The sequence below is a fragment of the Dipodomys merriami genome, unplaced genomic scaffold (genome assembly GCF_024711535.1).
Source record: "Dipodomys merriami isolate MVZ:Mamm:240054 unplaced genomic scaffold, mDipMer1.0.p SCAF_65, whole genome shotgun sequence".
NCBI classification, from domain to species: domain Eukaryota; kingdom Metazoa; phylum Chordata; class Mammalia; order Rodentia; family Heteromyidae; genus Dipodomys; species Dipodomys merriami.
This window is the reverse complement of record NW_027206235.1, coordinates 733,275-805,363: the sequence shown is the minus strand read 5'-3', so window position 1 is coordinate 805,363 and position 72,089 is coordinate 733,275. Positions and strand designations below refer to the sequence as shown.

The 72,089-nt window shown below is 39.0% G+C and overlaps 1 pseudogene; it reads right to left on the bottom strand.

Annotated features, from left to right (window-relative positions):
* Positions 1–11,826: 11,826 nt before the first annotated feature.
* LOC138815557 (Golgi to ER traffic protein 4 homolog pseudogene) lies at positions 11,827–49,674 on the bottom strand (annotated as a pseudogene).
* Between the last annotated feature and the right edge of the window lie 22,415 nt (positions 49,675–72,089).

Below are 72,089 nucleotides of genomic sequence, written 5' to 3'. Positions count from 1 at the left end.
CATTTTAAAATGCATAGCCAGAAAACACTTTATAAACACTCTCTCATTATAGTCTCATTGGCTCCCATGTCCAAAATAGGAAACCAAGGCTTAAAGAGAGGTAGGTAATTTACCCAAATTTGCAAAATTGATATATTTGTATCCATACTTAGGCTGATATACCATATGCATTTGTTTTTCTGCAGAAATAAAAGGCTCACGAACTTTTTTTCCATGTTCTAAACTCATATGCACTACCGTGATATCTCTATCCTGGCTGCCCCCAAGTCATATCAGCTGAAGTTGATACATCTCTACCCACTCAAACACAAATAGATAAGAATTGGGCAACTGTACTTTTAAATCCCTATGCAGTAATAATGTGTATTTAACAGTATGAAATCCTGGGCTAGAAAATAAAACTTCTATGATGGTGCTAGGCCCACCTCACATATCTTTCTTTGTCTCTTCCTTCCTTCCTTTTTAGGGCTTGGGATTGAACCCACGGCCTTGTGCATATTAAGCAATTGCAACAAAACTAAGTTACATGGCCATTTCAATCGCTGCAATTTGATTCACTGCTACCCTGTTCCTGATACTTTGTATTACTTGGTCATAGTATTTGGAGACTACTAAACTTCATAAGCGTTTCATCTTTTTTACTCCCTTCCCATGTATCAAGACACTGTGCAAGAAAGAATTTCCTGACCTCCCCAGACAGAGTTCATGGATCATCATCAGGTTCTATTTTACCATGCATAGCACTCTTTTTTTATTATTACATTTATAATAACAACTCACTTAAATAATTGTTCTCTTCTTCAGACCATTGGTAGACGATTGTTCAATCCTATATTTTATATAACCAGGAATAGAAATTTTCTTGTCATGTTTTCCTCTTTTTGACTTGGTAAAATTTTCCTGATTTTGTAGAACTGTTTATTCTCCATGAATATTGTTTCAGGACATTTCTGCATAATGTCTATAATAAAATTAAGAAATTTCCAGCCAAAGAAGACAACTCAGCATTCTAGATGTTAATGACTGTACTCTGGGTTCCTGTGCACTGGGCACTGCATTTGGCATCTCAGTTTTACAACAATGGACAATCTATATTGAAAGTTGCTTTTTTTTGGTTTCCTATTTTGTGCCATATGAAGTATTTAAGGTGTATAGCCAGTTAATTGTGGAAGTATGAGCTGGTAATCTTTTCAAAAAATTTTTGTAAAGATACTGTATAGAGTTGTTACAATTACATGAGTAAGGTAATGAGTACATTTCCTATTGAGCATTGTTACCCCCTCCTTTGTTTCCCCCCTAAATTCCCTTCCTTCTCTATTTCCCAACTCCTCTTTCCCCCTACTTTCGAAGATGTGAAGTTCGTTTTCAACATAGTGTCTTGTACATGCCATTGTTACAATGGATCAAACTGAATCCTTGTCTCAGCATTTTGTTATTTCCCTGCCCCTCCCCAAATTAGAAAAATGTATATACAAGATGGGGTCATATGAGCTGGTAATCTTTAGCCTTCAAATCTTAAAACAAAAACAAGCAATGCATGAAAAAAATTGTTCATAATGGAAATCTCAGCCTCCTGATTGATGCTCTGATTCTTCCATTAAAGTATAATCTTGTTAGAATCAAGTTCCAGGCTAAAATGTAAATACCCAGGGAAATGATGACATTAAGTTGCTAATAGTTAATTATGCCTTCCTATTAATGAAATAATTTGGAAAATGTTTTTTAAAAAACTGGATGATAGCAAGAAGGATTTTAGAAAAAGGCATTACAGTGGGTAAGGTGTGTAAAATTGTACAAAACTGGAACTACATGCTGGGAAAAGAACAACTTCACAGAGAGGGGTAACTTATTTTTTTAGATGAGGCAAGTTAAGATGGATTATTATGTAAGAAGAAAGTTTCTATTTGGTTTTTTCTAACAACTAGCAGAGACTTATCTGTTTATAAAAAATAAATACTAGAATGAAAAATTCAAAAGACCTTTAATGATGCATTTAATATTTTGGAGACAACAAAGATTTTCAGAGTAGAGACAGTTCAATAAACTATGGTATTTATAAGCACTGGACTCCCATGTAATCATTATAAGTGATGTTCTTAGAACAGTGCAATTTCTTAGGATGTTATTAGATAGGAAATATATGCATGATATAATGCGATGTAGACTCACACCTGTAATCCTACCTACTCATAGGGGTGAGATTTGAGGATCATGGTTCACAGCCAGCCCCCATAGGAAAATCCATTTAACCATCAAAATGCCAATAGTGGAGCTGTGGCTAACCTTGGGGGAAAAAAGTAAAGCCGAGAATAATACGCAGGCACTGAATTCAAGTTCCAGTTTTGGCAACAAACAAATGAATAATCAAACAAATATATCACCCCAAAGTTATATGAAAATATGTATATGCATATATGCATGGCAGAAGGTCTAACCGTAGTGTTCCAATATTCACCTTGTAGAAGTCCAAAATGGGAACAACATAAACATTTACTTAAAGAAAATCAAAAGTGACAATATGTTGGAAATGATCTTTACAACTTGGGGGGCATTGAGAAAGGGAGGAAAAAGGGAAGAAAAATAAAGGAGGAGGGGGTAAAAAGTTAGACAAGAAATGTAATCATTACCTTACTTATGTAACTGTGACCCCTCTCTACATCACCTTGACAATAAAATTAAAATGAAAAAAACTAAAAAAAAAGACAACCAAAAGCTTTTACTTATGTTATTCTATTTAAAAGTATATTTTAAAAGAATTATTGGCATGTTTTAAAGTTCTAATGCATTGCCCTACTCTACTGGATTATACTGGAATATGGAGAGAATTATTTACACATGAGTCCATAAGTAAGGACCCCAATGTGATTGTTTCTAACGTATTCATAAGATGATTTATTTGTTGCTTTGTATGTCCCTCCCCCATGGTATAACCCCTGCTTTCACTGTATTTGATGTTGTTATAATTTATGGGGGGGAAGGGAAAAAACAAATCGTTTAAATAAGGATACAGGTGGACCCATTGCAACAATGAGATGTACAAGCTGTTATGTCTAAAAATGAACTTTACAACCTCTGCAAGGGGTGGGGGAGGGGGCCCGGAATGGGAAGGGATGGGAAGGGGAAACAAAGGAGGAGGCAACCTTGCTTGATAAGAAATATACTCATTATCTTGCCCATGTAATTGTAACCCCTCTGTACGGTATTTTCACAATACATTTTTTAATTAAAACAAAGAATTCCACAAAGAAATGCCAACGTGGACCAAAGGGTCCTACCCATAATACCTTGCTTCTACAGCAAATCACACAATCCCCCAATCCACATAATGTGATCATTTAAAGGCGATTGATGAATCAACTTCTCCATTTGTAGAAATACATACCTGTGACAAGGATGGAAAAGGCACCGAAAGCCAAAATGAATGTTACACAATTTTGTGGAAGATTCCATAGATAAAGGAATGTGTCCCACACATTTCCAACTCTCAGTCTGGGAAAGTCAGTCATCCTTACCATACTAATAAAAACACAAAAATGCTAACTGTGGGATTCAAAAAGATTGCATGAGAATATGTGTTCATTGTGACAGCACAGTAACTTCAGTGCAAATTACTGTGTCTCTCTTTCCTTGCCTTATTCCCAACTCATTCTTCAATTCTGAAGGGGAGATTCTGGGGAGCCAGTTCTCTTTGCTCCAATAATTAATGAAAGGAAACAGGTTATTGGAGATAAAATTTCTACACATAGTTCTTGGAATCTCATTCTTTATTAAGCTTACTGAGTACTAATGGGATTATAAAACACAAGAACGTCTTAATTTTTCCACTAATTTTTTAAATGCCTCTTGTAAGAAGAATCAAAATTAACGAAAGAAACACCTCAGAAACCTTATAAAGATATTTGTGGTGTATGGATGCCAGGAAAATTAGAAATGTCACATGTAAATACCAAATGATATTTACAAAGCACAAACCCTAATTCTTCTGTGAGCTAATGTGATAATTACACATTTAAACTTTCCAACAAAATCACCATTGAGAATACCACAGCCAATTTCAATCACAAAAGAAAAGCTGCAAAGAATTGCTAAAATTTTCACCTATTCATTCCTAAAGTTGAGACAGTTGACTCTGCTGCTGTTGACTGTTTGATCCTTTTCCTCCTCACAAATAAATGTGCCTATGTAGAACAATTTATATCTATACATTAAGTTAATGGGTGTCTAGCCTTTCTAGTCTGATCTTCAGTCTGAGTAGAAACGATGGAGCATAAGTAGTTTATGAACATGGACCATCCCATAACAAGCAGAAACACGCTCTAAACCAATTCTAACAGAAACATCTGTGATAATGGAAATATTCTATATATACATTCTCTAACAGAGTAGCCACTGACTATATATGGCTACTCCATCTCAAATATGAATAGTGTCTGAGAAATTAATTCTTCCAATTTCAGTTAAATGAAATTTTTTTTAATTTTAATTTTTTATTGTGAAAATACTGCACAGAGGGGTTACAATTACTTGGGCAAGATAGTGAGTACATTTCTTATCAAGCATTGTACCCTCCTCCTTTGTTTACCCTTCCCATCCCTTCCCATCTTTCCTCCCCCCACCCCATCCCACCCCCACAAGTTGTAAAGTTCGTTTTCGACATGACAACTTGTACTTCTCATTGTTGCAACAGGTCCACCTGTATCCTTATTTAAACGACTTATTTTTCCCCTTCCCCTCCACAAATTATACCGACATCAAATACAGTGAAAGCACGGTTTATCCTGTAGGGGAGGGACATACAAAGCAACAAAGAAACAAATGCGTTAGAAACAAATGCATGAAAGACAAAAACATTTAAAATACATATTTTAGGGTTAATTTTCCTAACATCACATTATCTGAACTTTTCTGCTTGACTCATACATATACTAAATAATGCAAATAAGGGAAATCATGGGACCTATGTTTGTTTGGGCTTGGCTTACTTCACTTAATATAATGTTTTCCAAGTTTTTACATTTCCTAACAAATGGGGTAATGTCATTCTTTCTGATGGAGACATAGAATTCCATTTTGTATATATATATACCACATTTACTTGATCCATTCATCTACTGAGGGGCATCGGGGTTGGTTCCAGATATCAGCTATGGTAAATAATGCTGCAATAAACATAGTTGTGCTGGTAGCTTTAGTGTGGTCTTGTTTGTAAACATTTGGGTAAATGCCCAAAAGGGGGACTGCTCGGTCACAGTGGAGATCTATGTGAAGTCTTTTGAGGAACCTCCATACTACTTTCCAAAGTGGTTGAACAAGTTTACACTCCAACCAACAATGAAATAAGGTTCCCTTCTGTCCACATCCCCTCCAGCAACTGTTCTTATTAGACTTCTTGATTTATGCCATTCTAACTGGGGTGAGGTTGTATCTCAATGTTGTTTTGATTTGCATTTCTTTTATGGCTAGGGAGGTTCAACATTTCTTCATGTGTCTATTGGTCATCCTTCTTTCTTCTTCAGAGAAGTTTCTCTTTAAGTAATTAGCCCCCTTATTTACTGGGCAGTTGTTTCTTTGAGGATTTGTTGTTGGGGAATTTAATTTTTTGAGTTCCAAGTGTATTTTAGATATGAGACCCTTGTCTGTTGTATGGCTAGTAAAGATCTCCCAATCCGTGGGCTTTCTATTGATCTTGCTAGCTATGTCCGTTGCCATGCAGAAGCTCTGCAATTTCATGAAATCCCAATATCCCAATTGTCCAAACTTTCTTTGATTTGTTGTGTTTCCAGGCCTCTATTAAGAAAATTTCGGCCTGCACCAAGGAGAACTAGGATTTCTTCTATTCCATCCTGAAATGTTTTCTTTGTGTCTGCTTTGACTCCGAGGTCTTTGATCCATTTGGGGTTGATTGTGGTGCAGGGTGATATACAAGGGTCTAGCTTTAGTTTTCTACAAGTAGTTAACCAATTTTGCCAGCACCATTTGCTGAAGAGGCTGTCTTTCTTCCATTCTATTTTTTTTAGCTCTCTTATCAAAGATTAGATGATTATAGGTCTGTACGTTCACTACTGGGTTTTCAATTCTATTCCATTGGTCCTGAGGTCTCTTCTTGTGCCAGTACCAAGCTCTTTTGACTACTATGGCTTTATAGTAGAGTTTGAAATTTGGTATTGATGTTCCTCCAGTAGTGTTCTTTCCGTTGAGGAGCGTTTTTGCTATTCAGAGTGTTTTATTGTTCCATATGAAATTTTGGATTGCCTCTTCTATTTCCTTGAAGAATGAGGTTGGAATTTTGATAGGTATCGCAGTGAATTTGTAGAGAGCCTTTCCAATCCAGGAGCATAGGAGTTTTTCCCATTTTCTAAGTTCTGTTTTGATTTCCTTTTTCAAGTTTTTTAAGTTTTCATCATAGAGGTCCTTCACTTCTTTGGTTAAGTTAATTCCTAGGTATTTTATTTTTTGTGGGGTTATTACAAATGGAGTTGCTTTCCTAAATTCAGCCGCACTTTGCTCATTGTTCTCATATAGAAAAGCCATTGATTTGGGGGGTTAATTTTATACCCTGCCACTTTGCCAAAATTTTGAATCAGCTTGAGTAATTTGGGAATGGCGTCTATGGGATTCTTTAAATACAGGATCATATCATCTGGGAAGAGAGAGTTTTTTTCTTCTTTCTCTCTTTGGATCCCCTTTATGTCTGCATCTTGTCTTATTGCTGTAGCTATGCATTCTAACACTAGGTGGAAGAGAAGTGGAGAGAGTGAACATCCTTGTCTTGTTCCTGAGTTATGAGGAAATGGCTTTAGTTTTTCACCAGTAAGTATAATGCTGGCTGTAAGTTTGTAATATACATCCTTTATTGTATTGAGGAATGTTCTATGGAATCCTAATTTTTCCAGAATCTTCATTATAAAGGGGTGTTGGATCTAGTCGAATGGTTTTTCTGCATCTATTGAGAAAACCATGTGGTTCTTATCTTTGTTCCTGTTGATGTGATGAATAATAAAAATTGATTTGCACATATTGAACAAGCTTTGCATCCCTGAAAAGAACCCTGTTGATCATGGTGTATGATTTTTTGAATGAATTGTTGAAGTCGATTGGCCAAAATTTGGTTGAGAATTTTTGCATCAATGTTCATCAAAGAAATGGGTCTATAGTTCTCTTTCTTTGATGAGTCCCTGCCTGGTTTTGGGATGAGGGTTATGATGAATTCATAGGCTGTGTTTGGTAGTGAACTTTCTCTTTCAATTTCATTGAAGAGTTGGAGGAGTATTCGTGTGAGCTCTGCAATAAAGGCCTTGCAGAATTCCGCTGTAAAACCGTCTGGTCCTTGACTTTTCTTAGCTGGGAGGTCTCTTATTGCTGTTTCTATTTCAATGCTTGATATGGGCCTGTTAAGATGGTTTAACTCATCTTGGTTTAGTTTTGGCATGTCAATATTTGCTAGGAAAAGGGCCATTTCTGCCAAGTTCTCAAACTTATTAACATAAAGTTTGAGAAGTATTCCCTTAAAATTTTCTGAATATTGGTGGTTTCCGTGGTGATGTTTCCATTCTCATCTCTGAGTTTTTTTATTTAGGTGTGTTCTCTTCTTTTTTTGATAAGATTTGCTAAGGGTCTGTCAATTTTGTTAATTTTTTGAAGAACCAACTCTTTGTTTTGTTGATTTTTTTCTATAGTTTGTTTTGGATTCTAATTCATTTAATTCTGATTTAATGTTAATTTTTTCTTTCCGTCTACTGGATTGGGGTTTATCTTGCTGCTCTTTTTCAAGGAAGTTCAGATGTCTCATTAAATTTTTGGTTTCAGATCTCTCCAATTTGTTGAGGTAGGAACTCAGAGCTATAAACTTGCCTCTGAGTACTGCCTTTCCTATGTCCCAGAGGATCTAGTAATTTGTGTGCTCAGTTTTTTTAATAGCATGAACACTTGAATTTCTTTTCTAATCTCTTCCATGACCCACTCGTGATTCAGCAGTGTGTTGTTCAGCCTCCATGTGTTACCAGACTTTCTTTGGTGGCTTTTGGTGTTGAGTTCTAATTTTATTCCCTTGTGGTCTGACAGAATGCAAGGTATAATTTCAATGTGTCTCAATTTGGACAATTTTGCTTTGTGGCCTAAAATGTGGTCTATTTTAGAAAATGTTCCATGTGTATTCTGATGCTGTTGGGTAAAATATTTGGTAGATGTCTGTTAAATCTAGTTGATCTATGCAGTTGTTTAGATCTGCGGTTTCTCTGTTGAGTTTTTGCGGAGGTGATCTATCTAGTGGGGAGAATGGTATGTTAAAATCCCCAACAATTAATGTCTTTGGATCTATGTGGGATTTGAGGGAAAGTAGTGTTTCTTGGATAAATTTGTGAGCTCCGTTGTTTGGCGAATAGATATTTAGAATTGTAATATCCTCCTAAAGGAGAGAAACCTTAATTAGTATGTAGGGACCTTCTTTATCTCTTCTCACAAATTTTAATTTGAAGTCTATTTTTTCTGATATTAGGATTGCAACTCCCGCCTGTTTATGGGGGCCATTTGCTTGGTAGATTTTGTTCCAACCTTTAACATTGAAAATGTTTTTGTTTTTACGGGCAAGATGTGATTCCTGAAGGCAGCATATATAAGGATCTTGTTTTTTAATCCAACTAGACAGTCTATGTCCCTTAATTGGAGAGTTAAGTCCGTTAATGTTAAGAGATAGTACTGAGAGGTATTTGGGAGTTCCACCTTCTTGGTGGCTGCGAAAACTGGGTTCTTCCTATGGTTCTTGGATTCTCAGTTTGGGTGCAGTTTCTTGGCCTCTATTGTGGTCTTGTTGGTTTTCTATGTGTAAGACATCTTTAAGAATCTTTTGCAGGGTTGTTTTGGTGGAGATCTATTGTTTCAATTTTTCTTTGCTATGGAAGGTTTTTATTTGGCTTTCAGTAATGAAGGAGAGTTTAGCTCGGTAGAGTATTCTTGATTGATAGTGATTTGTTTTTAGTGCATGGCATACATCATTCCAGGCTCTTCTTGCTTTGATTGTCACTGCTGAGATATCTGAGGTGATTCTAATTGGTTTCCCTTTATATGTCATTAATGTTTTCTCCTTGACAGCTTTAAGGATCTTTTCCTTGGTCTGAATTGATCCTATGTGGATTATAATTTGACAGTGGGATGTCTTATTCTGGTCTGGCCTATTTGGAGTTCTAAAAGCTTCTTGTATGTGAATAGGCCTATCTTTTTGCATGTTTGGGAAGTTCTCTGCTAGGATCCTGTTAAACAAATTTCCTTCACCATTAACTTCTGTTTCTAGGTGCTCCTCTACAACCATTACTCTTAGATTAGGCCTTCTGATGGTGTCTTCCAAGTGTTGGATAGATCTCTCATATTTCTTGGATTTCTCTTGGATGGTTGTATGTTCTTTCTCTATAATGTTTAGGCTCTCTTCACTCCCCGAGATTCCATCTTCTGCATGGTCTGACCTCCTGTCGAGACTTTCTACTTTGTTTTTTATTTTTTTTTCCTTCTAGTTGGTCAGCTTTGATGGCTTCAAATTCTTTGTTGAAGCTTTGTTTTAGATCTTGTATGAAGTTCTTTACTTCCTTAATTTGGTGCTCAGTGTTTATTCTCAAATCACTTAGTTGATTGGTTATGGTTTCCTTGGACTCCCATTCCTTCTGTTTTTTTTCTATTCAGCATTCCCTTTGTGGGCTCCCTGACTTCCTTCAGCTCTTTGTTAATGGATTCCCTGAATGCCTTTAGTGATCTTTCTGTATTCTCATCCTGCTCTCTCAATTCCTGTATTACTCTTTGATTAGCTTCCTCCGGTTCATGCGATTCCTGTAGTTCTCTTTGAGTGTTCTCAGCCTGCTCACGCCATTCCTGTCTTTCCCTTTGAGTATTCTCAAGCTGCTCATGCAAATCCTGTATCAGTTTTTGAGTACCTTCCTCACGCTTATGATATTCCTGTATAAACTTTTGGATTGCCTCCACTCTCTCCCTATCCTGCTCATACAAAATTTTTGGAATGTTTTCAATCTTTTCATTTATCATGTTTGCCAGCAGTGTTCGTAGAGCTATTTGGGAACTCTCTTCTGGATTATTCATTATCTGTTATCTGTTCTGTCCCCTGATTATCATGAGTGGGATTTGAGATACCGGGACTTGCAATTTTTCTTGTGTTTTTCTGGCTAACTCTGCCGATTTGGGATGAAATTAACACCAGTTTTGTGCTAGAACACTATCTTAAGGCAAGCATCAACCAAAGTCTATATTTGCACAGTCAGTAGTCTGCAGATACAATCTAGTTCAACAGATACATCTATTCAACATCAAACAACTATATATTAATGGGCTACGAACCACAAAGAAGAATTTGGAAGACCACAAATTATTAGGTTTAGGAAGAGTTGTGGGTAAAAAATAGGAAGAGTGATGTGGGATGGCACAGTGAGTGTTAACTAAGTCCTAATCTCAAAGCAGGAAATAGGTTGGATAGGATGAAAGTAGAGAGATAGAAAAAAAAGAAATAGAAAGGGGAAAAAAGAGACCAGAAAAAATAGAAAAGTAAAAATTAAAAATATTATAGAGATTTGTAAACAAACTATTCAGAGAAGAAAATGAATTTAATGAGAGAAAGGGAGGGATATAAAGGAGATGTGAAAAACTTAAAAATAAAAATACTTAAAATATTATATAGGTATAAAGAGGTAGTACTGCTATTAAGGAATTTAAGTCTAAGAGGTTTTGAATTGAGTAATAAATTTGTGGATTAAGTGTGTACACAATGGGGGATAACGTCTAATAATTGACTACGGGTTTATCTGAGGATGTGCAGAACAGCAATTAAGTCACATAAAGAACGAAAGAGAAGAACAGATGAAAAGGATAAGAAAGAAAGAAAAAAGATCAGAAGTTCAATAGAGCTAAACAAAAACAAAAACAAACACAAAAAAGAGAGAAAAACTCACACTCACTTATAACCCTAAAATAAAATTCTAAGAGGACAAAAAATTACTATAAAATATTTTTTTTCAAAAAAGGTAAAATTTAAAGATTAAAAAATTTTTAGAAAAAAAAATTTTTTTATAAAATATAGAACAAAAAATTCTTTGACTTTTTTGGGAAGGGCGGGAAAAATCCTGTATCTCCCTTGTGTCCGTAACCAGCCCCTTGTTGGAGTCTCTGGTCTGCTTGTGTTCCTGTGGCTTGGTTGGTTACTTAAGTCAGTTTCTTTGAACAGGCAGAAAAATGCTCTGCAACCCTCCTCCCAGGTTAGTTCAATGGGAGGGAGGTCTGCTTTAAGTATCACAAAAGAGGGAGATGGCTTTTTCCTTGGGTTTGTAGGTGCTGAGATGAGGCTAGGTTCTGGGTAGTGGTGAGGCCTTTCAGCAAACAGTAGCTTTTCCCGGGGGCTGGTTTGTGAGAAACTCACACTGCCCAGCCTGGAGCCATTCTCAGGGTTTCTGTTTACTGAATTTCAATTGATTGTCAAGGCTGCTAAAGGGAGGGGCAGCCTCTGGCTCTGATTACCCAGTGAAGAAAGCCACTCCTAGGGCTGGCGCCTGAGCTGGGTGACTTTTCCCTGTGTGGAGCTGAGTCTGGCAGGTCAGGTTAGGCTCTTTTGACCTGCTAGATGTCTCTAGATTTATTCCAAGGCCTGAGTTGGTGCTAGCAGCTCCACCAAGCTTTGTCGGTATCCAAGATGGTCTCCGGTACTGGGGGGCGAGGGGTGGCCTTCCCTCCTCTGCTCCCTGAGAAGGAGTGAGTACGTTAGGCTGCTATGCACGCCGAGTCTTGGTTCCTGGGTAGTCTCTGGTCTGTGAACTGCAGGATGAAGATGTCTGCTCCTTGTCAGTTCTTGCTGGTGTTGTGTAGAATCCGCTCATCCACCTCGTCTGGCTGCTTCGTCCTGGTCTCTTTGTGATTCAGGTATGGCGGCTGCAGTCGCTTCCGCCACCACTGCTGCTGTGGCGGCAGCTGCTGACAAGTGCTCAGGGCTGTCTCCTTGCCTGTATTTTCTCTCTCTGGCCTAACTCTCTGTGTGATGGCACACTTGGTGTGATTCTCTGGCTTAGTACTGTTCACTGGAGCTCTGAAACTGCTTTCTTATGCGAGAGCCTGTTTAGCCTCCAGCTTCTCCTCTGCCATCTTCCCCTCGAAGCCTTAAATGAAATTTTATGTAATGAGATTCATCTACTCACTGGGAACTGGACAGCTCAGTTTCCAAATTAGGAAGCTGAAATTCTCAAAAACATAGTGATAAAATATAATCCAAGCAGGGCGCTAGTGGCTAATGCCTGTAACACAAGTTAATCAGGAGGCTAAGATCTGAGGATCATGATTCAAAGCCAGCTCAGGCAGGAAAATCTGTGAGCTCTTATCTCCAATAAACCACTAGAAAACCAAAAGCGGCACTGTTGCTCAAGCGGTAGAGTGCTTGCCTTGAGGTGAATAGTCCAGGGACAGCGCCCAAGACCAGAGTTCAAACTCCACTCCCAACCAACACACACACACACACACACACGCACACACACACACACACACACACAATCCAAGTGAAGAAGGTTCCATTGGATACTAACTGCATGTCTGTGAATTATCTAAGTTTTTCTGTCTTATAGCAGTTACCACTCACCTAGATTGACAGCGGGAGGAAAGGGGTGGGAGATAAACACAAGCTACTTGGGATACTGAGAGCTGCTCCTTGAAGGTAAGGGTTGTGCATGAATCTTTTCTATATTTAGTAGACATCAAAGTGTGTAGAATCCTGTAGTTATAAAAATGTATTTCAACATGTACAACAGATGCTCTGTTTATCAAAATAGGAGAGAAATCAGACAGGTGGATTCTATAAATATACAAGCAATATATAGAAAATTTGCTACATTCTATTCCATGATAGGCTCTGGAATAAACTTTGGTTTTCTGTACATACTAGGTAAATATTCACACACTAAAAAACAGAAGTGTAATCCTTTATTACGGTTAAAATATATAGAATATCTTAATGAAATATATTTGTGGACCTATTTTTTCCTTAATTTCTTCCACTCCTGCATTAAAAATGGCTCTAAGAGAAAAGTTTCTAGATGTGTAAAATATGAACTCCATCTATTTCGTTTGTTGAATTTGTACTTTAGATAGGATTTAAGTCCTTATTTCATCTTTAGGCTTAGGGCTAGGAAAAGAATAAGTAATCTCAACAGATTGTCATGCCTCACTTTTAAGGAGAGTTATGTATTTATTAGGAGAAATATGTATTGGTCTTGGTAGCTAGGAAACTTCAAGAAACAAAAGAAAAAGAACAATTCCACAGCAGTCTCAAGTATTTGCATATCTTCAAGTGAACATTAGTTGCTCTTTATTCTATAGTATATTTACAAGGATAGTTTTACAACCTATTTCTAAGCTATTGTCATCCTCCAGAGTAAAGTTCAGGCATGCCTATTGCTCATTATATAGATCGCAGTTGCTCAAACTCAGAACCCATTTTTTGTATAGGTTTCACCTGGCTACCTTTACCTCACTCAGTAGCACTGAGGGCTGGGAGATTTATTTCAAATATTTAAATACACACAAACACACACACACATCACTGGCTTTCACTATTGCTGTAAAAATTAAGTCCCTTTTGTCCCTTACCCAAGAGTATCATAAATCGTGTACCATCCATGAAAATGTGACAAGTTCATTATTAACTTGCAAGTAGGTTAAATCTCTAGCCTCATACAATTCTACATATTCATATGAAGAAAAATATATACCTAGAGTTTTGGTGTGCTACTACATTATGAAGCTCTCAATTTTCATTTTTTTAAAAAAATACATTTTTATTGTAAAAATAATGTACAGAGGGGTTAGAGTTTCATGAGGAAGGTAATGAGTATATTTCCTATCAAGCATTGGAAGGCAGCTCAGTGGTAGAGTGCTTGCCTTGTAGGCATGAGGCCCTGGGTTCAATGCCTCAGTACCACATACACAGAAAAGGCCAGAAGTGGTGCTGTGGCTCAAGTGATAGAGCACTAGCCTTGAGCTGAAGAGCTGAGGGACAGCACCCAGGCCCAGAGTTCAAGCACTATGACTGGCAATTTAAAAAATCTGTATCAAGTTCATCATATTTGCCCTATTTTAGAAATTGGAAGTCACATATTTCCATCAGAACTAACTATATTTAATGGTACAACTTTCTACGGTGTTTTGAGGACCTAATAATTTGTGGATATGCCCCAAGGCTTTTTACTAAAAGCTGAGGGAATAGGTCCAAAAATGGAAGCCTATAAACAGTCAGAGCATTATTATGTAGCTTTAGTTCACTGTTACAAAAGAGGAGTGCAAATCAATATGATGGTTCATCGTTACAGGACCAGAAGACATACTAGAAACTGACATCAGAGAAGAGTCAGTCACTGTAGGAAAACGCAAACAGGATGCACCAAAGGATGCAATCATCAGTGTCCAAATAAGCAACACAGAATGGTATAAAGTCATTGCAAGCATATATTTGATGAGTGGTTCACATCAAGAATATATAAAGAACAACATCCCAACAATAACAAACAACCTGATTTTACACTGTGCAAAGAATTCAGATGTTTCTCCAGAGAAGACAATTAAAATGTTAACATGCACATAAAGGTGTTTAACGTCACTAATCACTAGGAAAGTGTAAGTCAAAACAATGAAGAATATGACCATTTCATATGAATTAGGATAACTACAAAAAACAAAATAACAATACTGACAAAAGTGTGGCAAAATTGGAACCTTTCTATGGGAAACAGTATGGCAACTTTTCCAGCAATTCAAAACAGGATTATTCATGCCTGTAATCCTAACCAGTCAGGACAAGAAGCTGAAATCCAAGGATCATCGTTCCAAGCTAGCCTGAGTAGAAAACAGGAAGTGGACCTGTGTTTTAAAGTGGTAAAACACTAGCCTTGAGGAAAAGTTCAGAGACAGTGACCTGGCCCTGAGTCAAGCCCATGACAGAAAAAAAATGAAAGGAAGGAAAGAGAATTGTCATATGATCCAATGACTCCAATTCTGGGCATATACTCTAAAGATCTAAAAGCAGGGTCTTGAAGAAACCTTTGAGCACTCATATTCATTTTGTACAATACTAAAACATGGAGGCAATCCAAGTGGCCTGATACAAATGAATACATTAAATAAATGTGGTTTATACATACAGTGGTATATTACTTCAACTTTAAAAAGAATTATTTTGTGACAGATGTTATATTATGGCTGAATCTTGGGGACACTGTACTACATGAAATAAGCCAGTCATAACAAGATCAAATATTGCATAATTCTACTTATATCAGTTACATAGAACAGTCAAATTGATAGAGACAGGAAACAAAATCGTACTTGATGGAGATCTTGAAGCAGAGGAGAGTGGAAAATTATTTTAATGAATATAGAATTTTAATATTGGAGGATGATATCAGTGTGGACATTGAACTTGTACAATATTGTAAATATACTTACTACTATGTTGTAATCTTAAAATGATTAAGATAATAAAACCTGGGAGAAGAGAAGGAGAATGATGAAAGGGTAAATATGATCAGGGTACATTGTATGCCTATGTGGATATATCAAAATGAAATCCACTTATATAACTAGGTAATGCTAATACAAAGTGTAAAAAGATGATCAATTTTAAATTGTTTGCATTTGACCACAATTTCTGGAAAAAAAAGAAAAAAACAACCACAGGCTGGGAAAAAATTTAAATTTCCAGTAAGCAATAAACCTGGGTTCAAAACTATATCTCACTTAAGTGTGTGAAGCTGTTTTGTAATGTAATGAGAGAAGGCTCAGGAAAATCACCCCTTTTGTACAAAAATACATAGTGAATTTGCCGTAATTTGGATGTTATCATACAAATTTTAAAAATATAATAGCATATGTAGCATCTGAGATATGTTTCCTCTTTTTCTTAAGCTTCAAAGTAGTTTCTACTTGCACACAAAATGCATCATCTATTCTGCTTACAAAACAGTAAAACATTACAGGTGAGGTCTATAGCCCTTAATATACATAGCAATACATCTGAGGTGCCTACCATAATATCCACCCTTCCTTTCTGAATCAATAAAGACACCTTTCCATTTAACTGAACACCAGACTAAGTAAAATAGTGATAACATTTCCCAATAGTGATAATATTTAGATAACAGTACAGAGAAAAATTTTTGGGAGGTTATTGTGAATGGGGTTGCTCCCTTTATTTCCCTCCCTTCTTGTACATTGTCAGTGTACAGGAAGGCAACTGATTTTTGTGGGTTTATTTTGTATCCTGCTACTTTGCTGAAGTGATTTATGATTTCTAAATGGATGGAGTTCTTGGGATCGAGAAGGTATAAAATCATGTCGTCTGCAAAAAGGGATAGTTTATCTTCTTCTTTTCCTATGCAGATCCCTTTAATATCTTTTCCTTGCCTTATTGCCCTGGATAAGGGTTCCAGGACTATATTGAAGAGGAGTGCAGACAGGGGGCATCCTTGCCTTGTTCCTGATTTTAGGAGAATTGGTTTTAGCTTTTCCCCATTACGTATAATTGGCTATTGGTCTGACATAAATGGCTTTTATTGTTTTAAGAAATTTTCCTTTTATTCCTATTTTCTCCACAGCTTTTAGTATGAATGAATGTTGATTTTTATCAAAGGCCTTTTCTGCATCTGTGGCGATAATCATGTGATTCTTGACCTTGGCTCTGTTGATGTGTTGGATTACATTTATTGACTTATGTATGTTAAACCATCCCTGCATTTCTGGGATGAAGCCTATCTGGTCATAGTGTATTTTTTATGTGTTTCTGGATTCTGTTAGCTAGAATCTTATTAAGGATCTTTGCATCTGTGTTCATCAAGGAAATTGGCCTGTAATTCTACTTTTTGGTTGGGTCTTTGCCTGGTTTGGGGATGAGTGTGATATTGGCATCGTAGAATGAGTTTGGGATAGCTCCCTCCTTCTCTGTTTCTCTGAAGAGCTTGAGGAGTATGGGTAATAGCTCTTCTTTAAAGGTCTTATAGAATTCTGCTGTGAATCCATCTAGTCCTGGGCTTTTTTTTGTTGGAAGACTTTTGATAACTTCCTGTACCTCGTTGTAGGATATTGGCTTATTTAATTGGTTTACTTCTTCTTTGCTCAATTTGGGCAACTTGTATTTCTCTAAAAATGCATCTATTTCTGCCAGGTTTTCTTTCTTTAGAGAGTATAACTTTTGAAAGTAGTCCATTAGGATTGTTTGGATATCTTGGGTACGTGTGGTGATTTTTCCCGTAGCATCCCTAATCCTGTTAATAAGGGTTTTCTCTCTTTTTTTTTAAATTAATCTTGCCAACGGTCCATCAATTTAATTTATTTTTTCAAAGAACCAGCTTTTTATTTGGTTAAATTTGGCTATAATTTTCTGGTTTTCTAATTGGTTAATCTCTGCTCTTAATTTGGGTATCTGGCTCCATCTAGTAACTTTAGGTTCCATTTTTTTCTTGTTTTTCTAGCTGTTTTAATTGCAACATGAGATTATTTACTTGGTCTGTTTGCATTTTCTTGATGTGGGCACTGAGAGCAATAAATCTGCCCCTCAGGACTGCTTTTGCTGTGTCCCACAAGTTTCTTTGCGAGGTGTTTTCATTTTCATTGAGTTGTAGGAAATGTTTTATTTCTTCTCTGATCTCTTCTGTTACCCAGGCATTGCTAAGAAGTGTGCTGTTCAATTTCCCTGTATTAGAGAAATTTCTGCAGTATGCTTTGTTATTGAGAACTAGCTTAATTCCACTGTGGTCAGATAGGACACAAGGGATTATGTCGATCCCTTTGTATTTGCTTAAGTTCCTTGCATGAACTATGATATGGTCTATTTTGGAGAAAGTTCCATGAGCTGCTGAGAAGAATGTGTACTGTGTTGTTTTAGGGTGAAATACTCGGTAGATGTCAGTTAATTCCGCTTGAAGTATGGCCTCACTTAATTCAGTAGCTTCTTTGCCAATCCTCTGGTTGGTGGACCTGTCCTTTGGTAAGAGTGGTGTGTTAAAGTCTCTTAGTATTATCGTATTGCAGTCTATTTTATTCTGTAAGTTTGAGAGTATTTGTTTAACCTATGTGGGTGCACCAATATTTGGGGCATATAAGTTGATGATGGTAATATCCTCCTCTTGGATTGTTCCCTCTATTAATATGTAGTGTCCGTCTTTGTCTTTCTGTACTGATTTTAATGAAAAGTTTATTTTGTCAGATATCAGGATAGCTACACCTGCTTTCTTACTGGGGGAATTTGATTTGTAGATCCTTTTCCAACCCTTTACTCTGAATTTGATTTGTAGATCCTTTTCCAACCCTTTACTCTGAATTTGTTTGTATGTTTGGCTGAGTTTTTGGGGTTATGAAGATATAGTGTCGTTTCATCTGCACAAAGGGATAGTTTAACTTCTTCTTTCCCTATGAGGATCCCTTTAATGTCTTTGTCTTGCCTTATTGTCCTGGCTAATTGTGCCAGGACTATATTGAAGAGGAGTGGAGAGAGTGGGCATCTTTGCCTTGTTCCTGATTTTAGGAGAATTGGTAGTAGCTTTTCCCTATTACTTATAATATTGGGTATTGGTCTGTCGTGTATGGCTTTCATTGTTTTAAGAAATGTTCCTTCTGGAAGTGGCGCTGTAGCTTTAGTGGTAGAGCACTCGCCTTGAGCTGAAGAGCTGAGGGACAGCGCCCAGGCCCAAAGTTCAAGCCCCACGACCGACAAAAAAAAAAAAAAGAAATGTTCCTTCTGTTCCTATTTTCTCCACAGCTTTTAACATAATGTTGTATTTTACCAAAAGCCTTTTCTGTGTCTGTGGAGATAAGCACGTCAATCTTGACTTGGCTCTGTTGATGTGTTGGATTACATTTATTGACCTATGTATGTTAAACCATCCCTGCATCTCTAGGATGAAGCCCACCTGGTCATAGTGTATGATTATTTTGTGTGTGTTTTCTGGATTCTGTTAGCTAGAATTTTGTTAAGGGTCTTTGAATCTGTGTTCAAGGAAATTTGTCTAATTCTCTTTTTTGGTTGAGTTTTTGCCTGATTTGGGGATGAGTGTAATATTGGCGTCATAGAATGAGTTTGGGATAGTTCCCTCCTTCTCTGTTTCTCGGAAGAGTTTGAGGAGTATGGGTATTACTTCCTCTTTATAGGTTTTATAGAATTCTGTTGTGAATCCATCTATTCTTGGGCTTTTCCTTATTGGAAGACTTCTGATTGCTTCCTGCATCTCATTGTGACATAGTGACTAATTGATTTACTTCTTCTTTGCTCAGTTTGGGGAACTTCTGTTTCTGTAAAAATGCATCCATTTCTGCCAGGTTTTCTTTGTTTAGAAAATATAACTTTTGAAAAGACTCCTTTAAAATTGTTCAGATATCCTGGCTACTTGTGATTTTTCCTATGGCATCCCTGATCTTGTTAATTTGGGTTTCCTCTCTTCTTTTCTTAATTAATCTTGCCAACGGTCCATCAATTTTACTTATTTTTTCAAAGAAACAGATTTTTGTTTTATTAATTTTATCTATTATTTTCCTATTCTCTATTTCATTAATTTTCAGCTATTAGTTTGATTGGCTTTGTCTAGTAACGTTGGGTACCATTTTTTCATGTTTTTCTAGCTGTTTTGATTGCAATATGAGATTTTTTACTTGGTCTGTCTATTTTCTTGATGTGGGCACGGAAGGTAATAAATTTGCCCCTTAAGACTGCTTTTGCTGTGTCCCACAAGTTTCTTTGTGATGTATCTTCATTTTCATTGAGTTGTAGGAACTTTTTAATTTCTTCTTTAAGTTCTTCTGTTACCCAGGTTTTTCATAGAAGTGTGCTGTTGAATTTTGATGTATTTGAATAATTTCTACGGTTTGATTTATTATTGACAAGTAGCTTGATTCCACTGTGTTTGGACAGGACACGGGATTCGGTCAATCCCCTTGTATCTGCTTAAGTTCCTTGCATGAACTATGATTTTGGAGAAAGTTCCATGAGCTGCTGAGAAGAATGTGTATTGTTGTTTTAGGGTGAAATACTGGGTAGATTTCAGTTAGTTCTGCTTTTGGCTTCACTCAATTCAGTAGCTTCTTTGCCAATCCTCTCTTTGGTAGACCTGTCCTTTGGTGAGAGTGGTGTGTTAAAGTCTCCTAGTATTATTGTATTGGGATCTATTTTATTCTGTAAGTTTGCTTAACATATTTTGGTGCGCCAATGTGGGGAATATAAGTTAATAATGGTAATATCCTCCTCCTGGATTGTTCCCTGTATTAATATGTAGTGTCCTTCTTTGTCTTTTTCTATTGATTTTAATGAAAAGTTTATTTTGTTAGATATCAGGATAGCTACTCCTGCTTTCTTACTGGGGGCATCTGATTGGTAGATCCTTTTCCAACCCTTCACTCCGAGTTTGTATGTTTGGCTGAGAAGTGGGTCTCCTGAAGGCTAAAATGGATGGGTCATGTTTTCTGATCCAATCTGGAGTTCTTTTTCTTTTGATTGGTGAATTAAGACAGTTAATATTAAGAGATAATACAGAGAGATGCATTGTGGTCCCTGTCATTCCCTGTTTCTATGAGATTTTCTTCTTTCCTTTCCTTCTGTGCTTGCTCAGTTAGAATTCTATTAAAGCCTGTCTGGTGTGGGTCCCTGTTCCTGGTTGCTTTCTTCAGGTTGTGTTCCCCCTATTGTATTCTTTGTAGTGCTGGCTTAATGTTTATGTATTGATTTAGTTTTTCTTTACTTTTAAAGTTTTTCAGTTCTCCATCCACTGTGAATGCTAGCTTTGCCAGTTATATCAGTCTGGGTTGGCAGTTATTGGCTCTCAGGCCTTTTTTGCATTCAGTGTCTGTGTGGAGAGATCTGCATTGATTTAATTTTTTCCCATTGTAGTATACCTGCTTCTTCATTTTTGCTGCATGCAAGATTGTTTCCTTATTTTTCAGATCTACCATTTTTTACTATAATGTGTCTAGAAGTGTTTCTCCTGGGATCTTGCTTCTTTGGTATTCTATATGCTTCTGTTATGTAGGTAACTTGTTCTTTTTTGAGATGGGGGAAAGTTTCACAGATTATCTTTTTGAATAGGTGTTGCATTCGCTTGCTTTGATATTCCTCACTTTTGTCCACTCGAATTATATGAAGGTTAAATTTCCTGGCACTATCTGCTTGCTCTTGGATTTCCCTTTGGCATAATTTAAGTGATTTTTTTTCCATATCTGAGATTTTTTTGGTCCAGTTGGTGTATTCTGTCTTCTGTATCTGACACTCTACATTCCATTTTGTTCACTCTGTTAACTACAGCTTCCATTGTGGTTTGCATGGACTCATTTCTGGATTCAATGTTAGTTCTCCAAATACTAATCTCACCTCTTAATGAGATGTGTGCTACCTCTATTTTTGTACTAATCTCACCTCTTAGTGAGGTCTGTGCTGCCTCTGTGTTTGTACTAATCTCACCTTTTAGTGAGGTGTGTACTGCCTCTATTTTTGCATGCACCTCCTGTGTGATACCTTGCATCACTTTCAATATTTTGTCCCTGTGTTCTTTAAATTTCTGGTCTATTTCTCACTTTAATTCTTGAGTCATTACCTCCTGCATCTCTTGGATGTAACTTTGTCTTCCATTCCTGCTTTGCTCCCACTGGGCCTCTCCCCTGGATAGCTGCTGTCTTTTGGGGGTAGCTTGCTATACAGGGTGTTGATAAGGCTTGTAATTTTTTTCTGTTATTTTCAGGGATTATTGTAGACTAATCTGAAATTTTGTTTTGGTCAATAGATGTCTGCTTTGCTTGGTTGCTCTTTCTGTGCTGGTAGAGAGAGTTTGTACCTGCCTGGTCTCAGTTCTGTTGGTGGCCAACCTCTAGCTTCTACTCTGACCGATGTAGGGTTCTGTTCTCAGCTCTCTGCTGTAGAACAATGGCAGTTCCCACCTATAGAAGGGTTGAGCAGCCTAGAATGTTCCTGTTTATTCCAACAGGTGCTCTTGGTGAGATCGGATGTGCTGGATGTACTCTCCCATTTGCTGGAGTCTGCTATGGGCTCCTGATTTTTTTTGGCCGGTTGTGGGCTTGAACTCTGGGCCTGGGCGCTGTCCCTCAGCTCTTCAGCTTAAGGCTGGTGCCCTACCATTTGAGCCACAGCACGACTTCTGGCCCTTTCTGCATATATGGTGTTTGGGAATCAGATCCAGGACCTCATGCACACAAGACAAGCACTCTAATCCTGAGCCACCTTACCAGCCTGACCTCCTGACTATTATCAGGTGCTGGCGGCCTGCGTTGTCCAATAACCAGCCTAGGATATATGGGTCGGGTTCTGGTTGGGTTTTGGCTTCTGGTTCTCTTGTGCTGGACCCCTGATCTTTTGCTGTCAGAGGCATGATTCCAAGGCGGGTGCAGTTCCTTGTTTTTCCCCCCTCTGCTGAGGCATATGCTAAGCTTCTGAATTCAGTTGGGAAGAGTTGGTTGTGTTGCTCAGGCACTGGATCCCCAGGCCTTGTCCCCGCCCCTGCCATGGGGCATGCCAGTTGGACCTGTGCTGCTGTGTATCCTGCCTAGGTTACACAGCCTGGAGTACACATTTCAAATTTCTTCCACTGTAGGCTGTTTTGACCCAGGGGCACTGTTCCTGGCTTGGGCATTTGCGCTCCCTTCCAGGGGCGCTCTTGCTCTAGCCTGGCCAGCTGGGTGTGCTCCATGGGCTGGTGGAGCTCTCAAACTATTCCCAGTTTTAGTGGATCCTGTGGGGGAGGAGTCTGGGTCAGGGTCTGGGGATTCCCACCAGCTCTGGTCTCCCTTGAGGGATACACTGTCCCCTGGGGAGTACTCACCCTGGAGTTAGTTGTTGTTTCTGTGTGATGTAGGTCATTGGTTGCCATTGCAATCAGAGTTCAGTTGAGATGGTTGTGGGCTGGGCAGGGTGGTGATGGCTCTGTGTGTTTCACCTCAGTCTCTGTCTCTGTTGATGCTGTTTGGGTTGGCGCCACTGGATGGACCTCCGGCCAAGGAGTTGGGGAAGGGGTAACCAGTTAATGAGATAATAGTCTAACAGACTTTCTTACTCAGGTTGTCTTTAAACCTCGATTATCAGATCTCAGCCTCCTGAGTTGCTACGATTACAGGCATGAGCCACTGGCACCAGCTTTTTTGAAAAAGCAACAATTAATAAGGCAGATACCTTAGATCATGCCTGTAATCCTAGCTACTCCAGAGGCTAAGATCTGAAGATGATGATTTGAATGTAGTGGTGCAAAAACGTTTGTGTGAGTCTTTTATCTCCAATAAACTGCTCAAGAAAATCCAGAAGTGAAGCTTTGGCTCAAGTGGTAGAGTGCACTCTTGAGCAAAAAAGAATCTCAGGGACAGCACCTAGATCCTGAGTTCAAGCTCCAATTCTGGCACACACACACACACACACACACACACACACAAACACACACTGAAAAGTAAATAGACAATGTGAAGAAATCAAGGACAAAAAAATTGAATATTGTAAGGACTTTTGGGTTTAGAGGCATGACTCAGTTTGTAGGACAATAGCTAATGATTGAAACTTTCAGGTACCAAGGACTTAAAAAAAAAGAATTATCTGCCCTGTATTTCCCTTTTTTCATATTCTCATTTGGGAACTATTTTCTTTTTAAAAAACCAAATATTGCTGTTTTAGTGGTGATATACAGCATGGTTAACTTTCTCTATGTCATGTAACTAGTACATTTTCTTCCTTTTACCTAGTCTCATCTGTTCCCCCATTCTCATCCATTTCCTCCCTCCCATCTAGACCCTCGAGTTCCATAGTTCACTTTCAACAATGTCCAGTACAGCCAGTGGGCTCTACTGATGCAATTTTTCATCCACTTTCCAGTGATTCTGTTCCCTTCCCCTATCTTTCCTTAGATGTGCACGTATATTATATAATGTATATTGGGTTAAGAATACAGAGTCATCACAAAATGAATAGATGAATTAAGACAAGTTCCTTTGTTTCCTTATCTTTGTAATTTTATTCAGTTATATGTATTGTTTTATACACATAAGAAGAGGTGCTTGGGTATTACAATTTTGTGATTTTCTCCAAAGCCTGTCCTCTTCTGTTCTTATTATATATGATGCCTAGAATCATGTACAGTTTGTCATATCCCCTTGAGTTTTAAATCTAACTTTCACATATCAGGGAGAAAATGTGCCATTTGTCTCTATGATCTTGGCTTAACTTTCTTAACATGATTTATTCTAGTTCCATCCATTTCCCTGCAAATGACATTATTTTTTTCTTTCTAATGGCTCTTTCTGTAAAATTTCATTGTATATAGATAGCATAATTATTGGATCCATTTATTTATTGTGGGGCATCTGAGTTTTGTACATAACTTGGCACTGTGAATTGAGCAGCAAGGAACATGGTTATGCAAGTGTCCTTGTCATATTATGGTTCATGATTCTCAGGTTAGATGCCTAGAACTGGTATGGGATGGTATTAGAGAAGGCCTGTATTTAGATTTTTGAGCAACTTCCAGACTGCTTTCCAGAGTGGTTGTATTAGTATACATTCCCACCACCAGTGCAGTAGGATTCCTTTTCATCCACTTCCCAACAGCATTTGTTTTCAGAATTCAGAATATTTGGGTAAGATGGTACCTCAGGATTGCTTTGATTTACATTTTTATGGCCAGGGATGATGAACCTTTTCTGATGTTTCTTTGCCATACTTACCTCTTCTTCTGAGAAGTCTCTCCTTACCTCCTTGCCCATTTAGTGATTGGTTTATTAGGTTTGGGAGGGGTAGTTTCCTGAAATCCATGTATACATTGAATATTAGCCCTTTGTCTGATGTATTGCAGGTAAATATCTTTTCCCAATTTGTTGGTTGTCTTTTTAGTTTAGTGGCTATGTCCCTAGTCTTTGCAGAATTTCTTTCCTTTGATGTAGTCCCATTTGTTGGGTCTCTCTCCTATCTGTTGTGCCCCTGGGACTCTATTCAGGAAGTCCATGCCTGTACCTACAATTTCTAATGTCATCCCTATTCTGTGTTACAGTAGTTTGGCTGATTTTATGGTAGTTAATCCATTTTGAATTGATGTTAGTGCAAGCAGAGATCCACTTCTAGTTTTCTGACTATAGCTGCCCAGTTTTCCCAACACCAATTGTTGAAAAGGCTATGATTTGTGTGTGTGTGTGTGTGTGTGTGTGTGTGTGTGTGTGTGTGTGTGTGTGTGTGTGTGTGTTTGTGTGTTGGTTTTGGGGCTTGAACTCTGGTCCTCAGCGCTGTCCCTCAGATATTCAGCTTAAGGCTAGTGCTTGAGCCACAGTTCCACTTCCCATTTTCTTGTGCTTTATTGGAGATAAGAGTCTCATGGGCTTACCTGGCCCTGCTGGCCTTGAACAACGATCCTCAGATCTCAGCCTTCTGAGTAGCTAGGATTAAAGGCATGAGCCACAGGCAACTGGCAAGGCTATGTTTTTCCACTGTACATCTTTCACTCCTTTATCAAACATCAGATGATTGTAAGTATGTGGTTTTATTTCTGGGTCTTTTGATCTTTTTTAATACATTTTCAATGTAAAAATAATGTACAGAGGGTTTACAGTTACATAATCTAGGTGATGAGTACATTTCCTATCAAGCATTATTACCTCCTCCTTTGTTTATCCCCCATCATGCCTTCCCTCCCACCTCCACAGCTACACTCCCCCTGATCCCGCCTAAATTCTGATGATCGTTTTTCCACAAAGTGTCTTGTGCATCTCATTATTACAATGGGTCAACCTGTATCTCTATTTAAGCATTTTGTTTTTTCCCTTCCCCTCCACAAATTAGAGAAGCATATATAAAATATGCATGGCATCGACATTACATACAGTGAAAACAGGGGTTATACCATGGGGGAGGAACATACAAAGAACAAAAAAATCACATGATATATTGTAAATACGTTAGAAACAAGAGAAAGAAAGAAAAAAACACTTATGTCCCTATCTTGTGGTTCATTTCACTTATTTGGTCATATGTACATACCTTTTCTTTTTGGAGTGCAGGATAAATGTGTGCCAATGGAAAATGACCCAGTCTATGTTTAGGAAAACCAATAAGTGAGGTCCAAAATCTAGTTTCAGTTGAGGAAAGGGAATCTGTCCTCACAGAATATCCAGAATAATCTGTCCTGCTGCAGGGGATCCAATATCCAATTGAGAAATTATAATCTCTCCCTCCCACGACTCAGGAAAAAATTCTATCTTTTATGAGGAAGTAGATCTCTTTGAGGACTCTGAGGCAGAATTGCTGCCTGAAGGCAACTTAGAGGCCAATCTAGATTTCGAGATTCCTTCACCTCTTCCTGGGAAAATTTTTCTTTTTCTTTTTGTCCTTATAGTTGTAAAATGTTCATTCTATTTATTTTTCTAACGTTATTAAAATGCCAATGTTTATATTATGTTATACAATTCGTGAATCCTAAATGTGGTTTTTTTCAACCTACAATCTAAAGCACCATGCACTTGTTTTGTTTGTGGGAAAACACAGAGTAAGAGGGGCTGTACAAGAGAGACTTATGGATATAAAGGGGACTGTTAAATGCACAGGCAGTGGCAAGGAAGCCAGGCCATGCCTGAATGAGGTGATAAGGTGGCTCCAAAAGCTCTAGGACATAGCAGATCAGATGTCCTTAGAAAGCAGTTCTGTCAATTGTGACAAATGCTACAATGTTTATAATGGTATATGGGACTCTCTTCCAACAGTGAATTCAAGTCTGTATACATATTTATTGTGCTTTGGGAAATATTGAAGAAAAATTTGGCTCCAATAATATCCAAAATGTACTTAGGGCTGAAAATATTTGACAAAATACATAGTAAACACCTATATTGGAAAGTAAAAGCCATCATCAATAGAAGAAAGAAGGCTTACATAGATGGACAAAGACAAAATCAGGAAGGAAAAAAATCCACTATTAAATCAGTTATATGCAAATATTTGTTATATTCTTTATATTTTTATAGTATATTATATGATGTATAAGAATGAATATGATTTTTCATACTACAAAGGCATTTATCACTTTCAGTCTTGAGTATATTTTTCACAAATCTAGTGTAAATCATTATTGGGGAAAGTGGTAATATAACTTTGATTATAATTATATGAATATATTTTTTGATTCTAGATATAATACTGATTATAAATAGATGAATAAATATATACACATATTTTCATATCTGTCTATGAAGTGAATAGAATGAAACTTAGTACACTATGTATAAAAAAGCAGCTATGAGTTGAGTATAGGAGTCTCAGGTCTATAATCCTAGTGATGTGGGAAGCTGGGTTCTGAGGTTTAGTCTCTCTTACCCCCATCGCATTAGATTTTGAGAGGAGTCCTGGGCCCTCCAGTGTAACAAAGAGACACACATGCAGTGGGATCACACTCCCTGCACCCAGAGGAAAGTCAGTAGAAATCAGAACAAGCCTCTTATCTTATGACAGTATACTCAGTTCCTGTGCCAAGATGGACATCTGTAGAACATCATATTGAAAGTTTGCATTCCCTCCAAAAGTGTTTCTGACTATGCTGAATTAAACCTCATTTTACCTTCCAAGCTTCAAACACATAGAAATATGTCAATGGCTCAAGAGAGATGGAGAAAGACTTACAAATACACAAAATTGTATACTCTGCTTCAGTAATTCAATGACAAATCATCAAAGGCATGTTTTGAATTTTTCTTTCTTTTTAAGGAAATGGAAATATAGAATTCATCAGGGAGTGGGTGATAATTTGGTTGCTGAGTTGTAGAATGCACTTCTGGGCATGGGACACACTTGGCTTGGTGAATTTCTGTGGGGATGTGTGTCCTCACGCAGCTTCACAAAACAATAGCCATAACTTCTATGATGCCACAGCCATCTTTCCATAGCAGGAAATAGGTGTCAGGCACTGATCTTGCCCTGAAGTGGACTCAGCGACACAGAAAGGCACAAAGAATGCTAGCCACCAGACTTCAACTTGAAGAGCTGGCTTGACCAGAAACTAGCATAAATTGAGCTGGAGAAGGATGATCTCCAAGTAAGGTTCCTGAGCACTAAGGACCAGGCATTATTACAGATGTTGGCGAAACAGAAGTGAACGTGGATCTCTCCTTAGCAATTTCTTGCTGAAAAGAAAACCAGAAGTCATAATGATAATTTCTATAAATCAGAGACATGACATTGGTCGTTTTGTGGCAACAACTTCAAAGTGGGGATGCGAGGAGACATCCCTGAGAAGGAGATAGTTAGCTTGAAAGCCATCATCCATGCAATTATCTAGAAGCAGGTACTGCAGGCAGTAAGAACAGTAAGTACATCCCCAATTAATGGGAATGGACGTGACTTGCTTCAGAAAAGGAAAACAGCACTGACATGCTTGCTTGTGAAGTAAGAATGGAAAGCTACAATGAAGAAAAAAAGATCAGAAATGAAGATAAGAATAAATTAGATAGATATTGGATGCTGCGGGTTACAAAATGAAAAATTCTCATGTTATTCTAAATCTGACATGACCCCTGGAACCAAAGTGCTCAAATAGGAGCTAGACACATATGATTCACCGAGAGAATACTTTTAAAATGTGACTCTAGCCGGGCTCTGGTGACTCACAACTGGAATGCTTGCTACTCAGGAGGCTGATACCTGAAGATCATGTTTGAAGCAAGCCCAAAGAGTTAATTTGGAAAGACTGTTCTCCAATTAACCACCCAAAATATCATGTGAAACAACTGGTAGAGCACTAGCCTTGAGAAACAAAAACTAAGGAACAGTACCCAAGCCCAAGGTTCTAATCCCTGGAATACATAAAACAAAGAATCCAACAAATAAAATTTAGTGCTCAGTAGATCATCACTTAGCATTCTAGTTCCATATATTTGGTATGACCTTTGGAAATTATATCCTTAGCAAATGCTCTCCTCTGATATTCTGCTTCATTATCCGCTTTCAAACCCCTGGCATCACCAATGTCTGCTCCCATTTAGCATACCAGTCTGCCACTGGAAATTTTTTTTTAATTTAATTTAATTTTATTTGTGAACATAGTGTACAGAGGAGTTACAATTACATGGGCAGGATAATGCGTACATTTCTTACCAAGCATTGCAGCCTCCTCCTTTGTTTACCCTTCACATCCTTTCCCAGCCTCCCCCCTCCCCCCATCCCAATCCTTCTCCTTCCCTCCCCTTCCCCCCCCCCCCCGCACCGACGTTGTAAAGCTCGTTTTGGAAATGAAACTTGTACTTCTCATTGTTGCAACAGGTCCACCTGTATCCTTAAACAACTGGTTTTTCCCCATCTCCTCCACAAGTTATACTGACATCAAATATAGTGAAAGCAGGGGTTATACTGTGGGGGAGGGACATACAAAGTAACAAAGAGATAATCTTATAAATGCGTTAGAAACACATGCATGGAAGAAAAAAACATTAAAATACACATCTAAGGGTTCATTTTCCTGACATCACATTATCTGACCTTTTCCGCTTGACTCATACATATACTAGATATTACAAATAAGAGAAACCATGGGACCTATGTTTCTTTGGGCCTGGCTTACTTCACTTAATATAATTTTTTCCAAGTTTTTCCATTTCCTAACAAATGGTGCAATGTCATTCTTTCTGATGGAGGCATAGAATTCCATTGTGTATATATACCACATTTTCTTTTTTTTTTTATGAGGTCTCTTATTTTTTTTAATATTATTTTATTTTATTTGAGAACATACTGTACAGAGGGGCTACAATTACATGGGCAGGATAATGCATACATTTCTTACCAAGCATTGCAGCCTCCTCCTTTGTTTACCCTTCACCTCCCTTCCCAGCCTCCCCCCTCCCCCCACCCAATTATACCCCCCTCCCCCCCACACCGACATTGTAAAGCTGGTTTTGACATGACATTTTGTATTTCTCATTGTTGCAACAGGTCCACCTGAATCCTTAAACGACTTGTTTGCCCCCATCTCCTCCACATGTTATACTGACATCAAATATAGTGAAAGCGGGGGTTACACTGTGGGGGAGGGACATACAAAGCAACAAAGAAATAATCTTATAAATGCGTTAGAAACATATGTATGAAAGAAATGAAAACATTAAAATACATATTTAAGGGTTCATTTTCCTAACATCACATTATCTGACCTTTTCTGCTTGACTCATACCTATACTAGATATTGCAAATAAGGGAAACCATGGGACCTATGCTTCTTTGGGCCTGGCTTACTTCACTTAATATAATTTTTTCCAAGCCTTTCCATTTCCTAACAAATGGGGAAATGTCATTCTTTCTGATGGAGGCATAGAATTCCATTGTGTATATATACCATATTTTCTTGATCCATTCATCTACTGAGGGGCATCTGGGTTGGTTCCATATCTTAGCTATGGTAAATAATGCTGCAATAAACATAGTTGTGCTGGTAGCTTTAGTGTGGTCTTGTTTGTAAACATTTGGGTAAATGCCCAAAAGTGGGATTGCTGGGTCATAGGGAGTTCTATGTGAAGTCTTTTGAGGAACCTCCATACTGTTTTCCAAAGTAGTTGAACAAGTTTACATTCCCACCAACAATGAAGTAAAGTTCCTTTCTGTCCACATCCCCTCCAGCATCTGTTGTTGTTAGAGTTCTTGGTTTTTGCCGTTCTAACTGGAGTGAGGTGATATCTCAATGTTGTTTTGATTTGCATTTCTTTTATGGCTAGGGATGTTGAACATTTCTTCATGTGTCTATTGGCCATCCTTCTTTCTTCTTCAGAGAAGCTTCTCTTTAAGTCTTTCGCCCACTTTTTTATTGGGCAGTTGTTTCTTTGAGGATTTGTTGTTGGGGCGTTTAATTTTTTGAGTTCCAAGTATATTTTAGATATGAGACCCTTGTCCGTTTTATGGCTAGTAAAGATCTTCTCCCAATCGGTGGGCTTTCTATTGATCTTGCTAGCTATGTCATTTGCCCTGCAGAAGCTCTGCAACTTTATGCAATCCCATTTGTCCAACCTTTCTTTCATTTGTTGTGTTTCTGGGTCTCTATTCAGAAAATTTCGGCCTGAGCCAAGGAGACCTAGGGTTTCTCCTATTCCATCCTGTAATGTTTTCAGAGTGTTTGCTTTGAGTTCAAGGTCTTTGATCCATTTGGAGTTGATTCTGGTGCAGGGTGATATATAAGGATCTAGCTTAAGTTTTCTACATGTAGTTAACCAATTTTGCCAGCACCATTTACTGCCACTGGAAATTTGAACATATATTTTTATTAATCATCACAATTCTGATTATCTTTCCACACACATCAAATGAGTAGTAACTATATTCCTCTATTTTGTGTGTTTTAATCCTCCTTTGAGTTAAAAAGCCTTAACTATTAAAAACTATAGAAGAGTTATCAAATTAATTCTACCATCATCATTTTTCCACCCAATCTTGTTACATTAGTTATGTGAATTTTTGTTTCTTTATATGTTGCTCCGCCACAATATAATCCCTGTTTTCACTGCATTTGATGTCGGTGCCATGCATCTTCTATATATATTTCTCTAGCTTTGGGAGGAGAGGGGAAAAATCCAAATGCTTAACAATGGATACAGCTTGACCCCCTGTAACAATGAGGTGTAAAAGACACTATGTTGAAAAACTTACTTTACAATTTAGGCAGGAAGGAAGGCGAGAGGAGGGAGTGTACTTCTGGAGGTGGGAGGGAAGGGATGGTAGGGGAAAAACAAAGGAGGAGGTAACAATGCTTGATAGGAAATATACTCATTATTTTGCTCATGTAAATGTAACCCCTCTGTACAGTATTTTTACAATAAAAACATTAAAAAAGATACTATATGAAAGTTTGCACATGATACCTTATAACTATAATTCTTTCAAGAATTAGGGTTTTACACAAACATCCTGATTGCTTTGCCAAAGGATAAGAGATTGAAATAAGGTACCTAGCATCTTGGAAGGAAAATACTATTGGCTTTAGATCAAATTCATTTATCTAATACTGAGGAAATGAATTTCAGAAATGGCAGAGGCAACGTGTATCATAAAAATAACCTTATGAGGTACAACCAGGATGCCCAGATCAAACTTCCTGGAAAAAAGCAATGAATGAAAAGCTACTAATACTTCTAAAATGAGCCTATTGGTGATGGTTCATGCTTGTTATGCTAGGTAATTAGAAGTCAAAGATGAAAGGATATCAATTGAAAGCTTGGCCAGGAAGAAAACCTTCCTCTCTGCAACCAGCAGACAGGAAGCATCAGCTCTGTGCCTGATGCCCAGCTGGCTGGACGGTCTCTGCCCACATTCCGACACACAAGACCAACCCAATCTGAAATATTATCAAATACATTCAAATAATATCTCCTGATTGGGAGATAATCTTTGAAAGATATAACTAAAACATTTCACTGATTTCCTTTTGAAAAATTCAGAATGAAAGGGGAAATATGTTCTCACTGACTGAAGGGTAAGTTAACGACCAGAATGATGTTAATGGGGGTAGAAGCCCATTTGGTAACTTATCCACTCAACCATCTTTCCTCACTTCTTGTCACATATCCTGAGCAGTGAGATTTTGTAATGCAAAGTATGTGTGTGAGCATGCAGCTTGTAAAAGTAGTAATGAAATGCTAGGCACTGGAACTCAGGCCTGTAAAACTAGCTGCTCAGAACCCTGAGATATGAGGAACTGAGTTCAAAGCCAACATGAGAATAAAAGACTCTTACCTTCAATTTACCAGTAAAGGCAAAAAGATGAGCTGTGCTTCAAATGCCAGAGTGCTAGCATTGCATACAAAGCTAAGGGACATCCAGGCCCTGAATTCAAGCCCAGTACTGGCTCTCATACACAAAAAGTAACCATGACAACATCACAGGTTATAAATATATTAGCAAGGGATGTAGGAGAATGGGATGATGACAGAATTTACCTCACTTTTAGTCTCAAGCATTCTGTACAGCGTAGCCCAATCTGTGAAAAGCTCTAGGTGAAATCTTCCTCAAAATCAGATTCATCCTCATATCCCTCTGCACATTTATCACACACACACACACACACACACACACACACACACACAAAGGTCTATATTTTGCCATCTAATTTTGAAATATATAACCATACACATATGCTTCAGAATTCTGTGCCCTTGATTAGGTTACATAGGGAGCACAATATATCCAGGGTCTGGCTCATTCTTCTAATCCGCTGCTCAGGAGGGTGGGATCTGAGGATCACAGTTTGATGCCAACCTAAGCAAATAACTCCTCAAGATTCTTATCTTCAATTAAGAAGCAAGAAGTGGAGATGTGGTTCAAGTGGCACAGTGATAGCATTGAGTAAAATAATCTAAGCAAGATTTCCAGACCCTCAGTCCAAGCCTGTGTACTGGCCCACTAACACTCCATAAGCCAAAAATCCCTGAAAGACCAAACCAAAAATATGTCAATTTTATGCTAACTTATGAAGTGAAATCCAATAAGGCAACATAGCTTTTGGTTGTTGAAGATTTGGTTGGAAAACCAAAAATTCAACGTGTGCTTAAGTGATATAACAAACAAGCAACGAAATAAAAATTTCCCAATAAAAATCTGGAACCCCTGACCAAGAGATTTTTTTCTACGTTTTTGAAAATTACTTATTTTTCAGTAAGTGAAATAGTATAAACCTTTATTATAAGTTATAGGAGTCAGTGTAAGCTCCAAGGAAGTGAATGTAAAACTAAAATCACACACAGCATTACAAGTTTCTATGCCTCTGGTGAGACACTAGAAATCTGTAATTGTGTAGCCTCTAGAAAGGAGAAGGGAGATGCTCAGCATCATTGGTCATAAAAGAAATGCAAATCAAAACCACATTGATTCCACCTCACCCCAGTTAGAATAGCCATTTTCAAGAGAACAAATAATAGCAGATGTTGACCAGGATGTGGCTAAATATGAACACTACTACACTGTTGGTGGGAATGGAAGGCAGTATGGAGGTTCCTAAAAAGACTAAACATAGAACTCCCGTAAGATCCAACTATCCCACTTCTTGGCCATCACCCAAATGATTTCAAAATAGAGCACAATAAGCTACCAGCACAACTATGTTCATTGCAGCATTGTTTACCATAAATAAGATATGGAACCAACCCAGTTGCCTCACAATAGATGAATGGATCAAGAAAATGTGGTATATTTACACAATTTTATGCTTCTGTAAGAAAGAATGATATTGTCCCTTTCATAAGAAAATTGATAGACTTGGAAAAAATCATATTAAGTGAAGTAAGCCAGGCCCAAAGAAACATAGGCTCTATGATTTCCCTTATTTGCAATTAGTATTATCCTGTTAGTCCTGACAGAGGATTATAATAGCTGAAGTACTATAAACATATGTGTGATCATACAAAATGATGCTAATTGAAATGAACACGAAGATATTGAAACAGCAGGTCTTATTTTGTTTAGTTGTCAACCTTGATATAGCCAATGTACAGTAACTAGTTCTTTCTTTTTACTTTATTTCATTTTTCTTTTCAAATTAGTTTTATCCCTGGCAATTCTTGTCTTTGATTCTGGTACCCTCCATCCTATATATGCCTGTATTTGAGGAAAGGGAAGGGAAATAACAAAATGCTGAAAGATGACCCAGTGCAACAATAATAGGTTACATTAAAGCGGGAATGATCTTTACAACAACCTGGGGGACATGGGGGGAGGAAGGAGTGGAGGGAAGGGATAGACAGAGAAAAACAATAGAGTGGGAAACAATTTTCAATGAGAAATGTAACTTATTCGTGTAAATATAACCCCTCTGTACAGCATCTTTACAATAAAATATTTTTAGTGTAAAAATGAATTTTTCCCATCAAATGTCAAGCTGATACCATTGGAACTTCTGAGTTCATGTGAAAGAGTGTTTTAGGAGTTTCAAGAAGCTAGTACTAAGTACAAATAACCACAATTTAGTGATAATAAGAAAAGCTCTTTTTATTGTACTATATGAACAAAAGAAAATTTCTTTTTGTTTCTGTTCACTTAGAACTCTCTTTGCCATCTGCATTGTTCCAAAGTCAAACTAACCACTTATCCTTATCTTTCTTTGGTATCTAGCTTTGGCATGTAATCTGAGATATAAGCAGTATTCTTTTTTCAATTTGGAGGCCTAGCAGGGAGGTGCTCCTTCCTGGTCAAGAGGTTAGACTGGAGGACCCAGCACACTTGCTGTGGTTTCTTCTGCACAGCTCACTGAGGAACTTACTCAAATATGTTTTCAAATTCTACCAATAACTCTTATTAGTATGAAGCACTTAATTAGAAGTCACTTTCTCAAACTCCTATTTGAGTAATAAATAGAATAGGAAAAATGTTGTTTGCTATTTTTTATCACTACATATCTTAATGTCTAAGTATAAAAGCCAGACTTACTCTAAGGGCCTAGAATAAGCAAAATGGCTTCTAGAGCTCAGATTATTTCTTTCCACAGAAGATGACAGCAGCAGAAACTGGCAGAAGGAAGAGAAAGTTTAATGTCTCCTTAATTCTTAAGTTTCAATGCTCATTGAGGAATCCTCAGGACTGAGGACAGTTTAAGGACGTAACAGATCCTGTGTTGTTTTCTATCATAGGAAGCAGACACCAGTCTCCCATCACTCTTTAGGTGACACACATGAGTGGTGTTCTTGGTGGGTCCTGAGAGGGTCCAGGACGGCTCTGTCATGATCACTGGAAACTCGGAATTGCTCTCTAAGAGAACGACATAGAGGAATGTGGTAACAAGACCTGAGATAGGGTTTTGTCAGATCTAGGTGATTTGTAACAGGCACTAATGCCTTCTGACTAAGAATGTGAATATATCATCAGGGTCCGGCACACAAATTTATCATGACGCGTTACCTTGCACCATTTCATAATGAAAGCCAAGAAAAGATAATTAATGCCCTCTGGACATGTTTTCATCAATATTTATTAGATAAAAAGTTATAAAATCAAGTTCATGTTGAGGAAAAATCCCAGATGAAAACCAAATTTCAGGGGCATTTACAAAAACTGTTGTTCCGTATATATCATATGTGACAAATTATTAAAACTTAAAGAAGCTGTGTAAGTTAAATTGATTCTTTTGTAATACTGCTGCAACTTTATTTTACATTTCAACTACTTAATAAAAATAAGGTAGGCCAAGCATCACCAGTGGCTCACATCTAGCTTCAACTGTGGCTATTAAGAAGGATGAGAGGAGTTCCGGGAAGATGGCGGAGGAGAAGCTGGAATCTGAACAAGCTCTCGCATAGAAAGGAGTTTTAGAGTTCCAGTGAACAGTCCTAAGCCAGAGAATCACACCAAGTGTGTCATCACAGGACAGAGAGTTAGACAAGAGAGGGGAAGCCAAGGAAACGCAGCAGCTGCCGCTCCGGCGGCGGGGCCGCGGCAGCGGCGACCACCGCCCCGGAGACATACCTGAGACACAGAGAGTCGGGAACGAAGGAGCCAGACGCAGCGGACGAGCGGATTCTACCCAACACCAACAAGAACCGACAAGGAGCGAACATCTTCATCCTGCTGTTTGCAGACCAGAGACGACCCAGGATCCAAGACTCGGCGTGAGTACAAGCCTGACATCCTCACTCCTCAGGGAGCAGAGGAGGGAAGGCCACCCCTCCCCCCCCAGCACCGGTGATCTCCATCTTGGATACCGACAAAGCTCAGAGGAGCTGCTAGCTCCAGCTCAGGCCTTGGAATAAAATGAGTCATTTAGCAGGTCACAAGAACTTAACGGCGAAGTGACCTGCCAGACTCAGCTCCATCCAGGGAAAAGCCACCCAGCTCAGGCGCCAGCCATCGGAGTGCCTTACTTCACTGGGTAACCAGAGCCAGAGGCTGCCCCTCCCTCTAGCAGCCTCGACAATCAATTGAAAAACAGAAACCCTGAGAATGGCTCCAGGCTGGGCGCTGTGAGCTTTATCACAAAATAGCCCCAGGGAAAAGCTACTGTTTATTGAAAGGCCTCAACTCTACCCAGAACCTAGCCTCATCACCACATCCCCCTCTTTTGTGACTCTCAAAGCAGACCACCCTCCCAGAAAACTAACCTGGGAGGGGGATCTCAAAATCTTGGGTAAAGTAGAGCATTTTTCTGCCTCTTCCAACCAACCGACTTAAGAAACCAATCAAGCCACAGGACCTCAACCTGACCAGAGACTCCAACAAGAGACTGGTTGCAGACAAAAGGGAGATACAGGATTCTTCCCATTCCTCCCCCCCCAAAAAAAAAAAATCAAAAGACTTTTTTTTTTCTTTTTTTTTTTTCTTCTTCTTCTTTTCTTTTTTTTGCTTGTTTTTTGTTTTTTGTGACCTTATATATATATATATATATATATATATATATATATATATATATATAAATTTTTTTCCCTTCTAAAACTTTTATTAATCTTTAATTTTTGCCTCTTCTGAAAAAATAATTGTTTTCCAGTAGCCTTTTTTTTTCTCATCTTATAATTTTTATTTTAGGAATACGTGAATAAGAGTTTTCCTTTCTTTTCTTGTCTTCTTTCTCTTTTTCTTTCTTTCTTAATTATCTTTTTGTTTTTTATCTAGCTCTACTGAACTTCTGATCTTTTCTTCTCCCGTTCCCATCCTCAAAGCTTTTCACATCTCCGCTATGTCCCTCCCCTTCTCTGAACATATTCACATTCCATTCTAAATAGACGGTCTTTTAACCTCTATAATAACATTAATTTTTACGTTTCTATTATTTTTCTGGTCTCTCTTTATTCCCCTTTCCGTCTCTTCTTTCTCTCTCTCTCTCTACTTGCATCCTACCCAACTCATTTCCTGCACTGTGATTAGGACATAGTTAACTCTCCCTGTGCCTCCCCACACCAATCTACTCCTATTTTTTACCCACATCTCTCCCTAATCCTAATAATTTCTGGTTTTCCAAATTCTTTTCTGCGGTTCGAAGTCCTTTAACATATAGTTGTTTGATGTTGAATAGATGTATCTGTTGAACTAGATTGTATCTGTAAACTATTGACTGTACAAATGCAAACTTTGGTTGATGGTTGCCTTAAGATAGTGTTCTAGCACAAAACTGGTGCAATCTTTATCTCAAATGGGCCGAGTAAGCCGAAAAAACACAAGAAAAATGGCAAATTCGGGTATCTCAATTCCCAACCTTGATAATCAGGGATTAGAACAGATAAAGAATAATCCAGAGGAGAGTTCCCAAATAGCTCTACAAACACTAATAGCAAACATGATAAATGAGAAGTTTGACAATGTACAAAGGACTCTGTATGAGCGTGATAGGGAGAGAGAGGAGGCATCCCAGAAGTTTATACAGGAATATCATAAGCGTGAGGAAGCTTCTCAAAAACTGATACAGGATTTGCGTGAACAACTTGAGAATACTCAAAGAGAAAGGGAGGAATGGCGTGAGCAGGCAGAGATCACTCAAAGAGAACTGCAGGAATCCCACAGAAGGGAGGAAACTAATCAAAGAGTAATTCACGAATTAAGAGACCAGGTAGAGAATACACAAAGATCACTAAAGACATTCATGGAATCCATTAACAAAGAGCTGAAGGAAGTCAGGGAGACCACAAAGGGAATGCTGAATGGAACCCAACAGAAGGAATGGGAGTCCAAAGAAACCATAACCAATCAACTAAGTGATTTGAGAACAAACACTGAACACCAAATTAAGGAAGTAAAGAAAATCATACAAGACCTAAAACAGAGCTTCAACAAAGAACTTGAAACCATCAAAGCTGACCAATTAGAAGGAAAAGAGATAAAAAAACAAAGTAGAGAGTCTCGACAGCAGGTTAGACCATGCAGAAGATCGAATCTCAGGGATTGAAGACAGCCGTGATATTATAGAGAAAGAACATACAACCATCCAAGACAAGTCCAAGAAATATGATAGGTGTATCCAACACCTGGAAGACACCATCAGAAGGCCCAATCTAAGGATAATGGGTGTAGAGGAGCACCTAGAAACAGAAGTTAATGGTCTAGGAAATTTGTTTAACAGGATCCTAGCAGAGAACTTCCCAAACATACAAAAAGATAGGCCTATTCAGCTACAAGAAGCTTTTAGAACCCCAAATAGACCAGACCAGAATAGGACATCCCACCGTCACATTATAATCCACACAGGATCAACCCAGACCAAGGAAAAGATCCTTAAAGCTGTCAAGGAGAAAAGGTTAATCACCTATAAAGGGAAACCAATTAGAATTACCTCAGATTTCTCAGCAGAGACAATCAAAGCAAGAAGAGCCTGGAATGACGTATGCCATGCCCTAAAAACAAACAACTATCAACCAAGAATACTGTACCCAGCTAAACTCTCCTTCCTCACTGAAGGCCAAATAAAAACCTTCCATAGCAAAGAAAAATTGAAACAATACATCTCCACCAAACCAGCCTTGCAAAAGATTCTTAAAGATGTCCTACACATAGAAAATCAACAAGAACGCAACAAAGGCCAAGAAACTGCACCCAAACTGAGAATCCAAGAACCTTAGGAAGAACCCAGTTTTCACAGCCCCCAAGAAGGTGGATAACATGGCAGGAACCCTCAAATACCTCTCAGTCCTATCTCTTAACGTTAACGGACTGAACTCTCCAATTAAGCGACATAGACTGTCTAGTTGGATTAAAAAACAAGACCCCTCTATCTGCTGCCTGCAGGAGTCACATCTTGCCCGTAAAAACAAACATATTTTCAAAGTTAAAGGCTGGAACAAAATCTACCAAGCAAACGGCCCTCATAAACAGGCGGGAGTTGCAATCCTAATATCAGATAAAATAGACTTCAAACTAAAATTCGTGAGAAGAGATAAAGAAGGTCGCTACATACTAATTAAAGGATCTCTCCTTCAGGAGGATATTACAATTCTAAATATCTATTCGCCAAACAATGGAGCACCCAAATTTATCAAAGAAACACTACTTTCCCTCAAATCCCATATAGATCCAAAGACATTAATTGTTGGGGATTTTAACACACCACTCTCCCCACTAGATAGATCAACTCGGCAAAAACTCAACAGAGAATCCCCAGATCTAAACAGCTGCATAGATCAACTAGACTTAACAGACATTTACCGAACATTTCACCCAGCAGCAACAGAATACACGTTCTTCTCAGCAGCACATGGAACGTTTTCTAAAATAGACCACATTTTAGGCCACAAAGCAAACTTGTCTAAATTCAGAAACATTGAAGTTATACCTTGCATTCTCTCTGACCACAAGGGAATAAAATTAGATCTCAACACCAAAAGCCACCAAAGAAAGTCCGGTATCACATGGAGGCTGAACAACACACTGCTGAATCATGAGTGGGTCATGGAAGAGATTAGAAAGGAAATTCAAATGTTCATGCTATTCAACAAAAATGAACACACAAATTACCAGCTCCTCTGGGACACAGCAAAGGCAGTACTCAGAGGCAAGTTTATAGCTCTGAGCTCCTACATCAACAAATTGGAGAGATCGGAAACTAACAATTTAATGACACATCTAAACCTCCTTGAAAAAGAGCAGCAAGATAAACCCCAATCCAGTAGACGGAAAGAAATAATCAAAATTAAATCAGAATTAAATGAATTAGAATCCAAAAAAACTATAGAAAGAATCAACAAAACAAAGAGTTGGTTCTTTGAAAAACTTAACAAAATTGACAGACCCTTAGCAAACCTTATCAGAAAAAGGAGAGAACACACCCAAATTAATAAACTCAGAGATGGGAATGGAAACATCACCACGGAAACAACCAAGATTCAGAACATTATTAGGGGATACTTCTCAAAACTTTATGCTAATAAGTTTGAGAACTTGACAGAAATGGACCTTTTCCTAGTAAATATTGACATGCCAAAACTAAACCAAGATGAGTTAAACCAGCTTAACAGGCCCATATCAAGCATCGAAATAGAAACAGCAATAAGAGACCTCCCAGCTAAGAAAAGTCCAGGACCAGATGGTTTTACAGCGGAATTTTACAAGGCCTTCAAAGCAGAGCTCACACCAATACTCCTCCAACTCTTCAATGAAATTGAAAGAGAAAGCTCACTACCGAATACATTCTATGAAGCCATCATAACCCTCATCCCAAAACCAGGCAGGGACTCATCAAAGAAAGACAACTATAGACCCATTTCTTTGATGAACATTGATTCAAAACTTCTCAACAAAATTTTGGCCAATCGACTTCAACAATTCATCCAAAAAATCATACACCATGATCAAACAGGATTCATTTCAGGGATGCAAAGCTGGTTCAATATACGCAAATCAATTAATATTATTCATCACATCAACAGGAGCAAGAATAAGAACCACATGGTTATCTCAATAGATGCAGAAAAAGCATTTGACAAGATCCAACACCCCTTTATGATGAAGGTTCTGGAAAAATTAGGAATCCATGGAACATTCCTCAATACAATAAAGGCTATATATGACAAACCTACAGCCAGCATTATACTCAATGGTGAAAAACTAAAGCCATTTCCTCTTAACTCAGGAACAAGACAAGGATGCCCACTCTCTCCACTTCTCTTCAATCTAGTATTAGAATGCCTAGCTACAGCAATAAGACAAGATGCAGACATAAAGGGGATCCAAATAGGGAAAGAAGAAATAAAACTCTCCCTCTTTGCAGATGACATGATCTTGTATTTAAAGAATCCCATAGACTCCACTCCCAAACTACTCAAGCTGATTCAAAACTTTGGCAAAGTAGCAGGTTATAAAATTAACCCCCAAAAATCAATGGCTTTTCTATATGCCAACAATGAGAAAAGTGTGGCTGAAATTAGGAAAGCAACTCCATTTGTAATAGCCCCACAAAAAATAAAATACCTAGGAATTAACTTAACCAAAGAAGTGAAGGACCTCTATGATGAAAACTTTAAAATCTTGAAAAAGGAAATCAACACAGAACTTAAAAAATGGCAAAACCTCCCATGCTCCTGGATTGGCAAGATTAACATCGTGAAAATGGCAATACTTCCCAAGGCTATCTACAAATTCAACGCGATACCTATCAAAATTCCACCCTCATTCTTCAAGGAAATAGAGGAGGCAATCCAAAAATTCATATGGAACAATAAAAGACACCGAATAGCAAAAACGCTCCTCAACGGAAAGAACACTGCTGGAGGAATATCAATACCAAATTTCAAACTCTACTATAAAGCCATAGTAATCAAAACAGCTTGGTATTTGCATAAGAACAGACCTCAGGACCAATGGAATAGAATTGAAAACCCAGAAATGAACCTACAGACCTATAGCCATCTAATCTTCGATAAGGGAGCTAAAACAATAGAATGGAAGAAAGACAGCCTCTTCAGTAAATGGTGCTGGCAAAATTGGTTAACTACATGTAGAAAACTAAAGCTAGATCCTTATATATCACCCTGCACCAGAATCAACTCCAAATGGATCAAAGACCTTGAACTCAAAGCAGACACTCTGAAAACATTACAGGATGGAATTGGAGAAACCCTAGGTCTCCTTGGCTCAGGCCGAAATTTTCTGAATAGAGACCCGGAAACACAACAAATCAAAGAAAGGTTGGACAAATGGGATTGCATAAGATTGCAGAGCTTCTGCAGGGCAAATGACATAGCTGGCAAGATCAATAGAAAGCCCACCGATTGGGAGAAGATCTTTACTAGCCATACAACGGACAAGGGTCTCATATCTAAAATATACTTGGAACTCAAAAAATTAAACCACCCAACAACAAATCCTCAAAGAATCAACTGCCCAATAAATAAGTGGGCGAAAGACTTAAAGAGAAGCTTCTCTGAAGAAGAAACAAGGATGGCCAATAGACACATGAAGAAATGTTCAACATCCCTAGCCATAAAAGAAATGCAAATCAAAACAACATTGAGATATCACCTCACTCCAGTTAGAACAGCAAAAATCAAGAACTCTAACAACAACAGATGCTGGAGGGGATGTGGACAGAAAGGAACCTTACTTCATTGTTGGTGGGAATGTAAACTTGTTCAACCACTTTGGAAAGCAGTATGGAGGTTCCTCAGAAGACTTCACATAGATCTCCCCTATGATCCAGCAATCCCACTTTTGGGCATTTACCCAAATGTTTACAAACAAGACCACACTAAAGCTACCAGCACAACTATGTTTATTGCAGCATTATTTACCATAGCTAAGATATGGAACCAACCCAGATGCCCCTCAGTAGATGAATGGATCAAGAAAATGTGGTATATATACACAATGGAATTCTATGCCTCCATCAGAAAGAATGACATTTCCCCATTTGTTAGGAAATGGAAAGGTTTGGAAAAAATTATATTAAGTGAAGTAAGCCAGGCCCAAAGAAGCATAGGTCCCATGGTTTCCCTTATTTGCAATATCTAGTATAGGTATGAGTCAAGCGGAAAAGGTCAGATAATGTGATGTTAGGAAAATGAACCCTTAAATATGTATTTTAATGTTTTCGTTTCTTTCATGCATGTGTTTCTAACGCATTTATAAGATTATTTCTTTGTTGCTTTGTATGTCCCTCCCCCACAGTGTAACCCCCGCTTTCACTATATTTGATGTCAGTATAACATGTGGAGGAGATGGGGACAAACAAGTCATTTAAGGACTCAGGTGGACCTGTTGCAACAATGAGAAGTACAAAATGTCATGTCAAAACCAGCTTTACAATGTCGGTGTGGGGGGTGGAGGGGGGTATAATTGGGTGGGGGGAGGGGGGAGGCGGGGAAGGGAAGTGAAGGGTAAACAAAGGAGGAGGCTGCAATGCTTGGTAAGAAATGTATGCATTATCCTGCCCATGTAATTGTAGCCCCCCTGTACAGTATGTTCTCAAATAAAATAAAATACAATTAAAAAAAAAAAAAAGAAGGATGAGAACTGTGGAAAGTGGATTGAAGCTACCGCAGGCAGGAAAATCTGTGAAACTTTTATCTCCAATTAACTGTTCAAATCCAGAAATGGATGTTTGGTTCAAGTTGTAGAGAGTTAGCTATAAGTAAAATAGCTAAAGGTCAGCTCCCTGAGTTCAAGCCCCACTATACACACACACACACACACACACACACACACACACACACACACACACACACACACAACCTATCTCAAAAATAACGAGTGACCAAGGACCAGAAGAAAGATAATATTTTTTCTTTATTTTCTTTCATTTTTGTCATTTTTTCATTTATCTCTCTTTGGGAATGTAAAGGGGGCATAGCAATGGAGGGACAAAGGATGAACAAATGCAGCAGTGGCACTCAGTTGAGACTATGTTGAAAGTGCACTATGAAACTTGTTGGTGGGGAAGGAGGGGAAAACTGGAGGAGACGCAGGGAAAGGGTGACATTGTCCAAATAGAAATATACTCATTGAAGTAGAGCTTTGGCTCAATATCAATGCCATTCTTCAGCAAAAGGGCTCAGGAACACTGCCCAGGCCATGGGTTCAAGCCTCATGACTATAACAAAAACAAAGACAAAAATAGGTAGTCATTACCAAACATATGTAACAAATCTTCTACATCACAGTAATAAGAAGAAGGAGGAGGAGGAGGAGGAGGAGGAGGAGGAGGAGGAGGAGGAGGAGGAGGAGGAGGAGGAGGAGGAGGAGGAGGAGGAAGAGGAGGAGGAAAAGGAAAGGAAAAGAAGAAGAAGAAGAAGAAGAAGAAGAAGAAGAAGAAGAAGAAGAAGAAGAAGAAGAAGAAGAAGAAGAAGAAGAAGAAGAAGAAGAAGAAGAAGAAGAAGAAGAAGAAGAAGAAGAAGAAGAAGAAGAAGAAGAAGAAGAAGAAGAAGAAGAAAGAAAGAAAGAAGGAGGAGGAGGAGGAAGAGGAGGAGGAGGAGGAGGAGGAGGAGGAGGAGGAGGAGGAGGAGGAGGAGGATGAGGAGGAGAAGAAGAAGAAGAAGAAGAAGAAGAAGAAGAAGAAGAAGAAGAAGAAGAAGAAGAAGAAGAAGAAGAAGAAGAAGAAGAAGAAGAAGAAGAAGAAGAAGAAGAAGAAGAAGAAGAAGAAGAAGAAGAAGAAGAAGAAGAAGAAGAAGAAGAAGAAGAAGAAGAAGAAGAAGAAGAAGAAGAAGAAGAAGAAGAAGAAGAAGAAGAAGAAGAAGAAGAAGAAGAAGAAGAAGATGTTAATAAAAACCAAACCAATGAGAGAAAATCTAAGAGAGCAAGGTAAGGGGTGACATTTCCAAAAAGAAATATACTCATACCTGACTTATATGACTATAATCTATGTGTAAATTACCTTTATCATAATATAAAATTTAAAAAAAAACAGAAATATAGTGCTGGAGGCAAATCTGAAATGGAAGAAGATCAGATTAATATCCAATATCAATTTCAAACCCCATTATCAATTTCTCTTTCAAAAATGGCTCTTCTCATCACTTGTACTTTCCCTAGCTTATGAGATGGGGTGCAAATATTTAAAGGGTGAAGGAATTTAATAGTACCTGTAAAGAGCAGTACTTGCTAGAACACATGTTGCCTAGAACACATGTTGATACCATGTTTTCTGAAATATACAAACCTAGTTGAGCTTGCATACAAGCTCCACTCTATACAAGCTGTGGATTCAAAGTTAACTAAAGTCTCTGGACCTCAAATTCTTCATAGGTAACAATAGTTATATCACAGGATTATGAGACCTGGATGTCATCAAACATGGTGTGGGTTGTGTTTTAAGTGTGTGTGCAACACTCAAACACTGCTGGGGCGAGTAAAAACTGGCGTGATGTTTACCATATTACTTAACAGTAATACAACACCTACTACAAGCTCACACCTATAATCCTACTTATAAAAGAGGTTGAGGCCTCAGGATCTAGGTTCTTTGTCAGCCTGGACCGGAAACTGGATGAGACTCATCTCCAATGACCTCTAAAAAGGTTGGAGGTGGAGCTTTGGTTCAAATGGTAGAGTGCTAGACTTGAGCATAAATCTCAGGACATTGACCAGGCCCTGAGTTCAAGCCCTAGGGCCAACACACACACACACACACACACACACACACACACACACACACACACACACACACACACACACACACACACACACACAATTTTGTATATTCCTATCACGTCACTTAATACTTTTTCTCTTCCAAGCCCACCAGTTGTTGTTGTTGATGATGATGATGATGACAAGGACTTGCTGTGAAGCTCAGGGTGCTATTAAACTTACAATACCCTTGCGTACTGGGATTACAGGTATGTGTACCATACTTGACTTTACTCAGTAACTCTACTTATAACATTTTTCTGAAAGAAATTTATTCAAATTCATGAAGATACTATGGCTTAAAGTTGTTCACACTAATTTTCAAGTGTACAAAATGTAAATAATATAAGTGGATATAGTACTATGCTACCACATGGTAATTCCAGCCAAAACTCAGGAACCTGACACAAGAGAATAAGGATTTGAGGTAAGCCTTGTCTACAATGTAGGACTTCTTCTATAAAGGAAAAAAAGTATAAATATTAATCTACTAGGAAATATATAATATGTTAAATTTATATAATGGAACAAATAGATCATTGTTAATGAAAATAAAATGGCTTTTACTAGAAATGAGGAATCAAATGTGCTCACTGTGTAGGTGAGTTAGAAAGTTCTTACCAAAAGCTACATACTTTTCTTGTTTTCTATTCTTCCAAAATTGTTTGCTTTCCAGAATCATGCCTTATCTTTCCTTACTGGTTTCTTTAGCTTATTTCATACATGCCCACAGGGTCTTCAACTATCATTTATTTATGTGAAGAGCTTGCAAATATCTCTCTTCAGTCCAAACTCCTGGTATGCACCTCTGTTCCATATATTCAACTACCATAAATACTTGTGAAAGAGTAATCCTGTCTTTCTATTACTGTCTTTCTATTAATGTGTCAGTAAACTTTAGGAAAATAAAGGAATAACATCAATAAATATAACTGATTATTGTAATAGTAATGTTAAACATTACTACAATGCTGATTATTTTCTGAGCAATTTAATATAAAGCTCAAGGAAAGCAACGTTTTTGAGTGCTGATATTGGAGTTTAAACTCAAGACCTTACCTTCTCACTTATGCATTTTCCCTCAAGGGCGGTGTTTTACTCTTGAACCACAGATTCCCTTCCAAATTTATTTGGGGGATTATTTAGAGATAAGAAACTCATGGTCTTTCCTTCTTGGGCTGGATTTAAACCTGGATCTCAGTTCTCTGAGTAGATAGAATTACCAGTGTGTGCTAACAATGTCCAGTTTCAAGGAGAGGGCAAGTTTCTGATTTCAAGCTCCAGTAATAGCACAAAAACAAAAACAAAATTATGACATATAAATATACTGATAAACTAGGAACCCAAACAAACCAAATGTGGGTATCTAGATGGGCGAAAGACTTAATAGCATTATTATCACTATTACCTTTCCTAGCATTTTGAATAACCTGAAATTATGGATTAAAGTCATAGCTTAGTTGGTAAAGTACTAGCTAAAGAGCAACAACATCAAACACCAAGTACAAGTCTCAGTCTCAAACTTTAAATGAAATCTGAAATGATTTTTTCCTTAAATGAAAATTGACCATAGGAAACCCCTGATACCTAAATGTATGGTCAAAGAAGAAAATTGGAAAATGTTCAGGAAGACAGACTTTTAAATCTCAGTGATTACCATATGGACAGTAGATCAGACCATGTGTAACTTCATACTACATGCAGTGGGCTACGTTAAGGACTTAAAAATTGTACACATTTACACTCCTCAAAAAAAAAAAAAAACACAACTTACCAGGACACTGGGGATTCACATATGTAATTCTAGCTCAGTACTCTGTTACTTGAGCCACAAACTCCATTTTCAGCATTTTTGGTGTTTAGTTGGAGATAGGAGTCTCACAGGTTTTCCTCCCCTGGCTGGCTTTGAAACAAAATCCTCAGCTCTTTGCCCACTGAGTAGATAGGATTACAAGCTTGAACTGATACTCTTATTTTTCTATTCTATTCTTCTTTTGCTTTTCTATTTAAGAATCATTTCGTTAAGTGGCAAAAAAATCCTGCTTTTGAACACAGCAGAGAAAATCAATGAAAATAGAAGCTGTGTCTGAATAGATCAATAAATGGATATATATTTTAAAAGACGGATCAAAATACAAAATAACAAAACAGAGAAGAAACCAGTTGCCAATAACCAAAACAAATGAGTACTTTATCAGAAATCCTACCGTTATAAAATTTAAAAGTACAGTAATAAACAGCTTCAGATGATTTATTCAAAGATAAAACCTATCAAACCTACTTAAGGAAGAACGAAAAAAAATGGAATCTACACAAATTTTCTCAATTTACATTTAAATGCATTGCAATCTATAAAACTCTAGGTACTGATGAATTTATTATTGATTTTCCTAAAACTTTGAAGAGATCATTTTGATTCTACAAAAATATTTCCTTAGAAAGTGAGGAAATACTATTTGCCCTCTTAAAAGTTTCTCGTAAAAAATATCTGGCTGAATTTTGTCTGGAATTATACTCTATGTACTGAGCAGTTAAGGAGAATTGTTTCAGGACATTGAGTCTTCTAATCATTAAGTACTTGATCGTTCATTTACTTAGTCCTTATTTTTTTGTATAACATTTGAAAGGTTTTATAAAATCCATTAAAGATAAACTTCTGAATTGGAAAACCTTTTGGAGGGAATTTACTCAAAGCAGAATGATATATTTTAGGCATCTCAGTATTTAGAGCTGTGAGTATGAACTCCATGAACAGAATAACTTGTCTTTAAAGAAGTTTTTAATACATAGAGCATAACTAAGAAAAATTGTAGGTGATAGAGTAACTAAGGGAGGCCAGGACGTGGCCAACTGCCTCCATAGGAAGACAAAAGCTTGGGATGTACCCTGAGGGACAACTCTCCTGTCCTGTTCTGTCCTGTCGAGCTACTTGTCATGTATTGGGTACCTGCACAGGGAGGGCTGGAACTGCTCTCACAGCACCATGAACGTGGTTAGCTTGCTGCCATCCAAGGCCAGCAGCAGAAATCAGATGAAGTGGAGCAGGGATTGGATGGAGGGCGGCCCGTGCTTGATGGATGTTGCTTCTGTGCATACATGATGAAGACCACAGACCTGGTTTTGTTTTCCAATAGAGAAACTGCAGCACTGCCTGAGCCACAAGTATGTCCACTTGCCATGGAAGCTGTGGGCCGTGGAGTCCTCCACCAGCATGTTGGCACAGCCCTCACCGTCTGTGGAGTGTAGAAAGTAGTATCAAGATTCCCAGTAGTTCGGCTCTTTCCACAGGGTCAGGGCCCAAAATGGAAGGAGCTAAGGATGGCCCCATTTCCAGGAACCCCAACTGGAACACTTCAGGGCTCTGGAGAAGGGGTCCATCAACTGAACACCCTAGCCAGACACTCCATCCATTTCTGCCATCTACATCCATTTCAGGGACTCCAACACCAGCATGGACAGCTCTGCTGTGCTGTTTTGCTGGCCATGAGGGAAGAACAGCAGTATGCTCCTGAGCACATGAGCTCTTGGGCCTCAGAGGGCTTGCTCTGGGACATGTACCTGAAGAAGATGGTCCAGTACATTTGGTGTGCCCCATACTGGCCGCTTTTCTCCATGCAGCTTAACTTGCATGTGATTGTGGGCTTCATTGTGAGAGCCTTCCTGCTCCACCATCGCTGCTGCCAATGTGGCCCTAGTAGTATAATCTTTAGAAAGACTAGGACAAAGCCTGAGAATATTAATGCAAGAAATTGGGGTACATCAAAAAGAGGGTGGGGAAAGGGTAGACGAATGAAGGGAGGAAGGGGCAGAATGTAGTCAAGCTCATTGGGAGAAAATGAGGGAACAGAAGATGTTGTATGAAAGGAAATGTTCTCATCTGACTTATGCAAATGAAATCCCTCTACACAACCTCTTTAAAATAACTATAATCAGCTGGGCACAGGCCACTCAGGCCTGTAATCTTAGCTACACAGGAAGCTGAGATCTGAGGGTCTCAGTTCAAAGCCAGCCCGGGCAGGAAACTCCATGTCACCCTTATCTCCAATAAACCACTAAAAAACAGGAAGTGGCGCTCTGGCTCAAGTGGTAGAGTGCTCATCTTGAGTGCAACAGCTGAGAGATAATGCCCAATCCCAGAGTTCAAACCCCATGCCTGACAATAAATAAATAAATAAATGAATAAATAAATAAATAAATAAATAAATAAATAAATAAAACTAAATTTGCTAAAAAGGAATTCATTGCCTATACTGCAAAACTAAGAAATATAAGGGAATGGTGGGTCAGAGGGGGGTGTGATTATTGTAGGTGTGGCACAAATCAATATGCACTGTATTCATAAACTGCTTTTGTTATATGGCAACTCCTTTGTACAACTACTGAAAGATAATTGACAAATAAAAATAATAATTGAATAGATGTAAAATAAGATACAGGAGAAAGAAATGGTTGATAGATACTTCTGATATAGAACAGGGCTTCCTATTACATTGGGACCCTATAGAAGAACTCTACTGTTTTTGTAATATTTCAGAATAAGATGAGATTCATAAAGCATAGTTCATTATGATTTTTCAAAAATAATTTAAGTAGTTGTTAATAACCCAACAATACTAAATTCCTATATTATCTACATGAACAAATGTAATTTATTATCATGGTTTGAAAGAAAAATCTATGGAAACACTTTTATTTTTGGTAAGACATGAAGCTTGACCTCTGGGCCTGGGCACTACCCCTCAGCTCTTCAGCTCAAGGCAAGCACCTTACCACTTGAGCCACATAGCCATTTCTGGTTTTCTGGTGGTTATTTAGAAATAAGAGTCTCATGCACTTGCCTGCCCAGGCTGGCTTTGAAGCGCAATCTTCTGATCTCAGCACCTTGACTAGCTAGGATTACAGGTGAGGGCCACCGATGCCTGGCTAAAATTCTTAATTCCAATTAATAAGCAAAAACCCAGAACTTGAGGCTTTGCTTAAAAGGGGGAGTGCAGGTAGAAAGTGTAAAGCAAATACTAGCAGAGAGGCAAGCAGAGAAAGAGAGAGAAAGAGAGGGAAGGAGAGAAAAAGCGAGAGTAAGAGAGAGGGAGGGAGAGAGAGAGAAAAATGTAAAAACAAGAAGCAACCATGGGGGGAGACAGGCAAAAGAGTGTAATGAAAGTGAATATTATGAAAATAAGTAGTATGAAAATAGGAAAATATAATGGAGTCCATTATTTTGTACAATAATAAGACAATATATCTAAAAGAAATTATTTAGACAGTGATGAGGACATATTAGCTGGTGGGGAAGATATTATTTACATTCACTTAGGCCCCAAACACAATCTCTGAAGATGCTCCTGTTCTATCCGGGCCAATGAAGTGGCCACTGCCAGTTTTTGCAGCAAAAAAAGAAAAATGTCATTCTGAGAACCAATGAGAGATAATGGCCAGACATCTGTGGCTCAAGCTTGTAATCCTAATTACTCAGGAGCCTGAGATGTGAGGATCCAACTCAGGACAAGCAGGGAAGTCCCTGAGACACTAATCTCAAGTTAAACACTAAAAATAGGAAATGGAACTATGGTTCAAGTACAAAGGCTCCAGGACAGCACTCAGGCTCTGATTTCACCCTCAGGTCCAGAAAATACATACATATACACAGAGATACACAGACACACAGAAGCACAGACACACACACACACACACACACACACACACACACACACACACACACACACACACACACACAAAGTTAACTATGTATTAGAAAACTCAGTCATATGTCAACATTTAATGCTCACAAATGTTAACTCCCACTGATTTTCACATTCTCTTAAAAGGGACTATTTACTTGGCAGATGGTCCTGCATTTTATAAAAAAAAAAATTATAGTCATACTTCTTTGGCAGTCACTATCACAAATTTGAATGGCAGGAGAGGGGAGGGAATGGGAAACTGTGTAGCCACTTTCCTTGTGCTCCACTGATACTCTTATGCTTCACTACTGGAAAGACATTAGCAGGAATGACATGTGTCTAAAATAATTTAAAACCATTGAAATGGCCACTGATCATGTATAGACTGATTAAGTACAAAGTGACATATAGAGTGAAAACCACAGGTTGCTCTATCAAGTGAAAAGCAACCTATATATGATATAATTGGTAACATTTGATGTATGTATTTTATACTTATGGACATAGAAGTTTGTACATGCATGGGAAAGGTTCTAGCAATATATATCTGACAATGGAATTCTTTTGGGAATGGAATATATGGTTGTGCAGATGGAGTGGGGAGAAAATCTTAACTCCTAGATTAGAATTATGACATTTATATACAACCAAATCTATTTCTCTCAAAATTAAAAAAGATGTACTAGCATATGAAATAAGAAAAATAGCACATAAATCTGTAGTAATTTTTTCTCACTTTTTGATTAGCACACATTCTTCCAAGGATTTGATTTGTATCTTTATGAGACTCATTTCCTCCATCACTCTCACACATCTACAGACTTTTCTCAAATCAATGTCAACATGCTTTGTTGGTCATTTTTTACATGCATTAAAAAACTACCTATTTTGAACATGTTTTCCCACCTTTGCCCTCTCTGTCCTTCTCACTTCCATTAAAACACACATATAATAGTTGTTTAGCATTCCTATATCTCATTTTAATTAAATTGCATAACAATAGTATTTAAGAAATTTCACCATAAAATTTTACAAACTTATATTGAGTATTTTTAATCATACTGATGGCCTGACTCTCCCTTTCCCCATCTAGCTTCCTTTTCAATATTCAACGGATTTCGGTGAGATTCCTTTGTCATCATTGCCATGCACAGATGCCAAATAACATTTATTTATCCTTCCCTAATCCTACTAATTCCCTCAAAAATTCCCAAACATATAGACATATTCTATAAATGTATTTATATATGATTCTCTGTGTGTTTACATGTTTATCTTTTAGATTGTGTATTTACATATTACAGAAAACATGTGACCTTTATCTTTCTTAACCTGGCTTACTTCACTCAGCATGATAGTCTCCATTTCTATTTCCCTGCATATAAAAACATTTCACTCATCTTAATGCATGGTGTGAAGTAGAAGGGAAAGGCCTGGCTGGGCATACACAATGGAAATCTGGTATCATGTAGTTAACATTTAATGCCAAGTGGCCAGAAAGATACTCGTTTTAGTGAAGATGGAAGGAAGTGAGAAACCAACGGAGCCTCCAGTATGTCCAAATGTGCCTAGAGACCTCTTCACCTGGACAAAGAAGCTGGGGTGATAAGGGAAGAAATAACCAAAAAGTTTGAGCAGGGAAAGGTGATAAGATAATTGGGAGCCACATGCCACAGCAAAGCCAGCTAACATGAAGAATGGAGCTGACACAAACTAGGCAAAGTTTAGGCCACTGGGGTCTTTGACAAAGCCATTGAAGGCTATCAGATAATTATTGATTGAATATAAGATAGTGATAGAATACAAATATAGAGAGTGTAAAATAATTATTGTATTTCAGTTTCCTTGGGTACTATTGTTATATACTTTGTTTACTAAGAAATTATCATAACATTGAAAAAAGAAGCTAAAATGGAAACTGGTAAGTCAACTGGCTGTGAAAATCAGGATTTCAAACATATGTTTGACTTCTAAAATCCCATACAAGTGTAACAGTCTTACAAGGGAACATGGGAAGCAGATTCTGCTTTTGTGTGTATAGAAAGCACTTCTTGAAGCCCACCAAGCTTGTCACACCAAAGACTGGGTTCTCAAAGCCCATGAGGAGATATTGTCACTAGAATCTTCTACATAGGAGGCTCAATGCAAATTGTTTATTTTTGTATTGATCTTTTGCTAACTGACCTTATAAAGGAAAAGTAAAGCCTAATTCTGTTACAAAGATAAAGATCTCCCAGCCAAGAGAAGCCAGGCTCATATTCTTTCTGGCTGCCTGGTGATTAGTCCATTGGTTGTACTTTTGTCCTTCTGATATAACACTTCTGTGAGGTGTTACCCTGCTTTGAGAAGGCAAATCCTTATTAGAGGCATGATTAACTTTTGAGGACAAGGATACATTGGTTAACCTTTTCTTCAGTGGTATTTTAAAGACACAATGAGAATATTATGGTTCAAGACCATTCAAGGAAATATTTTTTAACCAAGAAACCTATCTCAATCAGTATTTGCTAGATGTAGTGGCATACATCTGTCATTCCAGTATGTATGGGAGGCATAACTAGCAGGGCTACAGTCAACAGCCCAAGAAAACCTACAAGAACCTACTTAAAATTAAGTAATATTAAAAGGTCTGTCAGTTTCATGCTTCCCTAACAAGTGTAATTTCATATGTGGCAAATCTAGGTACACTCTTCCACAGTGAATTTATAGAATGACCCAGGCTCAGGTGTGTTCTGAATTTCCACATCTTACTTTCTCAGTAGCCCCACCCATTCCAGCACACACATGGGGCTGGGATGGGCAGCTTCCTCTGTTGCTGGTAGGGTTGATGCTTTATGCAAGCAATAAATTAGTAAACATACAAACTCCCAAAGAGTATTCTGTTTTCTTTTCCACTCTGCTTCCATCCATCCAGTTCTCTGCTGCTCTGCCTCTCCAAGGTTCATAAAATGCTTGTCCCTCCTCCTGGACATTCTCACATTTGATATACCTGGAAAATACCTGTTCTACTTCCACAACCCTCACAGGATTCTACCTGTATAAGTTCTTTCCTGCATCACTGTACTCCAAGCCCATGATAATAATTCATACTACTCTTTACCTTTGTCCTTCCCAACAGTCTTCTTGGCCTGCTCTGGAATGTTGTGTAATTAGGTACTATGCATACCACTACCCTTTTACATTCTTCAGTTACCTAGAGCAAGATATGCTTTCTAAAGATATCTTCCAATATAGAACAATACTTTGTAAACACTGGCCATGGTATCAAACTAAAGGCAGTTGAGTAGAAGTGTGTACTAATCACATAACATTCCTGCTATGAGTGATGCTACACATTTGTTATCCTACCATTCAAGAAGTTGATCCGGAACATCATGGGTTCAAGATCAGCCTGGGCTACAATAGGTCTCAAAAATAAAAGGACAATCCTGCTTTAGTAAAGGAATTATTTTGAGGAACAACACATCTAAATGAAAATCTAAAAGGACAAACAAGGTAACACATAGCACCCTATCAATGCTCCACAGTTTACTCACCACCCACCATGAGAGATTTCCACCAGCCAGGAATAAATCTTTCAGCACAGCACAAAACAGAAACCAAAACACCCCCAGAATAATTCTTGAAACCAATTTTCCCTTTAAAAAAGTTCTGAAAAACAGGATGAGGGCTGGGAAGGTGGCTCAGTGGTAGAGCGCTTGCCTTGCATGCCTGAGGCCCTGGGTTCGATTCCTCAGCACCACATAAGCAAAACGAAAAAAGCCGGAAGTGGCGCTGTGGCTCAGGTGGTAGAGCGCTAGCCTTGAGCTGAAGAGCTGAGGGACAGTGCCCAGGCCCAGAGTTCAGGCTCCACAACCGGACCCAAAAAAAAAAAAAAAGAAAAAAGAAAAAGAAAAACAGGATGAACAACTTTTAGGCCCAGTACTAACAATAAAAAGGAGAAAATGAAATATATAAAATTTTAAAAATTACAATTAGTGTAGTGGCACACCCCTGTAAAATAGTTACTTGGAAACCAGAGTTCAGGATTGTATAGGGAACAATTATCAAGATCCCCGTCTCGGCTGAAAATGTAGCTTAGTGGTAGAATGATTGCCTAGGATGCATGAAGCCCTGGGTTTGATTCCTCAGTATCACACAAACAGAAAAAGAGTCTCAAGTGGTACAGCTCTAACCTTGAGCAAAAGAAACTAAGGGACAGTGCTTAACCCTGACTTCAAGCCCCACAGCTGGGAAAAAAGATCCCATTCTCAATCAATAAGTGCTTCCAGGTATGTATGAGAGGCATTCTAACACTGCGTTCTAACACAACCTAGGGAATGCATGATATTCATTCAAAAGTAACTGTTATAAACAGGGCTAGCTGTCTAACACTTGTCTAACAAGTGCAAGGAAATGAGTTTAATCTAGGTACACACGTGCTTGGGTACACACATAGAATCCTATACAAAGATATTCGGATAATTGAATAATAGCATATGCACAGCAGTGGGTGAGTGAGGAACTCCACACCTTCTAGTAGATATGTGGACTGATCATAAAAACAAAAATATGTATATTTTCTCTTGATGTGCATATTATAAAATTATATACATGCTCATATGTGTCTATAAGTTGAATACATTAAGCAGCTATATGACTCTGTATGTTACATAAGCACTGAATAAAGAAAGAAAAGGTCCAAGGTTACCTCAGAAAAATTGCTGAGATATGCCTCTGCTCTCAATATTTTTTCTGGTTAATTGGAGACAATCTTACAGACTTTTCTGCTTTAGGGAGCTTCAAACTACAATCTTCCAGGTCTCAATCTCCTAAGTAGCTAGAGTTACAGGCATGCCAGATTAGAGATAGAGCTCAAGTGGGGAGCATCAACCTTGAAAGAAAAAGTTAAGGAAGTGAATAAGGGCTTGAATTCAGGCGCTAGTACTAGGGTATGTGAGCACACATATGCATACACATACACACTCACAGATTAACAAGAATGAAACTCTGGTGAACCAGCTATATTTGTATACTTTAAATTACCTGTAGATTGTGGTTTAATAATCTAATAATACAGAAATGATTCCTCAAGCTTCCTCCTCTTTATCACATTAGGTGTCTTAATTAACTTATCAGGGTTTTTCCTTTTCTTTTTTCTCTTGTGTGTGTGTGTGTGTGTGTGTGTGTGTGTGTGTGTGTGTGTGTGTGTGTTATACACACACTCTGGTGTATGTATAACAATACTGAGACTTGAACTCAGTGAATTGGCATGATGCTATTGCTTCTTCTCTCAAAGCTGTTCCTCTACCCCTTGAGGCACAGAACCACTTCCATCTCTTTTGGGGAGAGAAGTGTCCCACGCATTTTCTAGGCCAAGTGGGGCTCAATCAGAGGTCTTTATATCTCAGCATCATGAGTATATTTTTTTCTTATGTGCTAAAATCATCGGGTAATAGTCATACTTAAAATTAAAAAAAAAAAAACCCTCTGGGACAGCAGTCAGGGCTTGATTAATGCCCTAGGACCAACACAAAAAATAAATGCAGTTTCTTGTGATTATTTCAGTTTACTTATTGATACCTCTAGGATTATCATCTATGTCAAGGGTATCTGGAATGTGACTCCCTCCATAGATAAGGGATCACTCTAATTCATTCAATCAATCAGTCAAAAGTAACTGTAAATCCTCCATATATTACCTGTGTAATATCAATTAAAATAGTTAGTAACCAATAAATTATAAAAAGGGTAGACAAAAAGTCCATTAACATCCAAGATTTAATTCATGCTATGACATTTTAGACCTCACTCAGGAGTTCTTTTAAAAACATATTTCTATCACTATTAGTATTCTATCCACTGTGAAACTGAGGAACTGAAACCATACACTACCTAACTTAAAGGCCTACACCAAGAAACAATTAGATAGCAGACATTGATACAAGGAAGCTGTACATTGCATATTCTCATCAGTCAATTAATACTAAAAACAATGGACACAGGCCAACCTGAGCTGAAGCTGAATATTTTGTCTCAAAAACAAAAAGTGAGGGCTGAGAATGTGTCTTAGTGGCAGAGTGCTTGCCTAGCAGCCAGGAAGCCCTGAGTTTGATTCCTCAGTAAGATATAAATAGCAAAAGCTAGAAGTGTTAGAGTGCTAGCCTTAAGCAAACAACGCTCAGAACAATGCCCAAAGCCTGAATTCAAGCCCTAGGATTGGATAAAAATGGTTAAGACAGGAAGCAGAGAGAAGAGGAATGGAATTTTTTGTCTGAGCCTACATTTTCCTAGCCTTCATGCACTTTCAACTTGTGATTTATGTTTTCATTCTATTCAGTAGTCAACTAACTAGCTTCAACTGCGTATCTGAATCTTGGGTTATTCAGAGTTAGGAATCTTAATTTTGGTGCTGGGGATTTTGCTAAATGGAAGAGCACTTGCTGGCAAGTGCCAGGCCCTGGGTTTTGTTCTCAGATTTGAAAAAAAAAACTATTTAATCTTATTTAGTTTATGACTTACTTCACAGAAGAAATAAATGTATTCACTCATTCATGGATGCACATATTGATACATTTTCGGGCTCATTTGAGAAAATTTACTATGAAGAAGCATAACAGAAGTCACATACTGATGGTTCATGCTTGTAATCCAAGCCACTCAGGAGGCTGAGATTTGAGGATCATGGTTTGCAGCCAGTTGGTGCAAAACCATCTATAAGTCTCTTATTCCAACCAGTAAAAGACTAACCAGCAAAAAAACTATAGCAGTGTCTCAAGCAGTAGAATGTTAGCCAAGAGCTATAAAGCTACAGGGCAGCACCCAGTCACTGAGTTCATGTCCCAGCAGAACTGGCAGAAAAAAAAATGAACTCAAATTCAAAACAGCTTTATTAGGTTCAAAATAGTTCATAATCATTGAGAATAATTTGCTATTTGGGGCCAAACAAAACAATCATTTTTCTACTAATGACACAGAATAAAACACTCCTTAATTAGTTCTAAATCATGTAGGATTTCACTATGTGGAACTGTACCTTTTCTAATGATAGCAGAAAACTGTATGTATTATATCCCAGGACTGTAAAACATATAAAATTAGATTTGTGCTCCATGGACAAAGTTTCATGATTCATAAAAGAGTATCTTCACAGTACTTAAGGTTTTTATATACTCTACACTGATCCTTTTTCCATACTGTATTATTATTGAGCACAACATAATTGTTAGTAAGCCTTGCCTTTACATTGGAAAATTCCCAATGCTGAACTTTCTAAACTTTCCTTTCTTTTATAAAGCAAATAAAACTATGATGGTATGTGAATATCATCAGTAGAAAAGTAAGTGAATGCCACCTCTACAATGCTCTGGACCTGCTGCAGTTCTGTGTTCTTTCAGGCATCCTTTCAGGCTGATTGATCTTCTCCTTAGTGCCCAGGTTAGGGTGCCCAGTAACTTCCCTCCAGTCTCCAAGGTTAGCTCGTGGTTGTTTCTTCATTGCAGAAAATAGATTTCTGTATTCTACAAAAAAATAAATGTGATTGGGTCAAGCCTCTACTGTCATAAAGATTTTATTGTACATTAGTCCATATTTCCTCAGAGAATTCCTTAAATATTCAATTAATGGGAGGAAGGGGCTTGGAGGGAGGGAGGGAAAAGAAGGCACTATACAAAAGGAAATGTATTCATTATCTGACTCATGTAATTTAATCCCTCTGTACATTCTCTTTATAATACCAATGTAGACATGGCCACATATTCACCTAACAAAACTAATATGTTACACATATTGAGAAGACAGTATACTCCCAAATAAAGTGTACTTAAATCATTTGCAAAGCCACTCCGGCCTCTTTGCCTCTGCCACTCCTGGTCCTTTTGTCCAAGATGGGGTGCCAAAGGCACTGCCTCCTGGGCTCCAAGACCGCTGCTATGAGGGTCTGTGGGCCACAGGTCAGCATCTCCAACACCAAATTTGCAAAATGGGGCGGGTCAGCGCAGCTTGTTATGGTCCACAATTCTGCTGCAGTGTGAAAAGGAGGAGGGCTGTACATGAGGCCTCTGGTTCCAAGCACCCTGCTAAGGCTAGAATCCTTGGAAAGCCATACAGCAGCAGGGGGCAGCCACCAGGCTGTGAACCTCCAAGCTGGCAGTGGAGACCAGACAGCAAGGCCTCAGGGACCTGGGCACCTTGGCTCATCGCACCACGCCTTGCCCAGTGCCTCGACCTTGCAGCTACTGCCTGAGGTCTGGTCTTTGGGCCCTGCCCAGCAGCTGGGAGTACCAGATGCTACTCAGCAGCCTGAGCCCCCCGCTGCCAGCTGAGCACCCAAGGACTGGATTCTCCACCAGGTCAAGCGCCTCAGGGAGACAGTCAGTGGCTGTACACATGCCGACCTCATCTGGATGGCCTGTGTGAATTTCTGGCTGCCTGCAGGATGAGCAACAGGCCTGGCAGAAAATCCCGGACTGCCAGCGGCTGCCCTAAGCCCCTTCGCTCAAGGTGGAGCCCATGCACCTGCGCTTCAGGGACAATGGAGACGATGGCAGGCAAGGAGATGCAGCAGCAGCACCACTGCTACCTCCATGCAGCCGACAGAGCCCCCAGGGCTGCCCGTGACATCAACCCCCTGGGCTGTCTGCTCCTGAACTGAGGCTGCCCATACAAGCAGTGCTCACTTTCCTCTATGTATGCCCTGCCCCTGCCCAATCCCCAGGTGTCACTGCCTCCTCTGCCACCTTTGCCCTGGACACTCAGCTGCCATAAGGGCCCCTTATAGAGTTCATAGTGGTTGAGGACGCTTTTGCAGGACAGCCCCCAGGAAAGAGTGATAGGAGACTTGAGTCTGTGGAAAAAGGTATTCCGCACATATTTTGATAGAATATGAAATCAGATGAAAACAAAAATTATCAAATTTTAAAAAAGAAATTAACCAGGCATCAATGGCTCACAGCTTTTATCCAAGCTCCTCAGAAGACTGAGAGCTGAGGATCAAGAGTGGAAGCCAGCTTGGGTAGGAAAGTCCCTGAGATTCTTATCTCCAATTATCTACAAACAACAGCAGCAGCAGCAGCAGCAGCAGCAGCAGCAGCAGCAGCAGCAGCAGCAGCAGCAGCAGCAGCAGCAAAACCCCACAAGTAAAGCTGTGGCTCAAAATGATAAAGTGTTAGCCCTGGACATGAAGCTCCAGGACAATGCCCAGGCCCAGAATTCAAGCTTGATGATCCCCCTTCCCCAACAACAACTACAACAACAATAACAAAAATAAAAATTAAAAAAAAATATTCCAGTGACATCCTCTAGACCAACTATATGTTAAACATCTTGCATAGTATCCACATGCTCACTAGGAGTGTGCTGTAATATTCTAGGACAGGGTCAACAAACATGTTTTGTAAAGAGTGGGCCATATGGTCTTCAATAATAACTACTCAACTTTGCCTTGCATCATGAGAACATACAAAAGTTGGATGAGGCTATGTTCAAATACAACTTTATTTATAAAACTGGGAGGGTCTCACGTTTGATTACAATATTCGGATTCTTGATTTTAGGTTACAAACACCAGTCCATAGCCAAGATCCAGAATATTCCAGTAGTTTGTTTCATTTATTTATATTAATTACAGAAGATGTAATAATGTAATTTTAAAAAAGAAAGCACTCAATTGCAATACAATATGTTATATTTGATCACCTGAACTGAAAAACTCATCTACTTACAATAGTCAATTGCTAGATTTTTCAGATTTACTAAAAGTAATTTGTAAAGATCTTAAGGTAAACAAAAAAATCTAGGAAACGTTACTCTGACATATTATGAAATATATCCCTAACTCGGTTCTACTTTTCAATAACTTAGAGCAAATTGGGGAATCCATCCAAGAGAGCGAAATTCTGAAGAAAGACTTGTCTTCTACACACTGCACTGCAGCTCCTGGATAAGAAACCAGGGATCACCAAATATCCACACTGCTTTTCACACTGTAATTCCCTCTCAACAGACTACCAGCACATAGAAGAATTTTCACCAGAACCTGAGTGCCTCACTTCTTCTGTGTATTTATATGCACTATTCTAAGGCTTGAAGTCAAAACCTTGGTTCTGTCCCAGAGCTTTTCACTGTAGGCTAGCCCTATACCTCTTCCAGCTTTCTTTGGCAGTGAATTGGAGATGAGAGTCTCACAGACTTTCCTGCCCAGGCTGACTTTGAACTGAGATCCTCAGATCTCAGCTTGCAATTAAAGGTATAATTAAAGGCATGAGCAACCAGTGCCCAATAAACTGCCCTACTTTTCTTGATTGTTTTTATTTTGTTTGAGATCAGGACTTGAATTAAATATTTGACACGTTTTCTCACTAGGTATCACTCTGCCACTTGAGCCATATATCCAGCAATCATTATTTTGAATAGCTGGAAATCATCAAATTTTCTTAATATGGTCTGTACAATTACTGTTGTTCTAAAACTCATCCTAATCAAAAAAGTCTTATTTATGGACCCTAGAGATCATCTGAACAAATTCTCATAATATTGCTGGTAATTGCTTATCACTTTAGGAACATGATTTTTTAAATTATTGTTTTACATAGCAGAGTTGTCATTAAACAAAGCAGTTTATGAATACAATATGCCTTGATCAATGCCACCACTTTCAACATTCTCATTAATCCCTCCCCTTCACAAACCTTCCCACACTCTTCTCAATTAATGGTAGGATATTTACTGGAATCCTCTCTACATTTTCCCCTTTTCCTCCTCTTCATTCTCCAACCTTTCCTCCCTTCACCCTACTTTTGACTACCTATGACCCTATGATCCAGCAACTCTACTCCTGGGGATTTACCCAAAAGATTACAAACCAGGATATAATAAAGCTTTCAGCACAACCATGCTTAGTGAATCAGCCCAAATGCCCCTCAAGAGAGAAATTAATCAAGAAAATGATGAATATTGACCATTTGTAACTCTCATATCTCATTTTTTCTGCTGGTATCCCATTGACATTGTATAGTCTCTGTACTGCAGTGAGCAACACGTAGAAACTGAGGTAAAAGATTTTCAGTGTTATCTGTTAGCCATGGATTCCTTGATGTGAGTTCTCTGCTCACTCTCGTTGTCTGTTCATGCCTTTGAGTGCTAATAAAAATCACATGCATTTTTCTTCCTTTTCAATTCTTTCAAAGCCTAAAAAACTTTGTCTCTTTTGAGTAACTAATTTTAAAGAGAATATCACCATCTGCCACCTCTCCGTGGCCTTGAAATTAAATGTTCAAATGGGACAATGGCTTTTTGGTGGGAGAGGGGAATTTTGTATTCAGAGGGTTTTGTATTCAGAAGATCTGTGCTTGCTAGACAGGACTTAGGTAGTACAACAGCTAGCAGTCAACTCCTTTTGACATACTTCTAGACATTTTGTTTATTTGAGGTCTTGAGCTTTTTGCCCAGGGCTGATCCTAGATTGATTGAGACCTGGCTACCTATGCCTGCCACATAAGTAGCTAGGATTACACATGTGAACCATTATGGCCAGCTCATTTTTTTGAGATGGGTGTCTTAGCAGTTTTTTCTCTGGCCTGGCCTCAGACCATGATCCTGTTTTATTTCTGCTTCCCAATCAGGTGGTATTACTATACTTAATGCACTTGACACCTTCGTAACTAAAATTTCTTCTAAAATTCCAAGCAGGATGTAAGATTTTTCATACTCATTATATGTAACCATGAAGAATACTAAATAAGACATAATAAAGGGGTTATAATTTAGATTATTTTAGTCACAGTGATAAAAATATCTGAACACTTTTTAAAATTTTTTGGAAAGTAGTATCTTGTAGGACCAAATAATGCATCTAACTGTGTTCTCAAGCATCTTTTATTTAATAGGATTCCATCTACTTGGTGCCATTGGTGGTTCATCACTCCCAGGTGTTCTACAACCTCTATTCTCTCATAGAATTTGCTTTCAATATCATCTGTGAAGGTGTTCAGCTAAAGCAACAACTGGCTATCAAAGCCCACTGATTGCTATCCATTCGTTGTAGTGCATCTCCATTCAAAAACTCCTAAAACGCATGCCCAAGGAGCACAAACACCTACATCCTGAATGGAAAACTGTCCCATTGAGTGGATTTCCCCCTAGCAGATGCAATGCTTACAACATTAATCACTGTGAGCAGCATTTTTCTACCTTTTCCATGTCCCATAAGGATGCTGTTTGGAGTGGAGATTCTGGCCATTACACATTTGTGAAAAGGAGGACATATGTCAAACAGACTGAAAAGTTTGAGGGTGTACAAAAATAGATGGATGCTACAAGTCATTGGAACAAATATCAGGACCCCTCTCTGGCCAGGAGTTCCTCTGAGAGTCAGTTGGGAGAGCTTTGCAAGTTTCTAAACTACCCTGAGAGCTCATGGAAACAATATCCTGGGAAACAGAAATGATGTACTCCAGACAGACTCTTTATGCCCTTAAGGAGTGTCACAAATATACAGAGCTTCTCTGTTCCTTGGAGCACTGTCAAGACCCTAGGGAAGCTTGGATAACTCCAACTTCTATACGAATGTGAAAACTGCACAAGGCCAACCTTCTTTTTTTGTGCTTAGTAATTGTACTCTTTTATCCAGGAAAGACCTGGCATTTCCTATGCAGACATCTGAGGGGAGCATAAACAAGTGTTAGGTGTTTTGTTACTAAAGCTTGCATAGATTTTTTTGGGGGGGTCCGGTCATGGGGCCTGAACTCTGGGCCTGGGCGCTGTCCCTCAGCTGTTCAGCTCAAGGCTAGCACTCTACTACTTGAGCCACAGTGCCACTTCTGGCTTTTATTTTTTGCTTATGTGGTGCTGAGGAATCGAACTCAGGGCCTCATGCATGCAAGGCAAGTGTTCTACCACTGAGCCACCTTCCCAGCCCTAGATAAGTTTTTTTAATGTGTTGATTCTGGGGTTTGAACTCAGGGCCTCAGCATTGAGTTTCTTTTTCTCCAAGGCTACTACTAAAATTGGAGCACAAATCTCTTGAAATTTCCTGCCAAACAAACTCCATAACTAAGATCTCAAAGACAGGTAGAAATGCAAGCATGAGTCACTTAAGTATTATATCATGTACTCAAGTTAGAATGTGACAGGGAATAACAAAAATATCTATTGATACTATTATCTTTGATGATGAAGCCATTCTCCTTCTCCTTTTCCTCAAAGCCTGAGAGGTCATTTAAAGTAATAACATGGCTCCTTTATCTTCAGCATTTCTAAGGGTAAGTACACTGCCCACAAACAACTAGGTTCATATTCAATTATATACACACAAAATGAAATATCATGGAAAAGCAACACATATCTATTTGCAAAAAGCTAAAATGACTTCTTCCTTGTTCTCTTACTCAAAAGATCATTTGCCATGAAATAGATTGTCCTTGAAAAAATCGTGTTAAGTATGTCAGGGTTAGAGAGACAAAGACATATGTCTTCTCTCTGTGGAAGTTAGATCTAAATTATAAACATTCATGAAAAAACATATTCAGGGTCCTAGGCATACATACAAGCTGAATAAATTCTGGTATACTCATGGAAGATTGAAAGAGTGTAACTCCTTTAAACAACTCAGAGTTTAACAAACTGAATACCAGGAGGCTGAAACATGTGTTCCATATGTGGAGAGTGGGAGGAGGTCAAGGGGTAGAGGATGGTGATTGGAGGGAGAGAAGGTGGGTAACCAAACACAGTCCTAATAGTCAATGTATATGCGTGAATATAAAACCAGGTAACTTGAGAACATAGAGATGGGGTTGGGAGATATGTGGGAGAAGGATGAATGCAATGACATTGATCAAGATGCATTGTATTCAAAAAGTGACATGCTGTCAGTAAAAGTCCTTTGTAAAAGCAATTAAATAAGAAAGTCATATAAAAAGTAAGTCACACCCCATGTCTACTGGCTCAATTTGCCTCCTCCAAGTGATCTGTGAAAAAAGCTCAGCTGCTTTCAGATAATTACCTCAAGTTTCTTCAGGAGGAATTTCATTTGCACTGCGGAACTCAGAGAGTGCTCAGGCCACATCTCTGTGATTTCACCTTCCAAGTCATTCATCCAGGTCATCATTTCTGTGACTCTCCACATGATGGAAATTTCTCCATCGGAAGCCACAACAACAGAATGATTTCCCCTTAATTTCTGCAGTTGACAAGTCAGGATATCACAAAAGAATTCTCATTTGATAAAAGGTCTTGCTACCATAATTATGCAGGTTACCCACAAACCCAACACAACATTTAACCTTAAAATACATGACCCGCCCTTCCCACACCCAGTAATGATATAAAACTTTTACATAATGTAGCACAGTACCAGATACTATGAGAAAAATGTAAATCTTATTTTGCCCTTAAGAAAGATCTCATTAGAGGTCAGTGAAGTAACTAAGACCTAGATTAAGTGGTGCCACAGAAAAATAGTGTCAATAAAAATTGTTGAATTGGAAAAAAATATTTTAGAATATTTGTGGGCTAACAATCAAATGCTGATTCAAATACCAAGATCTCCCTGTATCAGTTGAAGCACTGGTGGGCTTTGGAGAAAGCATCCCTAACATCAAACCCAGACCTTCCAACTACACAGGCTACAGCAGAAAGGGAGTCAGGGCAGAATCCTAGCCATAGCCTTCCTTTTCTTAGATTCTCTATAGCACATGCTCAGGCTAATTTGGCACCATGAATATGTGTTCTTGCACACTGTGTACACACATAAACACAAATCCTCCCACATAATTAGGATCTCATGAGAATTTAGATGGGAGCCCACTTATCTCAAATATGGACATGAGATAATGACCTATGAACTTGGTTAGACACTGACCAGGAAGATGGAAATCTGGAGGTGAAGCTGAAGAATCCCTTGAACAAGACCTCTTTGTAGCAGGTGAAGTGTATTTGAGGAGGGTGGCACAATCCCCAGATTCAAACCCATAACCAAGTCTATAGAGGCCAGGAAGGGACATGGGACAAACACCAAGCCCTAGCCGTCCTTCCCTTAGTCCCACTGTAACACATTATCAGGTAAATCTGGCAACAGGTAAATGAGAACCTGTGTGCGTGTGTGTGCGTGCATGCGTACGCATACACACACACACACACACACACACACACACACACACACACACACACAAACTTCACGCATGATTCTGTACACTCTGGAGGATAGAGCACCCCTTACCTCAAAACAGGGGCTTCCTGAGGGTAGCACATCACTACAGTCAGTGTATGAAAAGTTTGGTGAAGGCAGTAGACTCAATGGCTCCAACCCCATCGCCACTCTCAGTTGACACACTGGACGCAAGCAATCCCCAGTTATGCCTGAGAAGAAAGCCCAGGTTGTCAAACAGCCCCCACCTTCCTTCTCAAGTGGACTCTTAAGCATACATTCATTCCTATCTGAAGCTACATGTGTACAACTGTGTAACCCTTCATCGTGCCTCAGCAACCACACCAGGGGAAGGGCCATCTTACCTCAAAATGGGGCCTCAAGGCACTTGGGCACATGTGTTCCAGCAAGATGGAGATCTGAAGAGGTCTTTGGACACTAGGTCCCTCCAGCAGTTGAGAGACCACTTGGGGGTGGGTGGCAGTGTTAATGGCTCCAGTACTACAACCACCAGTGAATGTGTGAGCCCTGCACTACAGGTTTTAGTAAGGTGGACTCTAATCCCCAGCCTTCCTTCTCTGGTGACTGCCACAGCCTATGTCCAGACCAACCTTGTACCACATGCATGTGCATGTGCGTGTGTATACTTAAGTGTGCATTTCATGGACATCCTTTCACCCACGCATGTTGAGAGAACAGAGGCTTGGAGAACAGGGTTGAGGGACTGAGGGCAGTGGGAGGAGAGTGGGCAAGGTGGCAGGGGAGCTGGGGAGGCTGTGGAAGGTGGGGGTGGGGAAATAGGAAGGACCGGGTAGAAGGGACAGGTCCACTAAACCCACTTAACTCAAAATAGGGTCTTCCCAGGATGGATCCCACAGGGAACCGGAGCTGAGGGATGAGGGAAGATACTCACCTAAATCTTTGTTTTCCAAGAATGATAAGTGCAGTACTGACATTAGACAAAAAAGCCTAAGCCAGGAGGTGAAGTGGGGAAGACTTACTCTAGGCCTTCCTTCTCTGGCAGCTCTCACAGACCTTGTTCAAGAAATTTGGCACCACTTCCAAGCATGCTATGGGAATGCCTTGTGCATGAGCAGATGTCCACACATGCCCGCATGCATGCATCTGTTCCCATGGGAAGATGAGTAGAACTGGGAGAAGGGAGGGGAAGAGGAGCTTGGATGAGGGATGGAGATGAAAGTTGGGATAAGGTGTGGTGCCAAAGTGGGAGGTAAGGTTGGGGTCAGAAGTGAGGGTGAGGGTTGGGCTGGAAGGGGACTGAGGAGTGGAGCTAGAAGTAGTAGTAAGTTTGAGGCCCGATGTGGGGTGAGAGGTGGATCTAAGAGTGAGGGTGAGGGATGAAGCCAGAAATGAATGTGAGGAATGGAAGCAGAAGTGTGGATGAGGTGTGGGACCTAAGTTGGATGTGTGAGTGGGACCAGAATTGGTGTTGAGGTTGGGGCTAGAAGTAGGATGAAGGGTGCATCAGAGCATGGTTGTGAGGGGTGAGGTTGGAAGTGTGGGTAGGTTGATAACAGAAGTAGGATGAAGGGTGGATCCGATATAGTGATGCATGAGGTCAGAAATGGGGGGTGAATAGTGGAGTCGTAAGTGGGGTGTGGGTGGATACAATACTGGGAATGAGGGGTGAAGCTGTAAGTGAGGGTTGGGGTTACAGTGGGGGTGAGGAAGTGAGGTGAGTGGTGGATCCAAGAGTGGGGTGAGGGTTGGAGCTGAAAGTAGGGGTAAGGATCTGGCCCAGAAAAGGCGGTGAGGATTTGGTCAGGTAGGGAGACAGGCCCACTTACCTGGAATCAGAGTCATCATGGGATGTGTCCAGCACCTGGGGCCACACAAGAGGAAGGTGGAGATCTGCCTCACTTGAAGCCCTAGAGTCCCTCTAGTACCACATCTCAGAAGCAGGAGGTAGCAGCAGCTTCCCCACCTCCAGCCCTACAACTGTCAGCAGATGCCAGGAGACCTAGGAACCTCAAACTACAGTAGCCTCTGTCTATGGTGACTGTATTGCCAATGTGCAGGTCAGTTGGGCATCACGTACATGCACACACATTCCCCTCACCTACGCATGTTGGGGTGGCCTTGGGTCCAGAGGGACAGGGTGGGGCAGGATACAAGGTAGGCGGAGGGGGAAGGAACACGGTGGGTGTGGGCCAGGCTGTGAGGAGGGGAAGTCAACTGGAGGATAGTGGAGCCTAGCAAAAGGATATGGTTCCAAGAAGAGGTTTGGGCCCACTCAACTAGAAAGAGAGTTGTGTTGGGATGGCTTCCATAGTGTAAAGAAGGAGCCGTAGAGGACTTGGAGGGGACTTGATGGATGGTGGAGCTTACCTAGAATCTGGGTTGTCCAGGAACATTTCCCGGGAGAACCATTCTGGTGAGTGTATTGCCTATGTTCTGGCCAAGCATTCATCTCATATAAGCATGAGCACACATTCCCACATCCATGAATGTTAAGGTGACCTGGGAGGAGGACAGAAGGAGCAAACAGAGTGGTCCTGGGGTGAGGGAAGGAATGAGGATAGGAGTAGACAAAGCAATGTTGGATAGGTGTCTTTCCAATGTAGATGAGAGGGGTCAGAAAGAGGGGTTGGGCTCACTTCACTAGAAACAAGGGTGTATGAGGATGGCTGCAGCAGGGGGACAGCGGCAGAGTGATGGGTGGGGAAGAAGAGGATGACAGGTTGTCTCCATGGTGTTGCCTTTCTATGGTGCAGCACTGGTTGGGAATGGACATGATTAAAACTTTCATCACTTTTTAAAAAAAATAATCAATAGATTTTTAAGTTTCTAGTTTTAAATTTCCAATTTTCCATGCAGTTAGGAAGTTGAGATGATGCAAAGAAGTCTCAAAACTGTATGTCATTTAGTTTTGGTGTGTCTATGGGGGTGCCAGTCTGATGTTATTCTTCTCTAGGCTAGGACTCTAGCATTTGCTATAGTTTTACTTTCAGATCTTTTGATTATGCATAAGAGAAAAGAAATATCTCTCTTTCCTGCCTGGTCCAGTTTCAAACTACAATTCTCAGCTCTCAGGCTCTTGAATAGTCAGTATTACAGGCATTAACCACTGCCGCCCAGCTATGTTACCTACATTTAAATCATATGGTATGCTGAGTGTTATCCACTCATTAATTTGTGCACCAGTGCTGCCAAAAATAAATAGTAAAAAAACAAGATATTACTGAGATTTTCCTAAACCAAAAAAAATTAATGAGCCATAATATGCTCAATTTAAGTGATGAATTAAAAATTATGCAGCTGTTGAAAAGCAACATATATTTGGTCATTATGTGAAAAATGATTCAAATAGCCAGAGTAATCAAGATACAGAGAATAAGCAAGGTGCGTGGGGGGGGGGGTTGGTTGTGGGGTTTGAATTCGGCCTGGGTGCTCTCCCCTAACACTTCTGCTTAAGGCTGGTGCTCTACCACTTGCGTCACAGCGTCACTTCTGATTTTTTAGTGGTTAATTGGAGATAAGAGTTTCATAATCTTTCCTTCTCAGGCTGGCTTTGTACCTCTATCCTCATATCTAAGCCTCCTGAGTAGCTAGAATTACAAGCATTATTTCCCAGTGCTGCCCTGTTGTGGGTTTTTTTTTTAATTTATTTTTTATTGTTAAAATACTGTACAGAGGGGTTATAATTACATGGGCAAGATAATGAGTACATTTCTTATCAAGCATTGCAGCCTCCTCCTTTGTTTCCCCTTCCCATCCCTTCCCACCTTCCTCCTGGCCCCCCCATCCTCCCCGCTCCCCCCCCCACAACCAAAGTTGTAAAGTTCGTTTTCGACATAACAACTTGTATATCTCATTGTTGCAATGGGTCCACCTGTATCCCTATTTAAACGATTTATTTTCCCCTTCCCCTCCACAAATTATACCGACATCAAATACAGTGAAAGCAGGGGTTATACTGTGGGAGAAGGACATACAAACAACAAAGAAATAATCTTATAAATGTGTTAAAAACAATCGCATGAAAGAAAAAAATAACATGTGAATACATACCTTAGGGTTCATTTCCCTAACATCACCTTATCTGAACTTTTCTGCTTGACTCAGACATATGCTAGATATTGCAAATACGGGAAACCATGGGATCTGTTTCTTTGGGCCTGGCTTACTTCACTTAATATATTTTTTTCCAAGTCTTTCCATTTCCTAACAAATGGAGCAATGTCATTCTTTCTGATGGAGGCATAGAATTCCATTGGGTATATATACCACATTTTCTTGGGAGGAGGATCACAAAATCCTGTTGTGTTTTTTTGAGCAGTGTAAATATGTACAATTTTTAAGTTTTTAATGTAGCCCACTTCATTTAGCATCAAGGTACAGATGCTCTGATCTACTGTCTACATGGTAATCACTGAATTTTTAAATTCTGACTTCCTGAACATTTTCAGGATTTCTCTTTTGAATCATACATTTAGGTATCAGATGATTCCTATGGTCATTTTTTCATTTAAGAAAAATCATTTCTGATTTTATTTAAAGTCTAAGACTGGAACTTGAACTTGGTTATTGATTCTGTTGCTCATTAACTAGTCCCTTACCACGTGAGCTATCCATTTAACCTCTAATTTCAGGTTTTTCAAAAAACCAGAAAAGATAATAGGAGCATTGTAACTTCAAGAGCAGCCTGAGCTACATGGCAAGTCCCTGCCAACACACACACACACACACACACACACACACACACACACACACACACACACACACACACACACACACACACACAAAGAGCTGGTGAGTTTGGAGGAGGGGAAAGTGTTATTAATAACAGTGATACCAGCATAAAAAATTTAGTGTGCGTGCGTGCGTGTGTGTGTGTGTGTGTGTGTGTGTGTGTGTGTGTGTGTGTGTGCTGATCCTAGGACTTGAAATCAGTGCCTGGGCACTATTCCTGCAGTTTATGCTCAAGTCTAGCCCTCTACCACTTGAAGCAAACCTCCCCCTCACCTTTTTGGAGGTCATAGGAGATGAATCTCATTTACTTTCTTCTCCAGGCTGACTTAGCACCTAGATCCTGAGGTCTCAGCCTCTTTTCTAAGTAGGATTAGAGAAGTGAGCCTGTAGTGGGTGTTGTATTACTATTAAGTAACATGGTAAACATCATGCCAGTTTATACTCTTTCAAGCAGAGGTTGAGTGTTTCACACAAACCTAAGACACAACCCACTCCATATCTGATGACATCCAGATCTCATAATACGATGAGATAAGTTTTGTTATGC